Below are 71867 nucleotides of genomic sequence, written 5' to 3'. Positions count from 1 at the left end.
ATACGGGGGCACATGCCTGCGCCTCAGTGTATACGGGGGCACAAGCCTGCACCTCAGTGTATACGGGGGCACATGCCTGCGCCTCAGTGTATACGGGGGCACAAGCCAGCGCCTCAGTGTATACGGGGGCACATGCCTGCGCCTCAGTGTATACGGGGGCACAAGCCTGCGCCTCAGTGTATACGGGGGCACATGCCTGCGCCTCAGTGTATACGGGGGCACATGCCTGCGCCTCAGTGTATACGGGGGCACATGCCTGCGCCTCAGTGTATACGGGGGCACATGCCTGCGCCTCAGTGTATACGGGGGCACATGCCTGCGCCTCAGTGTATACGGGGGCACAAGCCTGCGCCTCAGTGTATACGGGGGCACATGCCTGCGCCTCAGTGTATACGGGGGCACATGCCAGCGCCTCAGTGTATACGGGGGCACATGCCTGCGCCTCAGTGTATACGGGGGCACATGCCTGCGCCTCAGTGTATACGGGGGCACATGCCTGCGCCTCAGTGTATACGGGGGCACATGCCTGCGCCTCAGTGTATACGGGGGCACATGCCTGCGCCTCAGTGTATACGGGGGCACATGCCTGCGCCTCAGTGTATACGGGGGCACATGCCTGCGCCTCAGTGTATACGGGGGCACATGCCTGCGCCTCAGTGTATACGGGGGCACATGCCTGCGCCTCAGTGTATACGGGGGCACATGCCTGCGCCTCAGTGTATACGGGGGCACATGCCTGCGCCTCAGTGTATACGGGGGCACATGCCTGCGCCTCAGTGTATACGGGGGCACATGCCTGCGCCTCAGTGTATACGGGGGCATATGCCTGCGCCTCAGTGTATACGGGGGCACATGCCTGCGCCTCAGTGTATACGGGGGCACATGCCTGCGCCTCAGTGTATACGGGGGCACATGCCTGCGCCTCAGTGTATACGGGGGCACATGCCTGCGCCTCAGTGTATACAGGGGCATATACCTGCAACTCAGTGTATACAGGGGCAGTTAGGGGCATATACCTGCACCTCAGTGTGTACAGGGGCATATACCTGCGCCTCAGTGTATACAGGGGCATATACCTGCGCCTCAGTGTATACAGGGGCACATACCTGCGCCTCAGTGTATACAGGGGCACATATCTGAGCCTCAGTGTATACAGGGGCATATACCTGCGCCTCAGTGTATACAGGGGCACATACCTGCGCCTCAGTGTATACAGGGGCATATACCTGCGCCTCAGTGTATACAGGGGCACATACCTGCACCTCAGTGTATACAGGGGCATATACCTGCAACTCAGTGTATACAGGGGCAGGTAGGGGCATATACCTGCACCTCAGTGTATACGGGGGCAGGTAGGGGCATATACCTGCGCCTCAGTGTATACGGAGGCAGGTAGGGGCATATACCTGCGCCTCAGTGTATACGGGGCAGGTAGGGGCATATACCTGCGCCTCAGTGTATACGGGGGCAGGTAGGGGCATATACCTTCACCTCAGTGTATACGGGGGCAGGTAGGGGCATATACCTGCGCCTCAGTGTATACGGGGGCAGGTAGGGGCATATACCTGCGCCTCAGTGTATATGGGGGCAGGTAGGGGCATATACCTTCACCTCAGTGTATACGGGGGCAGGTAGGGGCATATACCTGCACCTCAGTGTATACGGGGGCAGGTAGGGGCATATACCTGCACCTCAGTGTATACGGAGGCAGGTAGGGGCATATACCTGCGCCTCAGTGTATACGGGGCAGGTAGGGGCATATACCTGCGCCTCAGTGTATACGGGGGCAGGTAGGGGCATATACCTTCACCTCAGTGTATACGGGGGCAGGTAGGGGCATATACCTGCACCTCAGTGTATACGGGGGCAGGTAGGGGCATATACCTGCGCCTCAGTGTATACGGGGGCAGGTAGGGGCATATACCTGCGCCTCAGTGTATACGGGGGCAGGTAGGGGCATATACCTGCACCTCAGTGTATACGGGGGCAGGTAGGGGCATGCTCTGATCTACACTGTGCAAGTGTTCATGCTTCAGAAATATCAAACGTTTAATTGTTTTATTTCTTTACAGGGTCCACCGGGCATGCCGGGCCGAACGGTAAGGCTACAGTCACCTGCATAATGCCCAATTCTAACATGTGATGTATGAATATAAAATAAACTGCCCCCCCCCCCCCCATTACAACTTATACCTTCTCCCCCTCTGGGTGCCGGAGGGGATCTCGACAGTCATTTACCCGACGTCGGGATCCCGACTGTTAAAACACCGACAGATGGGTTCCCGACAGCCGCCGGCTATTTACCCCTATAGAGGGAGAAAAGAATAAGTGGCGAGCATAGCAAGCCACCGTGGCAAGAACAGCAAGCCCGAAAGGGGCTTTGTTGCGCTCGCCATGCTGTCTGAGTCCGGCCAGTCGGAATACCGACGTCGGGCTAGAGACTTTCGGGATCCCAACTGTCGGAACCCTATACCACACCCACCCCCTCTGAGGCACAGCCTTTTCCTGACACCCCCATTAAATGCTACACTTAAAGCAATGGTACCCCAAAATAGGCATGAACCCACAGCCGTGGGCCTCTCCGAATCACGGAGAGCTGGACCAGGACAATAATAATAATAACTTAGGATAAAGGACAGCTTGCCCTCAGAAAAGAAAGATAAGGAACCAGGCTCCACAGGAGCACTTACGTGACAGGACCGAACCCTCCGGCAGCACAGGATGATAACGTGCACGCCAGGGGTGGCTTGGCAGGGCTGGATGGAATTTCGCTGACCAAGACGAAACTGGAACAGGAGTGGATAGTGACTGCACCAAGACGGGACCAAGAACAGACCAAGACAGGACTGGATGCACAGCAGCCAGATGACAGCTGGACAATGACTGGACCACAACTGAACCAGGACAGGACCGGATCAGGATGGGACAAAACAGACAGGACAAGACAAATCCAGACCAGGACAGGAGTGCAGTCAAGACAAGCTGCAGGGAGCAATGACCTGACAGGTGACCAGCAGGAAGCCCAAAGACTGCAGCTCTCAGCAACAGGAAATTGCAAACAGGAAACTAGAAGCTAATCACTGGCTCTGCATTGCTGGGGAGAATGCCTCGAGAAGGGCTCAGGTGATTAGCACACCTGTGACATATCCAGTCAACTTGCCAGCAGGAATAACAAGCTCATTATCTATCAGCCTTGTGAATAAATCAAGTTTCCAGAAGATTTGAGCTGCAATGGCACAGACTGACCACCGGAGGTCAACAGAGAGTCAAATGCCAAATACAAACTGAACAGCAGCCTTTCCCCACCTCCCCTGTTACAGCTTAAACCATCACCCCCTCTGAGGCACAGCCTTTCCCTGCCACTGCCCAATCACAGCTTATACCCTCACCCACTCAGAGGCACAGCTTTTCACTGCCTCCCCCATTACAATACCCTCACCCACTCTGAGGCACTGTCACTGTCACACCTGCAACGTCGGCCCGGATATAGATGTATATGTGTATATATAGATATGCATATAGATATATATTTGTGTGTATATGTATGTATGTATGTAAGGTAAAATATCCTTTAATGCACTGATGCTAATTTATAGAAATGGTGTTTGTGTGCCTTCCTTCTGGACTGTTTTGTATTCATCTGAAGTGCACCTAACTGGGCTGTTACAAGAATTCGAGTGCCAGCATATTGCGGCCGGCTACACTCTGGGCGGTATTCAATTAGGCTGATTCGCCAGGTTTTTATGGCGATTTTGTGCTGTAAGGCGAATTTCTGACTAAAACGGTGAATCACCCTATTCAATGACCAGATGGCGAATACATTTCAAGGTTTTTTTCGCCATGATTCACCGAGTAGCAATCGCTATCTTTTTATGGTGAAGTGGAATGTGAACTTTTAAAATAAAGTGTTTTGTTTTTTACATTTGGTGTCAAAAAATCTGGAATTTTATTCTGAGGAGGGGCATGCTATTTTTATTCATGTGCTGTAAGCACATGAATATATATTTAATTTTAAAAAATATATATATATTTTTTTTTTTACACAGGCCAGCAGTAGGCCGGAGCCGAGCCGCTCATTAGATATTCATATATTCACTTCACCCGATCATTACATACTGTATTCATGATCGGGTGTAGTGAATATACGCGGTCCCCTGCTGGCACCCCCGGGGGGGGCAGCCTGTGCTGCCTGGCACCCGGGGAGCCCACCTCCCCCCCACAAACGTTCTGGGGCAGGCAGGGAGACTTCCATCTCCCTGCCTGCCACCGTCCTCAGGCTCCCTGCAGCGAGCCCCTGACTCGTTGAATAACGGAGCCGACGAGGCTCCGGAACGCAGCGAGCAGTGGCGAATGTGCAGGGAATCCTAAACAGGATTCGCTGCACGTCGCCGGTATTCACATTGAATACCGCCCTATGTGTGTGTGTATGTATGTATGTGTGTGTATATGTTTGTGTGTGTATATATATATATATATATATATATACATATACATACACATGCACACAATGAGTGGCCAAATTATTATGACCACTTGACACTTATACGCAGATTGGCCATAACAAGTTGTTGCCGCTATAGCTATAAAGCGCGAATGCAGGACAAGTGAAGCATCAATTGCACTGTGTTGCTTACGAAGAAATGGGCAAAAAAACATGATTTAACTGAGATTGAACGCAGGATGATTCTAGGCGCTCGAACCGCCAGAACCAGTATCAGCAAACCGGCGAAATGTTCGAGAGCAGCAATTATTAATTTTACAGAGAGTGTACTACCAAGCCAAAAACCTGGTCTCAATATCAGTGTGACCAGACGCCTGCCCTTACGCTCTGGCTATGCCCTTCGGGCTCACAGATGGCGGTTCTTGCTCTCAGGGGACCTGGCCAATAGGGGATTCCCTGTTACAGTCAGCAACCGCCTGTTACTGACTCCTCCCACTACGCAGTGGGCGGGGATATTGCCTGGGACCACAGATACCTCCTCAGGCTCAAACGCTGGCACCTGAGTACTACCTGGAGGAGCGTGTGCGTCGACACGCTGCTGACACCCCCCGACTGGTGTTGGTTGGTTCCCCACTGGTCACGGACCAGACCTCTGCTTCGGTAGCTGGCAGAGAGGAACTGGGAGGACGCTGGATGCTTGTACCCAGAACAGCCAGGGAACGTAATTAGTGCAGTTATTTTGTTGGTCGCAAGATGAAAGCAGTCGTCTTGGGAAATAGATGGTTTATTTGCTCAAATATAAGCTCTTAAAAAGAGCCCTCCTAGATCCCAAGGAGGCACTGCATACAGATGTTACAGCATTCAAGTCAGGCAGAAGTACAACTTTACACAGGGCAGCCGCCCTCTTTTTATGCTACTCCAATGCACATTACCACAGGGGTAAGCCCACCCTGTGGTCTTCAACCAATCAGCTTAAGTGCCTGAGACGTGCATGCGCTGGGCACATGCACTCTCTGCATTGTTCTAGATGGACAGAGGGGAGTGGTTACTCTGAGTCACAGCCCACCTGGGGGGCCAGGTACCACCCAGGTGCCGGTCTGTCTGGCTAGGGGGAAGGTTTCCCTCCAAAACCTACTTCCAGGAGCCTGCCAGGGGACCAGCTGAACACCTCTAGCCCAGGCGTGAGCTCCAGAGATGGGAAGCCCTGATCCCCTGCCCGGGTCTCCTGCCCACTGACGGAGAGCCCCATGGAGCTCCAGGGAACCACTCAGCTTGTTAGAAAGCTGATGTTCCCTGCTACTTTCCCTGAGGCTCCCAGCTTGGAGGTTGTCTGGGAAAGCATTCCGTTTTTGGGGTAAAAACTGGGGTGGGGGACCCAGCAGCCAACAGAGGACTCTGAATTCCCCTGGGACACAGAAGTTACAGTAAGTGCACTTTTCCTTTAAAATACATTTAGAGCACACGTGTTACTCTCCAAAAGCCAAACAACACGTTTTAAATACATTGTACACTTTATACATTGTCTTACACAGGCTTCATCCCCCTGCAGCACTGAAGCATGGGACATGTAGTCCCAGCTCAGTGCCTGCACATATAATTTACAATATGTGTTTTTTACTTTGTTATTGTCATCAGTGCTGGGCTCCTTACTAACACCTTTACACAGGAACTACAGACACAAATCCTGATACCTGCTGTGCAGTGTCATTCCCCAGACATTAGCAAAAGGACTGTTTAGCATCTCATTTCCTCTTCACAAAGACAAGCCCAAGCCTATCATCGAGGTAGGCTTGGGCAAAGTCTTGACACCCCTCCAGTAGGTCATTCACTGTTCACTGGAATGTGGCAGGGGCATTCTTCATCCCAAAAGGCATGGTAGTCCACTCAAAGATTCCTATTGGTGTGATGAAGGCAGCACGCTCCTGGGCTTCTTTGGTAAGTGGTATTTGCCAGTAACCCTTGCTTAAGTCCAGCGTTGAAACAAACCTGGCCCCTCCAATCCGTCTAGTAACTCATAAACACGGGGCATAGGGTAAGCATCAGTTGTGGTTACTTCATTCAATTTGTGATAGTCCACACAAAACCGTGTAGTCCCATCTTTCTTGGGAACCAACAAGACCCCAGCAGCCCATGGGCTTTTAGATGGTACGATGACCCCCAAAGCTAGCATCTCCTCGATCTCAGTCTTTACCTGCCTCATAACATCTGGCGTCATTCGGTAAGCGGCTTGTCGGATGGGCTTAATGTTCCCAGTGTCCACATGGTGAGCGGTTAGGTGAGTTCGACCGGGTTGACAAGAAAACTGGTCTTTTTCATCTTCTAAGATCCTCTGCATCTCTTGCTGCTGGGCCGCTTTCAATTGTTTTCCCACCTGGACTGATTCCACACCTTTCCTCTGTTTAGCAGCTCCCAAAAGGTCAGGTAACGGATCAGTTTCAGGAGTCTCCATCGGAGGGCAGCACACTACCATGGTCGCTACTTGACGATCTCTATAAGCTTTCAGTCGATTTATATGGAAGGTGCGTAGGTATTTTCCTCCCTTATCTAGGGAGACCACATAATTGACCGGTTCTGTGCGTCTTACCACGGTGTAGGGTCCATCCCAGGTGGCCTGCAGTTTGTTTCTTCGCACTGGGATAAGCACCATGACCTTTTGCCCAGGATATAACTCCCGGTCTTGAGCATGGGCATCGTACCATTCCCTTTGCTTTTCTTGTGATTCCCGGAGATGCTCTTCAGTTAACTGAAGCAGTCTTCTCATCCGTGTTCGCATGTTCTCTACATACTGCAAAATGGGCTGCTGGCATTCTTGAAAAGATCCCTCCCAACTCTCTTTGACCAGGTCTAGAGGCCCCCATACTTTCCGACCGTACAAGAGTTCAAATGGGGAATATCCGGTAGATGCCTGTGGTACTTCCCGATAAGCGAATAGAAGTTGTTCTCCGCTCTTGGGATTCTTGCAGCAGTGACTCTCCATTGAGGACAATTGGCTATATATTCATCAGCCCATTCCGCAGCTTGCTCAGGTGTATCGGGCTTCCTGTCCACGACCCACTCCCGTACCTCTGGTGCCATCTTAACCATTAGTTGTTCCACCACGATTAAGTTGATGATCTGCTCCGCAGTGGAGGCCTGCCTCCCTTCAAGCCATTTCCCACAGTTTTGCCGTAGCTGACTAGTAAACTCCTGGTGGGAAGCAGTCCCACTTTTATTCAGTGTTCTGAATTGGAGACGATAAGATTCTGCAGTGATCTGGAACTTAGCTAGCAATGCCTTCTTTATACTGGCGTAGACTTTACACTCTTGGGGAGTTAGGGCCCGATAGGCTTCCAAAGCCCTACCAGTGAGACTTGGCCCCAAGTACTTTGTCCATTCAGCTGGCTCTATTCCGTGCACATCCATGAGATTCTCATAGATCCGGAGGTGAGTGTCAATGTCTGTTTCATTCTCCCGGAACATCCTTAAATCCCAAGTGTCGCTTCTTTTGGCCAGAACTTTGGGGTGGCTCTGGAGTTCCACCGCCAGTAGGAATTTATACCCCAAGTATTGCTTGGATTACCCCAGCTCTCCTGTGGGGTCGCACCGTCACCAAGTGCCCCCAGCCAGCTCTGTAATGCAGCAGGAGTAACAGTGGATACCACTGCCTGTCGGCATCTCTTCATCATCACTCAGGTGGTTGGGATCCTCTGGGTGCACCTGATCCAACTCCAACAACCTCAGCACCAGTGTCTCCCGGGTCTCAGTACCATCATAAGTAATACCTTTCATCCTGCAAAATCTGTGCTGTACGGTAAAACTTATCCTACTCTCTCATTGTGTTCCCCCCTTGATTGCTGACCACAACTTCTGGCTGACGCTCCATCCTGATATTCTGCAGTGTTACTGTTGCTTCTATCCAGTACCTTGTAATCTCTGCAGAAACTGTGATATCCCTCCGCTGCCGCCAAATGTGAGGGTACCGGGTGACCTGGGTACCCTGGGGTTCAGGGATCACACAGCAGAGCGGGTAACAATGAAAACAAGTTGTACTTTATTCGGATCCGATACGATTTGCCGGCGGTCGGGATCCCGGCGGTCGGAATCCCGACACTAGAATCCCGACCGCCGAAATCCCGACAAGGGGGGGGACATGGATCGCCCCCCCTTGCGGGCTCGCTGCGCTCGCCACGCAGCGGGCCCGGTGCCTCGCTACGCTCGGCACGCTATTTTATTCTCCCTCTATGGGTGTCGTGGACACCCACAGAGGGAGAAAGTTTCGGGATTTCGGCGGTCGGGATTCCAGTGTCGGGATTCCGACCGCCGGCAAATTAACTGCATCCCCTTTATTCAGGGAGACCAAGAAATCCAGTAACCAGCATCAGCAGCATCAGGATTATACTAACAAAGTCCACTCACAGTTCAGCAAAGTCTCATCAAGCTGCTATACAATGGGCGGTATTCAATGAGAATACCTGCGAGGTGCAGCGAATCCTTTTTAGGATTCGCTGCACATTCGCCACGTTCCGGAGCCGGCGGGCTCCGGTATTCAACGTGTCAGGGGCTCGCTGCCCGACTGGCGAATATGAGCTCCTGCGGCGATTGCCGCAGGGAGCCTGAGGAAAGGTGCCAGGCAGAGAGATGGTAGTCTCTCTGCCTGCCCCAGAACTTTGTGGGGGGTAGGTGGGCTCCCCGGGTGCCAGGCAGCACAGGCTGCCCCCCGGGGGTGCCAGCAGGGGAGCGTATATTCACTACACACAATAATAATATTTTTTTTTTAATTAAATATATATTCATGTGCTTACAGCACATGAATAAAAATAGCATGCCCCTCCTCAGAATAAAATTCCTGATTTTTTGACACCAAATGTAAAAAACAAAACACTTTATTTTAAAAGTTCACATTCCACTTCACCATAAAAAGATAGCGATTGCTACTCGGTGAATCATGGTGAAAAAAACCTTGAAATGTATTCGCCATGTGGTCATTGAATAGGGTGATTCACCGTTTTAGTCAGAAATTCGCCAAACAGCACAAATTCGCCATAAAAACATGGCGAATCAGGCTCATTGAATACCGCCCAATGTATCAGTGTATCTCCTATAGTCCTGAGCAGCACTGGCAGCTGTAGCAGAGCACACAGAATGGCTATTCACTGATTACACAGAGAGGGGACAGCACCCCAACCTCCAGTGACTATAGCTGTGCATCTCACCTCACACAGTCACCTCTTCTTCCACTTCCTCTCTCCCACAATCCACCTTTGCTGGTTCTTTCCATTTTTTCCTTGCTGATTGGTGGACCATGCTGTCAATCTTTTCAAAGGGGAAGGAAGAAGGCTTTTCTAAAAGGATCACTTCCTTACTGTCTGCTTTTGAAAGGCTTCCTGTTTGTGAACTCTGCAGACTGAGGGCTTTAATTTAAGAATACAAAACTTGGGCCCAGGGTAACTCATTTCTAAAATGCCGGCGGGCCCTATCCTTTGCTTTCTCACAGTGGTACTGTACCCTAATACGTCATGTAAAAAGATGCTGATAATGTACCCCAATACTTCATGTAATAAGATGGTGGTACTGTACCCTAATACGTCATGTAATAAGATGGTGATACTGTACCCCAATACTTCATGTAATAAGATGGTGGTACTGTATCCTAGTACGTCATGTAATAAGATGGTAATACTGTACCCTAGTACGTCATGTAATAAGATGGTGGTACTGTACCCTAGTACGTCATGTAATAACATGGTGATACTGTACCCCAATACTTCATGTAATAACATGGTGGTACTGTACCCCAATACGTCATGTAATAAGATGGTAATACTGTACCCCAATACTTCATGTAATAACATGGTGGTACTGTACCCCAATACTTCATGTAATAAGATGGTGGTACTGTACCCCAATACTTCATGTAATAAGATGGTGGTACTGTACCCCAATACTTCATGTAATAACATGGTGATACTGTACCCCAATACTTCATGTAATAACATGGTGGTACTGTACCCCAATACGTCATGTAATAAGATGGTAATACTGTACCCCAATACTTTATTTATAACATGGTGGTACTGTACCCCAATACGTCATGTAATAAGATGGTGGTACTGTACCCCAATACTTCATGTAATAAGATGGTGGTACTGTACCCCAATACTTCATGGAATAAGATGGTGGTACTGTACCCCAATACTTCATGTAATAATATGGTGGCAACAATACTAAGATCTTTGATTCTTTGTCCAACATGACTGTAATAATGTTTCCCTCACCGTAATACGCCGGCATGCTGGGAGGGTCTAAGCGCAGAGACAGTGATATTGCACAGCTGAGTGCTTCCTTTATGAGCACATTTTCTACATATAGTTCTTATATTGTATTATTGCTTTCCTGTTTTATAACCTAGAAAATGCTGGACATGAACTCTGCCATCCAGGCACTGATGGAATCGCACGCAGCCTTGCGGATGGAGGTAAGACCTGAGGCAACGTGAGAAAAGGCGCCAGTAGGTTGTATAAGAAGGCAGCTGGTCCCCCTGGAGCACTATCCCTGTCGCTGTTATGTGCACACTGGAAGCCTCACAGAGCTTGTGCAGGATTGCACTTAGATAAGCCATCATGACGATGGGGGGAAATTACATTTTATATATTTTAAAATTTGCCACATCCAGCTTTGCACCTTCTAGCAGAGTGTTTGTTGGATTTACAGCAAGTCTTAAATGCTTCTGCTAATGCCTCCGAAGAGTGGGAAAAAATACCCAGGCCCAAGCCCACAGGGATCTTTCCTCAGCTCCGCATGGTCCCAAGCTCCAAAGGGTTCTCATCTCAGGTCTGGGTGGTCCTAAGCCCACACGGGTCTCTCCTCAGCTCTGGGTTCTCCTAAGCCCTACAGAGTCCTCTAATCAGCTCTGCGTGGTTCCAAGCACCAAAGGGTTTTCACCTCAGCTATGTTTGGTCCCAAGCAAAAAAGAGTTATCACATCAGCTCTGGGTGGTCCCAAGCTCCTCAGTAGTTGCTCTGTGTGGTCCCAAGCAAAAAAAGTTATCACATCAGATCTGGGTGGTCCCAGGCCCCACAGGGGTCTCTTCTCAGTTCCAGGAGGTCCCAATCCCAAAGGGTTTGTGCCTCAGCTCTGGGTGATCCCAAGCCCCACAGGGTTCTCTCCTCAGCTCTGCATGTTCCTAAGCCCCACAGGGTTCTCACCTCTGCTCTGGGTAGTCCCAAGCCCCACAGGAGTCTCACCTCAGGTCTGGCTGGTCTCAAGCACAAAATGCTCTTTCCTCAGCTTCGGGTGGTCCCAAACCTTAAAAGGGTTCTCAGGTCTGGTTTGTCCCAAGCCCACATTGGGCTTTCCTCAGCTCTGGGTGGTCCCAAGCCCACAGGGATCTCTCCGTTCTTAGCTCTGCATGGTCCCAAGCCCCACAGGAATCTCCCCTCAGCTCTGCATGGTCCCAAGCCCCAAAGAATTTAGGTGGTCCCTAGCCCCACAGTGGTCTTTTCTCAGCTCTGCATGGTCTCAAGCTCCACGGGATTTGCATGCGTGGTCTCAAGTCCCAAAGGGTTCTCCACTCTGGGTGATCCCAAGCCCCAAAGGGGTCTCACCTCTGGTCTGGGTGGTTGCAAGACCCACAGAAGTCTCTTAGCTCCGCATGGTCTCAAGCCCCACAGGGGTCTCTGCTTAGCTCTTGGTGGTCCCAAGCACATACATGGAATCAGCAGTGATAGCATTGTGTTGGTTGCTATAGTCAATAGCACATTTGCCATAGAATGTCAAAAAGCATGATTTTATTTTATTTTTTATATACATTCCAAAAATGTTTTATAAATTTACATTTTTCTTTTCTTTTCTCCCCCATCTCTCCACATCTGGGACTGGATTGTGCATGTACATTTCTTTCTCATGTTTTGTATCCCTGTTTCCGATTCGCTCTTACAACGCTTCCCTCGTTGTTGCTGCATGACCACTATTGATCACGTGTTCCTAACACGCAGAGCTATCAGAACACTGAAGTAACAATACTAGACTTTAGCGCAGAGATCTTTAAAACTCTTCACTACCTGGCGGATGTAATGCACAGTATAAAGAACCCACCCGGAACCCAGGACAACCCAGCCCGCATTTGTCGTGACCTGATCAACTGTGAACGGAAAGTGACAGACGGTACGTATACAAGCAGCACTGCTATCACACATCTACACCAGTAATGTATATATATATATATATATATATATATATATATTCATGACTGATCCTCCTGAAGCTGGGGTGCTCACAGCACCCACACATAGCATCCTGCCACCCTCACCCCACATTACACAGATGGCATCAGATCCCTTTTCTATGCTGCTGAGCTGTGGTTGGTGTCAGCAGGGGACACACCGTCACATTGTGTATTCTGTCTTCCAGGAAAATACTGGATTGATCCAAATCTTGGATGCCCGTCAGATGCCATAGAAGTGTTTTGCAATTTTACAGCTGGGGGGCAGACGTGCCTATCACCCACCTCTGTGACAAAGGTACCAGATAGACACATTGTGTAACCCATTCCCGCATGTAAATTGCAGTGAGAGACAACCTGATGGTTACACACCTATAACTGAGGCTGGATGTATGAGGTATATCACGCTGCACGGTGTACTGAGGCAGTATGTATGAGGTGTATCACGCTGCATGGTGTACTGAGGCTGGATGTATGAGGTATATCACGCTGCACGGTGTACTGAGGCTGGATGTATGAGGTATATCACGCTGCATGGTGTACTGAGGCTGGATGTATGAGGTATATCACGCTGCACGTGTACTGAGGCTGGGTGTATGAGGTATCTCACGCTGCACGGTGTACTGAGGCTGGATGTATGAGGTGTATCACGCTGCACGGTGTACTGAGGCTGGATGTATGAGGTGTATCACGCTGCATGGTGTACTGAGGCTGGGTGTATGAGGTATCTCACGCTGCACGGTGTACTGAGGCTGGATGTATGAGGTATATCACGCTGCACGGTGTACTGAGGCTGGATGTATGAGGTATATCACGCTGCACGTTGTACTGATGCTGGATGTATGAGGTATATCACGCTGCACGTTGTACTGATGCTGGATGTATGAGGTATATCACGCTGCATGGTGTACTGAGGCTGGATGTATGAGGTATATCACGCTGCACGGTGTACTGAGGCTGGATGTATGAGGTATATCACGCTGCACGGTGTACTGAGGCTGGATGTATGAGGTATATCACGCTGCATGGTGTACTGAGGCTGGGTGTATGAGGTATCTCACGCTGCACGGTGTACTGAGGCTGGATGTATGAGGTATATCACGCTGCACGGTGTACTGAGGCTGGATGTATGAGGTATATCACGCTGCATGGTGTACTGAGGCTGGATGTATGAGGTATATCATGCTGCATGGTGTACTGTGGCTGGATGTATGAGGTATATCACACTGCATGGTGTACTGAGGCTGGATGTATGAGGTATATCACGCTGCACGGTGTACTGAGGCTGGATGTATGAGGTATCTCACGCTGCACGGTGTACTGAGGCTGGATGTATGAGGTATCTCACGCTGCACGGTGTACTGAGGCTGGATGTATGAGGTATATCACGTTGCACGGTGTACTGAGGCTGGATGTATGAGGTATATCACGCTGCACGGTGTACTGAGGCTGGATGTATGAGGTATATCACGCTGCACGGTGTACTGAGGCTGGATGTATGAGGTATATCATGCTGCATGGTGTACTGAGGCTGGATGTATGAGCTATATCACGTTGCACGGTGTACTGAGGCTGGATGTATGAGGTATATCACGCTGCACGGTGTACTGAGGCTGGATGTATGAGGTATATCACGCTGCACGGTGTACTGAGGCTGGATGTATGAGGTATATCACGCTGCATGGTGTACTGAGGCTGGATGTATGAGGTATATCATGCTGCACGGTGTACTGAGGCTGGATGTATGAGGTATATCACGCTGCACGGTGTACTGAGGCCGGATGTATGAGGTATATCACGCTGCATGGTGTACTGAGGCTGGATGTATGAGGTATATCACGCTGCATGGTGTACTGAGGCTGGATGTATGAGGTATATCACGCTGCATGGTGTACTGAGGCTGGATGTATGAGGTATATCACGCTGCATGGTGTACTGAGGCTGGATGTATGAGGTATATCACGCTGCATGGTGTACTGAGGCTGGATGTATGAGGTATATCACGCTGCACGGTGTACTGAGGCTGGATGTATGAGGTATATCACGCTGCACGGTGTACTGAGGCTGAGTGTATGAGGTATATCACGCTGCACGGTGTACTGAGGCTGGATGTATGAGGTATATCATGCTGCATGGTGTACTGTGGCTTGATGTATGAGGTATATCACGCTGCATGGTGTACTGAGGCTGGATGTATGAGGTATATCATGCTGCATGGTGTACTGTGGCTTGATGTATGAGGTATATCACGCTGCATGGTGTACTGAGATTTTATATCAATGTTAAAACAATACAATTAGTAATAATAAATGTATTAGTATTGAAATTATTATATCATTTCCAAATACTGAATCTTTATGCAGTTTAGTATATGTGGACTAATGTGAGAGAACGGCCCTATGCGCTGCCTCTCTGTCTCCCTCTGTGATAATACTCACTGAACACTGCAATGAAGAGAACATTATTATCTTTCTTATTAGTAATAAAATGGGTACTTGTGTATTATCCGGGCGCCCATCGCATCGCATACCACTAACTAAGTTTTGCGATGGGACCCGATTTGAGGGTTTCCAGGGCAGACTATACAATTTTAATATCGCATCGCATGCCTGATTCCTATGTTAAATGCACCCACAGACCCGATTTTTGTACACCCACCCTGATGGGTGATGACTATGTGAAATGCCCCCCCATTGTTAACGCCACCCCAGTATCAATGCCAAACCGTAGCGTGGTGAGCGGCGGCGGTACGCATCCTCCGACCTTTTCATACCCCACTATCCACGTCGGCGCGGAGTTGATTTTATACAATGTGGCGAGCGTAGCAAGCCACCAAGCCCGAAGCATGGTGAGCGGTGGCGGTACGCGTCCTCCGACCTTTTCATACCCCCACTATCCACGTCAGCGTGGAGTTGATTTTATACAATGTGGCGAGTGCAGCGTGCCACCGAGCCCGAAGCATGGTGAGCGGTGGCGGTACGCGTCCTCCGACCTTTTCATACCCCCACTATCCTCGTTGGCGTGGAGTTGATTTTATACAATGTGGCATGCGCAGCGAGCCACCAAGCCCGAAGCGTGGCGAGCGCAGCATTCCCTGCGAGGGGCCGTGGAATAAATGTGAAATAATCCGCGTCTGCTCACCACACTATCTAAAGTCAACTCCACGCCAACGTGGATAGTGGGGGTATGAAAAGGTCGGAGGACGCATACCGCCGTCGCTCGCCACGCTTCGGGTTGGCATTGAAACTGGGGTGGCATTTCATATAGTAATTACCCATCAGGGTGGCTGTACAATAAAAAATCGGGTCTGGGGGTGCATTTAACATAGGAATCTGGCATCAGGGTGCCTGTACAATTAATAATCGGGTCGTATCGCATCGCATGCGACGCGACCGATTTTTGGTTGTACAATGCCCTACGATGGAAATCTTGGGCGCCCAGATAATACACAAGTACCATAAAATGCTTTCTGGCCTCGTCCTGCACCTGTCACTCAGTGGTAGTTAGTGTTATATATGACCCTGACACAGCCTGATGTATATTCCCTGGCTGGGGTCGCTGACTGATGTGTTACTGAGAGTACTAACGTTCCATCCCTTCTCCGGGTACAAGCTGGACTTCGGCGTGGGCAAGGTGCAGATGAACTTTCTCCACCTGCTGAGTTCAGAGGCCGTTCATACCATCACCATCCACTGCCGTAACACGCCAGTCCTGGGGGCGCAGATGGGCAGAGTGGCGCCACTCACCTTCACTGGATGGAACGGACACAAGTTTGAAGGAAAAAAATTACTTGAAAGAAATGTGCTCCTAGACGGTTGCAAGGTGAGTGCGGGATTTTATACGGCACAGCGTCTGGTACCGCGGTAACTAGTAGGTAACACCATAATGCACTGTAGGTGGGCAACTTAGAGAGAGTTAGGTGTGGGAGGAGCGTGTCCTAGCTTAGTGCTACATTGCAGTGTGAGATTAACAATACCCAGCATATGTGGGCGACATAGAGCTAGTAACTGAGCCCTGGGTAACACCATGCTGTACTGCACGGGGCAGATGCAACATGCAGATAGGTGTGGGAGGGGCGTGTCCTAGCTTAGTGCTACATTACAGTGTGAGAATAACACTACCCAGCATATGTGGGCGACATACAGCCAGTAACTGAGCCCTGGGTAACACCATGCTGCACTGAATGGGGCAGATGCAAAGTGCAGATAGGTGTGGGAGGGACATGTCCTAGCTCAGAGCTACATTGCAGTGTGAGAATAACACAGCCAGTAAAGTGCAGATAGGTGTGGGAGGGACATGTCCTAGCTCAGAGCTACAGTGCAGTGTAAGAATAACACAGCCAGTAACTGAGCCCTGGGTTACACCATGCTGTACTGCATGGGGCAGATGCAAAGTGCAGATAGGTGTGGGAGGGGGCATGTCCTAGCTTAGAGCTACATTGCAGTGTGAGAATAACACAACCAGTAATACCCCATTCACACCAACCAAATTTCCTGGGTTGGGCCCAGGAACAACCCACGACAAGCGCTGGTAAGGTTCCCGGGCCAAAATTCTGGCAAAAATTGCCGGTATTTCAACCCTGCTATGGAGCAGGGTTGTTCCTGGATTCAACCCGGGGATCTGGCCAGTGTGAAAGGGCTGGGGGATACTTACCCGCGTTGCCGGTCCTCGGTGTGCTGTCAGGTCAAGGATCCACACAGGCGGCGGGCGCAAATGACAGGACAGCGGCGCATGAAGATGACGCAGCTCTCCGGCGCCCTCACCGGCCATCTGACCGGTCATCTGCGCCCGCCGCCTGTGTGGCTCTCCGGCCTGCACCGAAGACCAGCAACCGGGGTGAGTACTCTGCTGCCATACCGCCGCCTGCCCGTCTCCTTCACTCACCAGAAAATGCAGGGACTTTGCTGGTGTGAAAGGGGCCAACCTGGGAATGGCCCGGCATGATCCTTGGGCCATATCCCTGCATTTTCTGGTGTGAAAGGGGTATAACTGAGCCCTGGGTAACACCATGCTGTACTGGCATATGTTTCCTCCTACTCTCTCCCTCCATTTTTTTGTTTCTCCTCCTCTAACTTCCTCCTTCTCTTTTTCTCCTTTTTTTCCGACTTCTCTTGTCCTTCTTCCTCCACCCCTCCTCTCTTTTCCTCCTCTGTCTCTTCCTTCTCTCATGGTCTCTCCTCCTTCTCTTTCATCTTTTGTCTTCCTCCTCCTTCTCTCTTCCTCCTTCTCTTTTTCTCCTCCTCTGTCTTCTTCTCTCTCTTCCGCCTTCTCTCTCTTCCGCCTTCTCTCTCTTCCGCCTTCTCTCTCTTCCTCCTTCTCTCTCTTCCTCCTTCTCTCTCTTCCGCCTTCTCTCTCTTCCGCCTTCTCTCTCTTCCGCCTTCTCTCTCTTCCGCCTTCTCTCTCTTCCGCCTTCTCTCTCTTCCGCCTTCTCTCTCTTCCTCCTTCTCTCTCTCCCTCCTCCTCTCTCTTCCTCCTTCTCTCTCTCTCCTCACCGCCTTCTCTCTCTACCTCTTTTTCTCTCTTCCTCCTCGGTCTTCCTCTTCTCTCTTCCTGCTCTACTGTCATCATCTTCTCTCTTCCTTTTCTCTCTCTCCCCGAGGCTCATGCTATAGTGATATAAACGCTCTTGTTGTTGCAGATACAGGACGGCAGCTGGCACAAGACACAGTTCCGGTTTTCCACACAAGAAACAAACCGACTTCCAGTCATTGACATTTCCAAGTTCTCACCTCCGGAGAAAGGGCAGCACTATATGGAGAATGGCCCGGTGTGCTTCCTCTGAGACCGTCTGGACGACTGGGGGCTGCTGCAAAGTTCAAGTCTCTTGAATGAAATAGCGTTATAATAGGAAGGTAGCAGTGTGGGAACTGCGTCACTAACGCAAAACAATGTACCGGCGACATTGTACAGAAGCCGGAAGACACTTCCTCCTAAGAAGGACATTTTGCATTTATGAGGAATACAAGGACTTCCATATTGATAGAGTATTTAATTTTTTATCAGCTTATTTTGGTTATGAATAAATCTATATCTGTTCATGGACAAATGAGAAGCGCTGTACGAATCGCCTTCCCAGAGGCCGCCAGCCTGTGACGGAGAAGTACTGGTTACTACTCTGAGCGTGCAATAATGTGCCAGATCCGCACGTCCTGCCAGAGCACAGGGAGGATGCCCGAAGGTGCACATATACCTCTTGTTGCTGGTGCCATACCTCTTCTACGTTGCCTGGTGCTCTTCCTAAACCAAGGTGCTAGCAGCCATAGCCAAACTGTCCTGTGTGTACTGGCTGCATCACCCCTACCCCCCCCCCCCCCCCCCCATCATCTCCTACTTGTAATTGTTCAGTTTCATTATCCATTTATTTATGTGATGGGATTGATCCGGTGTCGGGACAGTCATATGTAGCGCAGTGTATATTGTGCGTAGGCCTGTTTGGGATGTACTTTATTTGCTCCCCTGACATCCGGTGGCGTCCGTCATGCTGTTATAGTGTGTATATATTTCGTAACATTTACTGAAATTTTAATACAGCGGATATTTTAAAATGCTGATGTTAAGTTATAATAATTGTAATCGTTTCAGAAGTTTAGCGGATGTGTTGTGTGACAATAATAGGTGCTGTGCTATTTTTATTTAATTCAAAATTATCAAATTGTTTCAGTTTTTAAAGAAATATTTTGTACAATGAGTGTTGCGGACCGACGCCAATGCCGGATTCTATTGTATTTCTTTCTTTTTCTGTATTTTTAATCTTTCATCATAAAAATAAAATGTGTTTCCCCCAATAAATGATGCTGTACGTGATCAGGACTGGATCTCCACACTATGGGCCTTATTTTGGTTCATTCTTTCTGACAAAATCCTTCTTAGATGGACAAAACCATGTGCACTGCAGGGGGGGCAGATGTAACATGTGCAGAGTGTGAGGATACGGGGTTCCTCAATCACTCAGACACCGAGCAGATGAAACCAAAATATGGTTTCTTTTTATCACAGCACACACAGGTAGACAAACACAGGAACAAGAGGCAAATGTAGCCTAGAAACATCCGGGTAGCAAAGTCCTTGTAGCATCACAGTCCAAATAACGAAACTATCACTTATTCCACACAGCAGTGACAGCAGAAACCTGTGCGAATCCACACAGCACCAGACGCTCCACACCAGAGCTTACGTAGGATGCCCCCCCCCCCCAGGCAAACGATGCGCTCACAAGGTCCAGTGGCAGAGTATGACCTCTTAGCCAGGATTGCGACTAACATTCTGAGCTGGCAGGTGTACAAGTCATTTTAAAAACTTCCAATTTCCCACGGGGCTTAAACTGCCAGGGGGCCGGTACCTAGTTCGGATTGGTGGACCCAAGAGTCAGACACATCCCCCCAGGTAATATCCAGCTGGCCATCTGCTGCTGCCCCCCTGCTGGGTCTGGTTCCAGAAAGTCTGGAAGTGGCCAGAGATATGCAGAGAAGTGTCAACACAAGATACAATACCCAGCTGATTACGTTGTGTGGTGGTCACCCCCTGTGGACAACCTTCCTGTTGATAGCAGGGGAATTGGATCACCCCCTGTGGACATAACATATGGGTGAATCCATGCAATGTTCTTTCCTGGCTATTTCCTGTCAGACCATATTTGGGCAAGAGCGATCTGATCTGGAAATACACGCAGCTATGGGGAATATAGACATATATGGAGAACAAGAGGGTACCGACGGACTAAAAAGTACATTAATCACTACACCTAATAAAATATAATAATTACAGTCTTACAGTGAGTCTGATAACTTCACACAGAGAATTAGATTTGGGTGAGTAATTTTGTTTCTGTGCAGGGAAAATACTGACTGCTTTATTTTTGCACTGCAATATAGATCTCACTTTGAAGTAAAACCCCACCTAAATCTAATTCTCTCTGCACATGTTACATCTGCCCCACCTGCAGTGCACATGGTTTTGCCCATCTAAGAAGGATTTTGTCAGAAAGAATGAACCAAAATAAGGCCCTATATTTCCTATTTGTCATATTTAGCAATGATTACGTGTCCCAACTGTCGCCTCTCCCTGGTGTTGTCTATAGCAACCAAAGTCTAGCTCTCTTTTATTCAGTGCATTCTTCATACCTGGAAGCCGACTGTTAACTAGGGACAACTTCTCCACTTATTCTCTTAAGGTATTATGGGGGAAATTTACTAATATGAATTCGTAAAAAATAGGTGTATTTGTAGGCAGAAATACACCTATTTTTTACACATTTGTATATTCGGGATTTACTATCCCAAAAATACAGCAATTCGTATTCTTAAAGATGGGACATTCGTATTTGTATTTACAAATACGAATGTCTACACCATCGATAGAATACGACAGGAATCACCATTCAAAAGAATGGTGGTTCCTGATTTACTAAGCAGCCGTATTGATAATACGGCTGCTAATTGGTGTAAAACAGGCACGAAAATACGACAGGAAAATACACCTTGATTGTCCTGTCGTATTTGGCTTTAGCCTGCACAGATCAGTCAGATCCATGCAGGCTTTAGTGTAAAAAAAAATAGATAATTATTGAAATTTAAAAAAAAAACAGCGTTGAGTCCCCCCCACAGCTGTAACCAGCACCAGGCTGAAAGAGCCGGGGCCGGTAATTAAAAATCAGGGAACCCGACAAATAGGGGGTTCCCCGATTTTTAGCAACCAGCCCCAGGCCCGGGGCTGGTTCCCAAAATACGGGGGACAAAATGACTAGGGGTCCCCCGTATTTTAAGAACCAGCCCCAGGCCAAACCAGCCAGCAGGGTAATGCCACAGCCGGGGGGAGACTTTTTATACAAGTCCCCCCGGCCAAAGCATTAACCCTCTGACCAGTCAGCCTGGCCAGGGGCCCTGGGGGAGTGGGGACCCCCCCAATAAAGGGGCCCCCCCTCCAGGACTTACCTGACCAGGCTTAAGCCTGGTGCTGTCCCCGGTGGCCCTGTGCGGTGGCCACCAGGCTGATACTGGTGTAAAAAAAAAGATGAATAAACTATTGTTTTAAACTGTGGAACTATGAGTCCCAGCAAGCCTCCCCCGCAACCTGGGACATGGAGAACCACAAGTCCCAGCCTGCGGGGCTTTAAAGGGCCCGCTGGGTCTTGTAGTTCCACAGTAAAAAAAATAGATCAATAAATACACACTGACACATGAAAAATAAAAGTTTAATACATACATTACACACATACTGATACTTACCTATCTTGATCCCGTAGGTAGGTCCCAGAGTCTTGATCCGGTGCCTTGTTCTGGTTCCGGATCCATGTCGCCATTCTTCAGCATGTCGATTTCCATGTCGGCGTCCGGTCCAGGGTCCGAAGAAATCCATGGTGGACCTGTGGAAGGAAATCCTACTCACCCAGGTCCTCCATGGAAGCTCTTCAGTCTTCATCTGATGTAGTCCAGGTTTTCTTTCAGGTTCTTCAAGTTGCCGGTGACTCTGGCAAGCTCCCCGCTGCGGAATGTCAGAGGCGCAGAGATCCTTCCTCCTCTGCGCCTCTACTCAGAATGAATTCTGGCCAATCAGGAGCCGACTTTCTTGGCTCCTGATTGGCCGCTAGGCGGCCTTCTATTGACCCCGGACGCCGACATGGAAATCGACATGCTGAAGAATGGCGACATGGATCCGGAACCAGGACAAGGCACCGGATCAAGACTCTGGGACCTACCTACGGGATCAAGATAGGTAAGTATCAGTATGTGTGTAATGTATGTATTAAACTTTTATTTTTCATGTGTCAGTGTGTATTTATTGATCTATTTTTTTTACTGTGAAACTACAAGACCCAGCGGGCCCTTTAATGCCCAGCAGGCTGGGACTTGTGGTTCTCCAAGTCCCAGCTTGCGGGGGAGGCTTGCTGGGACTCATAGTTCCACAGTTTAAAACAATAGTTTATTCGTCTATTTTTTTACACCAGTATCAGCCCGGTGGCCACCGCACAGGGCCACCGGGGACAGCACCAGGCTTCAGCCTGGTCAGGTAAGTCCTGGAGGGGGGGGGGCCCTTTATTGGGGGGGGGGGGTCCCCACTCCCCCAGGGCCCCTGGCCAGGCTGACTGGTCAGAGGGTTAATGCTTTGGCTGGGGGGACTTGTATAAAAAGTCTCCCCCCGGCTGAGCATTACCCTGCTGGCTGGTTTGGCCTGGGGCTGGTTCTTAAAATACGGGGGACCCCTAGTCATTTTGTCCCCCGTATTTTGGGAACCAGCCCCGGACCTGGAGCTGGTTGTTAAAAATCGGGGAACCCCTATCTGTCGGGTTCCCTGATTTTTCATTAACGGCCCCGGCTCTTTCAGCCTGGTACTGGTTACAGCTGTGGGGGGGACTCAACGCTGTTTTTTTTTTTTTAAATTTCTTTAACTTTCTATTTTTTTTACACCTTGCAGCCTGCACGGATCTGACTGATCCGTGCAGACTGCTAGAAACATTCGTATTAGTGGCCATATATATGGCCAGCTAATACGAATGGTTACACCATCGGAGGGTTACAAAGCAGTCGTATATGACTGCTTTGTACATTCCCCTCCGGAACACGACTTTGCATACGACTAAAACAGTCGTATGCAGTCGTAGGGAAAATACTAATATGAAAAACTAGGTTTTTCATATTAGTAAATTTCCCCCTATGTGTCTGGCGGTGTTATAAACACAGTGGGTAATCGGTGGTATTTTATGGGCATGGCCCGAGGGTTTGGCCATATCTCCATCCTGACAGGGCCACGCCCCCCAGTGACTGTGTGCTATGTGGTCCTACTGGGGTCTGTGAGGACACAAGGCTGCAGAATTAGTGTAGTTCTGTTATATACCTAAGGACTTTCTGAATCCCCTTCAGGGAGGGGTCCGCCAGGGGGAATGAGCAAAGTGGGCAGGGGTGGGGCTATGCAAATATGTAATCACGACTCCACCTACGCGGTACATGCAATTCACAGTTCTCATCACCAACAGTTCATACTCCTTCACCTGGGAAGTGAGTGGGGGGAGCCAGAGGGGCACAGATTATGGGAAACCTGAATACAGATGTATTGGCGATTCAGGAGTCTCCCGGAAGAGATATGGTATGATTTTAAATATGGATAATATAAAGCCCCCCCCATACAGCTCGGAGAGATAATGCAACTCGTAGCTCCATTGCGAGGAGCATGCTGTGTTCTAGACATGTTCCCGGGAAAGAGAGAGTGTGATCGGACAGTTAATTCTATAAATAACTGTAACATATGTATGAACTGCCTCACCCCAAGCTCACCTCATTTACTGCAAAGGTTACAATTGTGCATGTTAGTATAAATAGGGAATGCCAGTGCCTCATTGCTGGCGGTCACCACTGACGTCTCTAATCTGTCACTCCTTGCTATGTCATTGTGTAGGGACACAAGTGAGTGCTGTCTGATGGTGTGTAATCACAGTCACACATGGGAGTCACCCCATCCTGCCCACGAGCAGAATGGCTGTAGTGCTGCGCACAAGGAAGCCCGCACATCGGATAATACAACCAGTCTGTGATCTGGCATTTGTTACTGGGGGTAGTGTGCCCAGCAGGGGAAGGTTACGTTACACAGGCAGGGTGGTGTCTGCTGATTGGCTGGGGGTCTATAGAAGGGGGTGGGATCACTGCTCATTGGGCCTGCTTCTGAGTTGGACACAGTTGCAGCCATCTTTGTTTCTTTTTTTCTGCGGTTGTGTCTGTATGCTAATTCAACCACAATGCCCTCCCCTGGTATCCTGGGTGGATGGTAAATTAAAGTGGCCCTGTAGAATTATCAAAATGTGGCTCCTTTTATAGGCCCATTTTACCAGCCTGCCATCCTCTTCCCCCTAACACACCAACATGCCACCTCTATCCCCTAACACACAGACATATGAAGGTGTGTGGGTCGTCTAAAGGTGTATGGGGTGTATTATAGTGTGGGGTGTATCATAACGGTGTGTGGGGGATATATAATAGTGTGGGGTGTATCATAAGGGTGTGTGGGGGATATATCATTTTGTGGGGTGTATAATTGTGTGGGTCCCGGGCCAGCATGCAGCGTGTCAGGATGCTTCCAGAAGTACCGACTCATGCGCACTCTGAATTTCTGAGCTTCTGAGACTGTCAGCTCCGGCAAGTCCGGTTGACGCTGTGTCCACTGCAGCACCCCCTGTCTCCTAAGGGGTGAGTGTGTGGGCTGTGCCTGTGTTCAGCCAACGGGGATCACCGCGGCTTACCTCCTCTGTGTGCCCTGCTCCCTACTCCGCCTCCTGAGGTGTGTGGGCTGTGCCTGTGTTCCGGCCATCGGGATCACAGCGGCTCCCTCCTCCGACTCCTGAGGGGTGAGTGTGTGGGCTGTGCCTGTGTTCCGGCCATTGGGGATCACTGCGGCTCCCTCCTCCGCCTCCTGAGGGGTGAGTGTGTGGGCTGTGCCTGTGTACCGGCCATCGGGGATCACCGTGGCTCCCTCTGCCTCCTGAGGGGTGAGTGTGTGGGCTGTGCCTGCGTTCCGGCCATCCGGGATCACAGCGGTTCCCTCCTCCGCCTCCTGAGGGGTGAGTGTGTGGGCTGTGCCTGCGTTCCGGCCATCGGGGATAACAGCGGTTCCCTCCTCCGCCTCCTGAGGGGTGAGTGTGTGGGCTGTGCCTGTGTTCTGGCCATTGGGGATCACCGCAGCTCCCTCCTCCGCCTCCTGAGGGGTGAGTGTGTAGGCTGTGCCTGCGTTCCAGCCGTCGGGGATCACAGCGGCTCCCTCCTCCGCCTCCTGAGGGGTTTAGTGTGTGGGCTGTGCCTGTGTTCCGGCCATCGGGGATCACAGCGGTTCCCTCCTCCGCTTCCTGAGGGGGGAGTGTGTGGGCTGTGCCTGTGTTCCAGCCATCGGGGATCACCGCGGCTCCCTCCTCCGCCTCTTGAGGGGTGAGTGTGTGGGCTGTGCCTGCGTTCCGGCCATCGGGGTTAACAGCAGTTCCCTCCTCCGCCTCCTGAGGTGTGAGTGTGTGGGCTGTGCCTGTGTTCCGGCCATCTGGGATCACAGCGGTTCCCTCCTCATCATCTAATCACCTGGATCCTGGATTATCTTACAAACCGTCCACAGTATGTGAGGACCAAGGAGTGCCAGTCCGATACTATTATCTGTAGTACAGGGGCGCCGCAGGGAACAGTTTTTGGCACCATTTCTCTTTACTCTCTATACTGCAGATTTCACATACAATTCATCAACCTGTCATCTACAGAAGTTCTCTGATGACTCTGCTATTGTGGGCCTTATCGTAGATGGGGATGATAGGGAGTACAGAGAACTTGTGCAGAACTTTGCTACCTGGTGTGTGGGGAACCATCTTCAACTCAATACGAGGAAGACTAGGGAGCTGGTAGTTGATTTCAGGAAACGTCAGCATACCCCCCCCCCCCCCCAACTCCTGTGAGCATTCAGGGAATGGATATTGAGATCGTAAGAACTTACAAGTATCTGGATTTTCACCTTAACAATAAACTGGACTGGTCTGATGATTCCGCTGCTCTGCATAGGAAGGGGCAGAGTAGACTTTATCTGCTGAGGAGACTGAGGTCCTTTGGAGTGCAGGGAGCGCTCCTGAAGACCTTCTTCAACTGTGTAGTGGCATCGGCCGGTACTTGTGTAGTTCACGGCGCCAGCATACCTGTGTTCCGGCCATGGGGATCACAGCGGTTCCCTCCTCCGCCTCCTGAGGGGTGAGTGTGTGGGCTGTGCCTGTGTTCCGGCCATCGGGGATCACAGCGGTTCCCTCCTCCGCCTCCTGAGGGGTGAGTGTGTGGGCTGTGCCTGTGTTCCGGCCATCGGGGATCACAGCGGTTCCCTCCTCCGCCTCCTGAGGGGTGAGTGTGTGGGCTGTGCCTGTGTTCCGGCCATGGGGATCACAGCGGTTCCCTCCTCCGCCTCCTGAGGGGTGAGTGTGTGGGCTGTGCCTGTGTTCCGGCCATGGGGATCACCGCGGTTCCCTCCTCCGCCTCCTGTACCATCTGGTGGACTATTACACTGCTTTGAGCACTGGGATGACTTTGGGTCTGGGGCTATTGCGATCTGGGGCTCAGCCTTTGCAAATATCTGACTCCGTCCCACCCTTATCATGTTCTCTGTTGGACGGCAGTATAGGTCTGGGTGCCGGTGGATTGTATACACCTGCCAGATACTGTAAATAAAACTAATATATATTATTAACACTCACATATTTTATTCTAAATGTCCAGTACACATTCGGAAATTGTAATGTGATAATGGTAACAATTATAATACATGTTATTTCATACATTACCAGGGAAGCCCAGACTAGCATTGTGTCCCTCATGGAGAGGGTCAGGTAAGTAATCCTGTGTTATTATGTAACACAATATAATATAATGCTCCTGCGCCGCCTCACAAACAGTATATACAGCCTCCGCCGGCCACAGCATGGCTCCCGCCGCCCGCGCCTGAGCAGTTCTAACAAAAACACTCGCGTCAGAGAGATTCGCCATCCACAACATGGCGCCCTAGTCTTGCGTCAGAGGCTCTGAGCTGCCATCCACAACATGGCGCCTGCCCAGTGCTCTAGCCTCAAGTCAGAGCTGGTACAGTGCCGCCATCCACAACATGGCTCCCGCGTTGCTACGTGTTTCAATCCCATGCTAGAGTTAAAGTTCCGCCATTCACATCATGGCCACACGCACTGTATATGGAATACAGTATCAGCTGCGCGCCAACCACAACATGGCAGCCTAGCTATACGACGTTCTCGTGGTATACTATACAGCAGCTGGCTGCCTACTAACCCACGTGTGCCGCAGGGAGCTGCCATGGAGGCTGTGATGGGCCCTGATCCGGGGGACTGTCCGCTCACTGTGCAGCCCAAGAGGAAGATGTCCCTACATAGGTGAGTTGGCTTTATCTTACTCTTGTGGGACTACAAGTCACAGCATGTCATGTCCGTCAGTTCTGCTTTATATCAGTCTTCAGCAAACTCCCTAGCTCTTGTGGAACTACAAGTCAAAGCATGTCCTGCACTACACCAGAGTCCAGCAACCTCTGGCTGTTGTGGAACTATTTATTATCAGTTATTATGTAGCGCACACATATTCCGCAGAGCTGTACAGAGACTATTATTACCAGTTATTATATAGCGCACACATATTCCACAGCGCTGTACAGAGACTATTATTACCAGTTATTATATAGCGCACACATATTCCGCAGCGCTGTACCGAGAATATTATTACCAGTTATTATATAGCGCACACATATTCCGCAGCGCTGTACAGAGAATATTATTACCAGATATTATATAGCACTCACATATCAGCAGCGCTGTACAGAGAATATTATTACCAGTTATTATATAGCGCACACATATTCCACAGCGCTGTACAGAGAATATTATTACCAGTTATTCATATAGCGCACACATATACCGCAGCGCTGTACAGAAATATATATATATTCCCTATCACATGTACACACACATTACAGAGAGCGTATCAGTCACATCAGCACCCGCCCCAGTGGTGCTGACAGTTTATATTCCCTACCACATGTACACACGCACACTGACATTCTAGGGTAATTTTGTTGAGAGCCAATTAACCTACCAGTATATTTTTGGAATGCGTGAGGAAACCCATGCAGGCACGGGGAGAATATACAAACTCCACACAGTTAGGGCCATGGTTAGAATCGAACCCATGACCTCCGTGCTGTGAGGCAAACTAGAAGTCACAGCATGTATGGAGCAAAAGTCAATTTTTTCCTTAGCGCAACAATCAAAGTTCTGTAGGCAGCTGTGAGAAAACACCTGGAGCCTCCACCAAACACTCCAAACAAATTCAAATGTACATGCAAAAAAGGGGTTGTGCTCTCAATTAGCGCCACCAGATGTTAACATCCACCAGAAATGTAAATAAACTTTCCTTTCTCCTTCCAGTAAAAGGCTTTCAGAGTGTGATTATCGAAATTCATATACTGGATATATTCAGATTTTTTAAGATCGCATATAGGTCCACCATATGTGGATATTGCAGAATGTGACTTCCATCCGTATAGACCAGGGGTGGCCAACCGGTCAGAGGTAAAGAGCCGAAAAATATCAGTCGTCAAGCCAAATAGCCAACATCATGCGCGCGCCAAAAAGGGGCGTGATCGGGGGAGTGGTCAGGGGCGTGGTCATTTGACACAAGGAGAGTGGCCACATGACAAAACTTTATGCCCCCAGTGCCAGATATGCCCACCACAGTGCCAAACATCACATGCCCCCCACAGTGCCAAACATCACATGCCCCCCACAGTGCCAAACATCACATGCCCCCCACAGTGCCAAACATCACATGCCCCCCACAGTGCCAAACATCACATGCCCCTCAAAGTGCCAAACATCACATGCCCCTCAAAGTGCCAAACATCACATGCCCCTCAAAGTGCCAAACATCACATGCCCCTCAAAGTGCCAAACATCACATGCCCCCCACAGTGCCAAACATCACATGCCCCCCACAGTGCCAAACATCATATGCCCCTCAAAGTGCCAAACATCATATGCCCCCCACAGTGCCAAACGTCATATGACCCCACAGTTAGGAAGCTGGGCCCTCCAGCACAGGTGTTGTCCACAGTGCAACACCTATGCTGGAGGGCCCAGCTTCCTAACTAAAGGGCCCACCTAGAGGGCCAGGAGGGCCCAACAAACAAATGAGCCACGGGCCAAGAGGGCCCGACTAATGCGCACACAGGCCAGAAGGGCCTGAATTTGCCCACGGGCCTAGTGCCCAACACCCGGTGGTCTAGGGTGGATGGAGGGTAGGAGGCCAAAGGCCCCTACCTGGTGTTGGGAGAGGCCGCTGGGGGGAGCTTCGTCAGCTCTTTTGCTTCCCACCCCCGCTGGCCTCTCCGGGAGCCATCTTCTTTTTTCTTGCAGAAGGCGCCGGAGATCTTCTGTCTTGATCCTGGCGTCTTCTGCGGCGCCGGAACTCTTCTCCCCGCCGCCGTCTTCTGCCCCATCCTCCGGCGGCTTCTCGCGTCTTCAGGAGCGCTCCTGCGCTCCGCTGGCGTGGAGAAGACTTTTCGCCCTCCCGCTGGCGTCTGATGTCAGACGCCGGGGGCAGGGCGGAAATGGCACGGCGAGCGCTGATTGGCTCGCCGCGGTCGTTTCCTAATGGCCGCCGATGCGGCGTTTTGAATTTGGCAGCCGAATTGGCGCCAAATTCAAAACCCCGCTTTGCAGACGGGAGGCTGGAGCCGCAATTTACAGCGTGGCGAGCCGCATGCGGCTCGCGAGCCGCGGGTTGGCCACCGCTGGTATAGACACTGTAGGATTTCAAAAACAAACATCCATAGTGCAATACTGCTGTGTAATTTAAAAGAACACTTTATTAAACAATTACACTCACATTTAAGACATAAAAAAATCGCATATCACCATATATATGGTTAGTGCCCATCTGCAGAGTCCACTGTCAGGTTATCCAAGTGTTGGTATAAGGAGACAGCCTGGTTACAGTCCCGGGTAACTGATGGTCCAAGATGCAACTCCTTACTTGTAGTCCCAGACAGTACCTCCGTTCTCCGATGTGGATTAAGGCCCTTATTCTGATCGGTGCGGCCGGATCCGAATATGCGGCCAGGACCGTGCGTGCGAAACCCCGCCTTCCATACGGATCGCCAACTCCGTCCGTACGCGGTAAGAAGCTGGCCGAACGGACCACACGTGTATTTTACATGGAATACGCCTCCTCCATCTCAGGGAACCTCCCCCATCATTCGATGGTCGCAGACCATCGAATGCAGGACCGAGTGCTCCACCAGCTCCCGCAACCTCAGACCACACGGGCATTTTTCCGTGCAAAAGCAGGGATCTGGGCGGGCAGCTGACATCCGGCGATGTCATATGTCCGCCCCCTACACGTGCGTCACGGCCGCATTACCATACGTACGCCCAGCGTTTGCATGGGAACGCCCATGAAACGCGGGGCGTATGCATATGGTAATGAGCCCAAACAGCCCTTCACGCCCCTCTCCACCCCCTGTTCGGAGTGTTCACATTTCATGCGGGATTTGGCCGTACGCCCCGCTCGCACATGCGCAGAGACTCCTCTGCACATGCGCAGATACAAAACATCTGTGGCGCGAACGCACGCGGATATTACCGCACCAACCAGAATAAGGGCCTAAGTGACTTGTAGCCTTAGCGCTTTCGGACGTGTTGTCATTCATCAGTCACTAATGCCGGACATGGTATTTATCCCCTCCTTAATCTCACCAATTACCCATCATTCTTTTTCTAAATTCCCGCCCTCATGGTTGCCTGGGAGATCGCATCTAGATACGTGGATCCCGGAAGTTATACTCCATCACCTAGGAGATCACGTCAACACTCCAGTCCTGGTGACGTATCTCCCAGAAGTGACGTTCCGTTATTTTAGTCTCAGATATTACACCGGATGTGACGTGCCGTCTTTCTGTAGTTGCGTTCTGGTTCTCATAGCAAATCTTCCGGATGTGACGTCTCTCTATAGTTCACTCCGGTTCTCATAGCAAATCTTCCGGATGTGACGTCTCTCTATAGTTCACTCCGGTTCTCATGGCAACTCTCCCGGATCATATGTATGTTTCTCGGAGGTTTGACTGTGCTTTTGCAATATGCGTTCCATTTGTCACTTCCTGCGTTCCATATATCAGGAAGTGCTTGTCTTTATACCGATCTGGTATATGTATATACGGGAATCCATCATAAAGTGCATGTGAGAATAAATACAAATAAAAACAGGGTTACCATACATTTAAAAAACATACAAACAAATTTTAAAAGGCATTATTAAAAAGATATCACTTAATATCATACATTAAAAAATTGTTCTTATTGAAGCATCATAAGAACCACTTGAGCTCAAAGTCAGAATTCAGACCAAGTGGGATAAGTGTTTTTAGTTTAAAAATCCATTTCATTTCTGTTTTTGCCAGTCTTATGTCTACATCTTTAGTTTTCCACATTGGCATAATTTGTTCCAATGCCCAAAATCTTTTAATACTGTACTGCGGTTGGTCTGTGCCATTGTTGCTCTACGGCTGATCTTTGGCTGATCTGTGCCACCGTTGTACTGCGGTTGGTCTGTGCCGGTGTTGGGACCGCGGCTGATCTGTGCCACCGTTGTACTGCGGTTGGTCTGTGCCGGTGTTGCTCTACGGCTGATCTTTGGCTGATCTGTGCCACCGTTGTACTGCGGTTGGTCTGTGCCGGTGTTGGGACAGCAGCTAATCTTTAATCTGCCTTTACTCTGTGGTCTGTTTCTGCAGCTGCGAGACCTGTGGAGATGAAGAAGCCAAATATAAGTGTCCCGGGTGTATGAAGTATTCCTGCAGGTACGTGTAAGGGTATATCTGGGTTAAGGCTCCGCCTGTTGGCTTCCTGCACTTCCTTATGTCCTTTTCTTCGCTAAGCTTACCGTGCGTGAAGAAACACAAAGCGGACGTCGCCTGCAGCGGGATCAGAGACAAAACAGCGTTTGTTCCCCTGAGAAAATTCAGTGAAATCGACCTACTGAGCGGTAAGTAAGTTACTTGTGTGACACATATGTAGGGAAATGTAATGGGGTCCGCCATTGCCGTAGGTATGGGATGCCGGCTGATCTCAGAATCATTTACAAATGATAGGGCACAGAGCAGTGCTGGATTAAGTCTTTGTGGCAGATCGGCGCTCCAATGTAAACACCTGGGTGCCCTCCGGGTCAGATAGGTAGCGGAAGGAAGGCAGGCAGACGGCGGCACTCCTTAGGATTTTTTATTGGTGCAAAAAAATCTCCAACGTTTCGGGGACTAGCCCCTTTGTCAAGGTAAATACGAACGTTTTCACCTTGACAAAGGGGCTAGTCCCCGAAACGTTGGAGATTTTTTTTGCACCAATAAAAAATCCTAAGGAGTGCTGCCGTCTGCCTGCCATCGTAACAACAGACAGACTTGGGGGTTAGAGGGCCCTGCTGCAAGCTTACAAATCTATAGGATATATATATATATATATATCTATATATATATAGATATATATATATATATATATATATCTCTATATATCACATGAAAATCCTGATTGTCCCTCTGCACCTTACTCTGTAGGAGATTCAGCGCTGCCTCTGATTAAAAACCCTCCCATGATGAGGCCACTGCTGCTGCTGTACTCCATGGGCCTGAGAAGCATGTGGTAAGCTCCACCAGAGCTCAGCACAAGTCTCTCAGCCTCTGACCTCCTAGTCTCATGCGACTTAGTCAACTCCCAGTAATGCACTGCACACTTGTGCAGTCACTGTGCCTTGGCACCCGATGCTCAGCACCTTAAATAATTGTCGCATTGGCAGATAGGTGAAGCTGCAGCACTACCCCACTCCCATGCACAAAACTCTTTAGATAAAAAAAAAATATGTATATATTTTTTAAAATACATGCCGACCTCAGGGGGGCCCTAGATACAAGGGGGCCCAGGAGTACTGACTCCCCTGTGCTCCCCCCCTAATCCGGCCCTGGCACAGAGTAATGCACAGTAATGTCCCAGGTGTCGGAGGCCTCCGATTGGCTGCTGCCATTACAGCCTTGCTCTCTGATAGGTGACCGTCTCCAGCTCATCATCCCTGCAGGCTTCTGTTATGGTTCTGCTGTGTTGGGGGAACATTATATTTAAAGAGAATTCTTAAAACAAAAAGACCGATATAATAAGCAGCAGCGTCTATAATGTTCTGTTGCTTCCCATTGGTCACCACCAGCGAGTGGACGTGGCTTTTCATTGGTCGGTTGTAAACCTCTTTAGTGTTACTCTTTGCTTTAACCTTTAGACTATCGGTTTTTGGAAGATGCTGGGAGAGTGGTGGATCGTACATCCAGGGACAGAATGTTACCGCGGCAACCGAGGAGAAAGTTTGTACGTTCTTAAAATCTTTCTTCACTTCCTTGTGCAAACGTCACAGCTAGGGTGACCAACTCACCCCTATAATCCGGGACACATATTAATTACACAGCTTCTGGGGCTGGCTTTCACCTGGTTTTAAACTGCCACAGAACCTGTGTAATTAATATGTGTCCCGGATTATAGGGATGAGTTGGTCACCCTAGTCACAGGGGACATTCCGTCCGCAACGAGAGGTATTGCCAAATGTTCTGGGTGCACATTAGACACAATTGTAACTGATTTGGATGATTACAATCAGATGGAAACGACACCGATGTGCAGGGTAGCCCAGAGGTATGCCGGGCCCCAGTAAAATTGTGGGGATGTGGCCTAATCGCGGGAGGCGTGGTCACCTCCCGTGATTAGACCATGCCCCAAAAATGTTTAAGGTAGGGGGAAAGTTGTCCCTCCCCTTAGCAGCAGTGCACACCTACAGCATGTGCTGTGCTGACTACAAGATCACGCTGACCCTGTAGGTGTACTGTGTGCTGCTGCCCGGGGGGGAGGGGGGACCAATGCCCCTCCAGCAAGTCTGGGCCCGGGTAATTAGTACATGCCTCTTGTCACTTACATATACTGTATGGATGGAGGTGGCCCCATAATTCTACTCCCCATAACTGATAGGAGAACGTTCTCCTCCCTCAGCTCAACTTCCTGAAGAACCGAGCCAGGAAATACGACATTGACCTGAAATTGCTGCCGATCGGCTTCTCAAAGAAGCGAGAGAATTCCACGTATTTCCACAACAAGTAAGTCTTCTTCTGGGCGGCTTATCACCTGGCGGTGGGGACCCCGCGGTGCGCGGCATGGATCGGTCGTTACGCAGGACGGCATGTGGATCCGTAGGCCGCTTGGCGTTGAGGACCCCCGCGGTGCGCGGCTTGTATCGGTCGTTACGCAGGATGGCATGTGGATCCATAGGCCGCTTGGCGGTGAGGACCCCGCGGTGCGCGGCATGGATCGGTCGTTACGCAGGACGGCATGTGGATCGATAGGCCGCTTGGCGGTGTGGACCCCGCGCTGCGCGACATGTAGCGGTCGTTATGCAGGACGGCATGTGGATCGATAGGCCTCTTGGCGGTGAGGACCCCGGGGTGCGCGGCATGGATCGGTCGTTACGCAGGATGGCATGTGGATCCATAGGCCGCTTGGCGGTGAGGACCCCGCGGTGCGCGGCATGTAGTGGTCGTTACGCAGGACGGCATGTGGATCCATAGGCCGCTTGGCAGTGAGGACCCCGCGGTACGCGGCATGTAGCGGTTGTTACGCAGGACGGCATGTGGATCCATAGGCCGCTTGGCGGTGAGCACCCCGCGGTGCGCGGCATGGATCAGTCGTTACGCAGGACGGCATGTGGATCCATAGGCCGATTGGCGGTGAGGACCCCGCGCTGCGCGTCATGTAGCGGTCGTTACGCAGGACGGCATGTGGATCCATAGGCCGCTTGGCGGTGAGGACCCCGCGGTGCGCGGCATGTAGCGGTCGTTACGCAGGACGGCATGTGGATCCATAGGCCGCTTGGCGGTGAGGACCCCGCGGTGCGCGGCATGTAGCGGTCGTTACGCAGGACGGCATGTGGATCCATAGGCCGCTTGGCGGTGAGGACCCCGCGGTGCGCGGCATGGATCGGTCGTTACGCAGGACGGCATGTGGATCCATAGGCCGCTTGGCGGTGAGGACCCCGCGCTGCGCGTCATGTAGCGGTCGTTACGCAGGATGGCATGTGGATCCATAGGCCGCTTGGCGGTGAGGACCCCGCGGTGCGCGGCATGGATCAGTCGTTACGCAGGATGGCATGTGGATCGATAGGCCGCTTGGTGGTGGCACACTGTAGTGATGGGAAATCTAGTTCGTTTTGGTGACTAGTTCATTATGATCTAGTTCACCCAAAAGATTAGATCAGAAGATTAGTTCATCTAGTTCATTTAGTTCATTATTCCCTCACTGACTCAGAGACTGAGAGGAGTGCATGGATCTAGATGAACTAGACTAGATTATGACACACAGAGCAGGCAGTGTAATACTAGCTCATTGTAGGAGTTAGAGTCTTGTTAGAATGATCATATACTGTATGTTTAATAAATCAGATTATTTTCTATTTTAGAAAAGCAATAAGTTATACAGCACCCTTCTAGTGACATGTTTATTGTTGAGCTCTGCAATATTAATCCCATTGTGGTTATTATTTTACCTTCCATAATATTCCATATTATGCAAGTAAAATACCCAAATTCAGAGTAATTTAATAAGTCAATTTTTTTCTGCTTTTAAAATACAGTAATTAGAAAAAAAATGTGTCTCCTTGCCCCAATGTAACTGACCTTGGAGAGAGATAAAGTAGAGACTTTGCAAAGTAACCAGTTGCTGATTGGTTGCTAGGGGCAACTGCTCCACTGTATGCATCATGAAGGTTCATACATATCCATCTCTGACTGTAATGTGGAGTAAACAGAGCTACTACAGTACACTGTATAACATGCAGCAGCCAGCACTGTGTGTGTGGCTGCATACACACAACACATGTGCCTGAGCACAGCAGTGCCACACATGGTAGCTCACAGGTACTGTACAGTCTCATTATGGCTGTATAGTCAGAGATTAGTTCAGGGATCTGTATGATCAGTGAACTAATTGAACTACTGAACTATTTGCAGGACTCATGAGTCATCAGGACAATGTAGTTCATTTGGATCCGCAGAGTCCAGACCATGTGTGAGCTCAGCACTGCCATCTTTGGCAGCTACCATGTACTGCCTCCTATGTATTGCATGAGAGCTAGGGATGGACATCGGAAGCCAACCATCAAATGATGGCAGTACTTCCACCATTGAAACTTTCGATGCGATGGTAATTAACCATCGCATCAAAAGTATTCGATGGTGAAAACTAGTTATATGACTAGCGCATGCGCAAAAGCCTGTATTGCCATTTGTAAGGTGGTAATTGGGTTTGGTGACAGGGCCCAGGCTCTGAGCAACATATTACTTTATCACTGGACATTGTGTGTATAATATACATATATAATATTCACACAATGCCCAATGATAAAGTAGTATATTCATTTTGTACACATTATTAACACTTTAACAGCAAGTAATCAAAATGTAATAAAAATAGATAAATTGTAAACTAACTCGCTTTAGGTTTCACTATTTTTCCAGATAGGAAAATGTCTATTTATTAAGGCAAGTGTAACTACACACACACACAAATAAGGGAGATGATGGTACAGTGGTCATCACATCATTAATATGGTGAGATAAATATTGCAAAGAGCAGGGCCAGCTCTACCATTAGGCAGCTGCCTAGGGTGCCAGGATCTGAGGGGGCACCACTAATAATGCTACACACTAGGCGATTCTAGCTTCCATCGTCAGCTATATGGTCGCTCAGTGACCATATTGCCGGTGATACCTAGCGACCTTCGCCATGTGTGCGCTCCCACCGCAGCCCAGCGACGGTCGCAGGAACTTGCTAGAATCGCTGGTCACCAGTAAAATACTGATAACCAGCAATTCAGTCGCTGAGCGACCAGGTCACGTAATATAAAAAAATAGTTCACTATATATAAAAACAGTAAAGGTGCCCCTACACTGAGGCGATTTGGTCTGATTTTGGCCAATTGCGACCAATCGCCACGTTAAATCGGACCAAATCGCCTCTCACTGACATGCCGTTGGGTCCCGTGCGCATCGGACCCGACCAGGTGGTCGGACCGGCAGGCCGTCCACCCGTTCCTCCTGGCGGTGAGGCGGGCCGGAAGCAGGGACGCATGCATCCATCACAACGGATCGCATGCGTCCGTGCTTCCGAGAAGGTCCTGGCAGCTTGCAGGCTGTCGGGTGTCCGTACACTGCTGCGAGGCCTCGCAGCAGTGTATGGGCACCTTTAGCTTGGTCCATTCCACTGGTACCCCAGGACTGTGTATATTGTTCCTCACTATATTCACAGAAACAGACAATCTCTGACCAACACTTCACTGATGATCATATAGTGGTTGCTGCCTGGTAATACTAATGCAGTATATTAATGAGTGTTGTATGTGACTGACATTCACAGATATCTGTAGCTAGTTGTATTGTGTACTTATTATTATTGTAGCTTGCCTGAGCTGGTATAACATTCAGTGACGTCTCCTCCTCTCTGATCCTCCAGGGCTCAGTGTGTCTGTAGCTAGTTGTATTGTGTACTTATTATTATTGTAGCTTGCCTGAGCTGGTATAACATTCAGTGACGTCTCCTCCTCTGAATCCTCCATAGCTCAGTGTGTCTGTGAAATTTGCTGCTGTTTGAGTGACTGGTGCTGCAGGGTGAGGTTTGTGCTCTGATTGGCTCTCTGAGTCAGTGAGAGCCAATCAGAACTAGCAGTGGGCCCTGTTGCCTAGCAGCTACAGCAACCATAGAGAGGGAGAGGGAGGGAAGCAGAGAGAAAGTCAGACAGCCTCCAACGAACCTAGGAAGTTTCCCTGACACAGCAGCCAGGGGAGGCATATCTTTTGGGAATTACAAAAAATAAGCCACCATCGGTACACCATCGAATGATTAGCATTCGATGGTGACAAACATCGGAAGGTCACCATTAAATGGCAAAAACACTAACATCGAAAGAAAACCATCGATGTTTCCGAAACATCGACCATCGATGTCCATCCCTAATGAGAGCTGATAACATGGCTGCTGCAGAAGCATCTACACAGGTCCCAGCAGAAGATTTAGCCCAGCAGTATGCTCAGGACCCAGTACCAGAAGCAGCAGCAAGTGTTTGGACATCTGAACTAATCATATAATGATAGTATCACATAAAGGTGAGCAGCATGATCACACATTCTCACTCACAGACACACCACACAACTTTGTCTAGGCAGTGCATATTTTTCCTTTATTAGATCTGTATTTGCTGGGCTTTGTTGTACTTTTAACTTTAGATTCAGGAAGGAAAGATCCAGTAAATGAGCCTTATGGATCTGCTGGGCTCTGTCTGTCTGTGTTACACCTCCCACTTGCTTTACTTCCTGGTGAACTAAATGAACTAATCTTTGCCAGAGCAGTGATCTGAACGATTTAGTTCACTTTGAAGATTAGTTCATTTTGATCTAATCATTCACGAACTACCCATCACTAGCACACTGGTCACATCTCGCTTGTAAATCATCTAATGTTTGACTAATTTGGCCCTAGGTCAACGCTTCTCAATAAGGGCTTGGGCTCCGGATTTGCCTGATGACCGCATAAACATCTCATATGTTCTAAGGCTGTTTAGTTTGGGAATGCAGGGCGGGCCGGGTGGCGTCAATGAGCGATACTGTAGTTGTGCCGATCAGTCTGTGCGCTACATCGTTAGCTATGCCGATCAGTCTGTGTGTGATATATCGTTAGCTGTATCGATCAGTCTGTGCGCTATATATCGTTAGCTGTGGGGATCAGTCTGTGCGCTATATATCGTTAGCTGTGGGGATCAGTCTGTGCGCTATATATCGTTAGCTGTGGGGATCAGTCTGTGCGATACATCGTTAGCTGTGCCGATCAGTCTGTGCGCTCTATATCGTTAGCTATGCCGATCAGTCTGTGTGTGATATATCGTTAGCTGTACCGATCAGTCTGTGCGATATATCGTTAGCTGTGCCCATCAGTCTGTGCGCTATATATCGTTAGCTGTACTGATCAGTCTGTGCGCGCGCCATATCCTTAGCTGTGCCCATCAGTCTGTGCGCGCCATATCCTTAGCTGTGCCCATCAGTCTGTCAGCGCCATATCCTTAGCTGTGCCCATCAGTCTGTGCGCGCCATATCCTTAGCTGTGCCCATCAGCCTGTCAGCGCCATATCCTTAGCTGTGCCCATCAGTCTGTGCGCGCGCCATATCCTTAGCTGTGCCCATCAGTCTGTGCGCGCGCCATATCCTTAGCTGTGCCCATCAGTCTGCGCGCCAAATCCTTAGCTGTGCCCATCAGTCTGTGCGCGCCATATCCTTAGCTGTGCCCATCAGTCTGTGCGCGCCATATCCTTAGCTGTGCCCATCAGTCTGTGCGCGCCATATCCTTAGCTGTGCCCATCAGTCTGTGCGCGCCATATCCTTAGCTGTGCCCATCAGTCTGTGCGCGCGCCATATCGTTAGCTGCGCCCATCAGTCTGTCAGCGCCATATCCTTAGCTGTGCCCATCAGTCGGTGCGCGCCATATCCTTAGCTGTGCCGATCAGTCTGTGCGCGCCATATCCTTAGCTGTGCCCATCAGTCTGTGCGCGCCATATCCTTAGCTGTGCCCATCAGTCTGTGCGCGCGCCATATCGTTAGCTGCGCCCATCAGTCTGTCAGCGCCATATCCTTAGCTGTGCCCATCAGTCGGTGCGCGCCATATCCTTAGCTGTGCCGATCAGTCTGTGCGCGCCATATCCTTAGCTGTGCCCATCAGTCTGTGCGCGCCATATCCTTAGCTGTGCCCATCAGTCTGTGCGCGCCATATCCTTAGCTGCGCCCATCAGTCTGTGCGCGCGCCATATCCTTAGCTGTGCCCATCAGTCTGTGCGCGCCATATCCTTAGCTGTGCCCATCAGTCTGTGCGCGCCATATCCTTAGCTGTGCCCATCAGTCTGTGCGCGCCATATCCTTAGCTGTGCCCATCAGTCTGTCAGCGCCATATCCTTAGCTGTGCCCATCAGTCTGTGCGCGCCATATCCTTAGCTGTGCCCATCAGTCTGTGCGCGCGCCATATCCTTAGCTGTGCCCATCAGTCTGTCAGCGCCATATCCTTAGCTGTGCCCATCAGTCTGTCAGCGCCATATCCTTAGCTGTGCCCATCAGTCTGTCAGCGCCATATCCTTAGCTGTGCCCATCAGTCGGTGCGTGCCATATCCTTAGCTGTGCCCATCAGTCTGTCAGCGCCATATCCTTAGCTGTGCCCATCAGTCTGTCAGCGCCATATCCTTAGCTGTGCCCATCAGTCTGTCAGCGCCATATCCTTAGCTGTGCCCATCAGTCTGTGCGCGCCATATCCTTAGCTGTGCCCATCAGTCTGTGCGCGCCATATCCTTAGCTGTGCCCATCAGTCTGTCAGCGCCATATCCTTAGCTGTACCCATCAGTCTGTCAGCGCCATATCCTTAGCTGTGCCCATCAGTCTGTGCGCGCCATATCCTTAGCTGTGCCCATCAGTCTGTGCGCGCCATATCCTTAGCTGTGCCCATCAGTCTGTGCGCGCCATATCCTTAGCTGTGCCCATCAGTCTGTGCGCGCCATATGCTTAGCTGTGCCCATCAGTCTGTGCGCGCCATATCCTTAGCTGTGCCCATCAGTCTGTGCGCGCCATATCCTTAGCTGTGCCCATCAGTCTGTCAGCGCCATATCCTTAGCTGTGCCCATCAGTCTGTCAGCGCCATATCCTTAGCTGTGCCCATCAGTCTGTCAGCGCCATATCCTTAGCTGTGCCCATCAGTCTGTGCGCGCCATATCCTTAGCTGTGCCCATCAGTCTGTCAGCGCCATATCCTTAGCTGTGCCCATCAGTCTGTCAGCGCCATATCCTTAGCTGTGCCCATCAGTCTGTCAGCGCCATATCCTTAGCTGTGCCCATCAGTCTGTCAGCGCCATATCCTCAGCTGTGCCCATCAGTCTGTGTGCGCCATATCCTTAGCTGTGCCCATCAGTCTGTGCGCGCCATATCCTTAGCTGTGCCCATCAGTCTGTGCGCGCCATATCCTTAGCTGTGCCCATCAGTCTGTGCGCGCCATATCCTTAGCTGTGCCCATCAGTCTGTCAGCGCCATATCCTTAGCTGTGCCCATCAGTCTGTGCGCGCCATATCGTTAGCTGTGCCCATCAGTCTGTGCGCGCCATATCCTTAGCTGTGCCCATCAGTCTGTCAGCACCATATCCTTAGCTGTGCCCATCAGTCTGTGCGCGCCATATCGTTAGCTGTGGGGAACCTGTGGTATGCGGCAGATTCCGATGCCAATAAAACACTTGAGATTCTCCCCTTTACGGGTTCCCTCTTGTTTCAATCGGAATTGGACAAAATCGTGGCCACGGTGGCTGCTTCCAAGACAGCTTTTCTGCCATCCACTCCTCCTCCACGTCCCCACCTGGCAAATATGCCTGGGCCACCAGACGCCCTGACTCCAAGACGAAGGATAAGCCCTCAGCATGATGTGGCGGTGTTCCACCTGGGGGATCCCAGGGTGGGGCGTCGTCCGCTATGGTTTTCTGGCATTTGGCTGGTAACATAGACGAACACATGGGTTCGGGATGTGGTCTCCCAAGGCTACTCTGTAACCTTTCGCCACCGTCCACTAAGCTCGTTCTTTCCCACAAGTTCTCCCAGGTATTTGGAAAAGTGCAGAGCTCTGGAGCAGGCCATCCAGAAGCGTCGTCAGGGGTATATCAACTGCCAGGGTGGCACTCAGATTCGGGTGGCCATGGTGTAGGCCGCATCTTCCAATGGGCAGAGGGCCACATCCCCGCCCTATCAGCATTCTTTATTCCAGGGGTCCTCAATTGGGAAGGAGACTTTCTGAGCCGTCAGACTCTGGATGCCGGCGAATGGACCCTCCATCTGGAGGCATACCAGATGTTGGTAGACCTTTGGGGCAGACCAGAGGTGGATTTGTTTGCTTCACGCCACAATCACCAGGTCACCCTATACGGATCCAGGTCTCGAGACCCAGAGGCCTGCATGGTAGACACCCTGTCAGCAGGCCCGGCGACAGGGGGGGGTCAAGGGGGACAACTGTGACGGGCCTCGACGATCTGAGGGGCCCCAGCGACAGAGCATGGCTGCCACTGCCGCCTTTGATCCCCCCTGTCACCGCGGCTGCCTATACTACTGTCCTGCCAAGGTCATCAGCTGTTCAGAGTCTGGGTGCACTTTCTTCACTGCGGGCAGCGGGTGCAGAGCGCACTGATTGCGTCCGGGAGACCAAGTATACATACTGTCTGAGGCTGAGCTGAGTTACTGTATGGAACGGGCAGTACTGATGATGACACAGCACACCGCAGCGTGTCTGGGGGCGGGGCTTCTGGAGGGGCCACACGAGTCAGTTACATTCCTTATGTCACTGCTGCTGACTGGTTTTCCGGCTATGAGGAGGCAGCTGTGGCTGGTACTGAGCTGCAGAATCCTGTAGCCTCTCCCTCCCCAGCGCTGCTGACAATGCACACAGTGCTGTAGAACCACACTGCACTTCTCCAGCACAGCCTCATTCTTCATCGTTACTGTACAGTAGCTGGACGCTCCTCAGGGGACCAGCTACCAACCAGTTGAGATCCACTCGAGGCTGGCCCCTCCTTTCCTGTCCCCATGCTCCTCCCTCCTCTATCCCAGGCTTCTGCTGTTCGCCCCAACCTGCCTCTGGCTTCTTCCCTTGCCATCCTCCTGTCTGCTCTCCTTCACCAGGTAACCAGCTTCTGGGGGGCAGATAAGGGTTACATGAAAGAAAAATACCAAAATATGTGAAAACTTCAAAGCATTGTGTATGTATATTAGATTGCAAGTAAATGTACAGTGAATATATATATATATATATATATATATATATATGTGTGTGTTTTCAGTACTGCATGGCGGCAGTTTTCAATAAATAACTCAAATGGACACAAAGATGTGTGTCCGTTTGAGTTATTTATTGAAAACTGCTGCCATGCAGTATTGAAAATCTTGTGAGTGCCCTCAGCTTTGCTGTGTATATACCTCCCTTGTGAGTGCCCTCAGCTTTGACTGCCCTCAGCTTTGCTGTGTATATACCTCCCTTGTGAGTGCCCTCAGCTTTGCTGCGTATATACCTCCCTTGTGAGTGCCCTCAGCTTTGCTGCATATATACCTCCCTTGTGAGTGCCCTCAGCTCTGCTGTGTATATACCTCCCTTGTGAGTGCCCTCAGCTTTGCTGTGTATATACCTCCCTTGTTGGATTGAGGGGCACCCAAGTCTTTGCAGACACAGTCAGAGTGCCAGGACTACCATATAAACACACACACACACACACACACACACACACACACACACACCATATAAACACACACTTGTAAAAACGTACATTTGCCAAATTGCCAATAGTTTAACCAAAATTTCATAAAAAAAAAAAAAATCTTATTCTGGAGTGGAACTATGCTCTGTCAGTCCGCCCATGTATTTGCTGCTTTGAATTAGGGGAAGGAAGAGAATTGTGTGTGGCAAAGTTGGCCTCACAAAAGGTTTATGGGAGGATTTGCTGCTGTGTGAGCGCATGCCCAGCAGTCCGTCTGTCCCACGAGTAATAAAGAAATTAAGGTTTGGTATTGAGGGGATGGGGGGCCCTAGAAATATCAGCATACAGGGCCCCCAAGATTTCTGTTGCCGGCCCTGCCTGTCAGCCACGTGGCCATTTGCTCTGATGTACGCCTTTCCCCCCTTCTCGCTCCTCCTCAGAGTACTTTGGAAGTTGAAGGCGGAGGGGGGCACGTTGATCCTGGTGGCCCTGCATTGGCCCAGGAGGATCTAGTTCTTGGATCGGCAGACCCTGTCAGTGGACCCTCCGATCTGTCTACCTCTGTGGCCAGACCTGCTCACACAAGGTCCGTGCCTCCATCCTAAACTTTGACGGGGTGGCTGTTGAGACCTCCTTGTTAAGAGCCTAGGGCTTTAATTCAAGGGTAATTTCAACTATGAACAGGGCCCGTAGGTCTTCTTCGGCTGGTGCTTACCATCGCATCCGGGGGCTTACTTTGCCCCTCTGTCCTTTCTGCAGAAGGGTATGGAGGCTGGCCTCTGGCTGTCTTCCTTGACGTTGCAGGTCTCGGCTTTATCTATTCTCTTCCGCAGGTGGTTGGCGTTGTTGCAGGATGTCCGCATTTTCTAGCAGAGGGTCTTGCGCATCCAACCTCCATTTTGCCCCACAAGTGTCTGATCTGTCGGCTCTGTCCTGTCCGTCCTGTCAGGTTTTCCATCCTGATAGGGCGATTCTTCAAACCGTTCCTTCTCACCTACCCAAGGTGGTGTCTAAGTTTCATGTGAACCAGGAGATCGTGGTCCCGGCCTTTCGTATGCCGGATGCCTCTCCTGAGCAGCATTCTCTGGATGTGGTACAGGCTTTGCGCATCTATGTGGAAGTCTGATTCTCTTTGTCCTACCAAGCAGACTATTGCCTGATAGCTGAGATCTGTCATCAAGCAGGTTTACTTGGGCGCCTCCCTCCCGGTTCCAGCAGGGTCCGGGCTCATTCCATGAGGCATGTGGGTGTGTCTTGGGCTGTTAGGGGCGGTGTAACAGCAGAGCAACTTTGCAAGGCGGCGACTTGGTCGTCTGCTAATACTTTCTTACACTTGGGAAGCGTATTGGGGTCTGGCGTGTATATGAATGTTTGCACTGTATATAGAGGTACCCCCCCCCTGCACACACTCGCTGTTGCTGTGGGAAGCGTATTGGGGTCTGGCGTGTATATGAATGTTTGCACTGTATATAGCGGTACCCCCCCCCCACCCCCCCCGCACACACTTGCTGTTGCTGTGGGAAGCGTATTGGGGTCTGGCGTGTATATGAATGTTTGCACTGTATATAGAGGTTCCCTACCCCCCCGCACACACTCGCTGTTGCTGTGGGAAGCGTATTGGGGTCTAGCGTGTATATGAATTGTTTGCACTGTATATAGAGGTACCCCCCCCCCACACACACTCGCTGTTGCTGTGGGAAGCGTATTGGGGTCTGGCGTGTATATGAATGTTTGCACTGTATATAGAGGTACCCCCTCGCACACACTCGCTGTTGCTGTGGGAAGCGTATTGGGGTCTGGCGTGTATATGAATGTTTGCACTGTATATAGAGGTCCCCCCCCGCACACACTCGCTGTTGCTGTGGGAAGCATATAGCATATTGGGGTCTGGCGTCTATATGAATGTTTGCACTGTATATAGAGGTACCCCCCCCGCACACACTCGCTGTTGCTGTGGGAAGCGTATTGGGGTCTGGCGTGTATATGAATGTTTGCATTGTATATAGAGGTATCCCCCCCCCCCCCGCACACACTCGCTGTTGCTGTGGGAAGCGTATTGGGGTCTGGCGTGTATATGAATGTTTGCACTGTATATAGAGGTAACTTCCCCCCCCCCCCCGCACACACTCGCTGTTGCTGTGGGAAGCGTATTGGGGTCCGGCGTGTATATGAATGTTTGCACTGTATATAGAGGTATCCCCCCCTGCACACACTCGCTGTTGCTGTGGGAAGCGTATTGGGGTCTAGCGTGTATATGAATGTTTGCACTGTATATAGAGGTCCCCCCCCCCCCGCACACACTCGCTGTTGCTGTGGGAAGCATATTGGGGTCTGGCGTGTATATGAATGTTTGCATTGTATATAGAGGTATCCCCCCCCCCCCCCGCACACACTCGCTGTTGCTGTGGGAAGTGTATTGGGGTCTGGCGTGTATATGAATGTTTGACTGTATATAGAGGTACCCCCCCCCCGCACACACTCGCTGTTGCTGTGGGAAGCGTATTGGGGTCCGGCGTGTATATGAATGTTTGCACTGTATATAGAGGTACCCCCCCCCCCCGCACACACTCGCTGTTGCTGTGGGAAGCGTATTGGGGTCTGGCGTGTATATGAATGTTTGCATTGTATATAGAGGTATCCCCCCCCCCGCACACACTCGCTGTTGCTGTGGGAAGCGTATTGGGGTCTGGCGTGTATATGAATGTTTGACTGTATATAGAGGTACCCCCCCCCCCGCACACACTCGCTGTTGCTGTGGGAAGCGTATTGGGGTCCGGCGTGTATATGAATGTTTGCACTGTATATAGAGGTACCCCCCGCACACACTCGCTGCTGCTGTGGGAAGCGTACTGGGGTCTGGCGTGTATATGAATGTTTGCACTGTATATAGAGGTCTCCCCCCCCCACCCCCCCGCACACACTCGCTGTTGCTGTGGGAAGCGTATTGGGGTCTGGCGTGTATATGAATGTTTGCACTGTATATAGAGGTACCCCCCCCGCACACACTCGCTGTTGCTGTGGGAAGCGTATTGGGGTCTGGCGTATATATGAATATTTGCACTGTATATAGAGGTCTCCCCCCCCCACCCCCCCGCACACACTCGCTGTTGCTGTGGGAAGCGTATTGGGGTCTGGCGTGTATATGAATGTTTGACTGTATATAGAGGTACCCCCCCCCCCGCACACACTCGCTGTTGCTGTGGGAAGCGTACTGGGGTCTGGCGTGTATATGAATGTTTGCACTGTATATAGAGGTCTCCCCCCCGCACACACTCGCTGTTGCTGTGGGAAGCGTATTGGGGTCTGGTGTGTATATGAATGTTTGCACTGTATGTAGAGGTATACCCCCCCCCGCACACACTCGCTGTTGCTGTGGGAAGCGTATTGGGGTCTGGCGTGTATATGAATGTTTGCACTGTATATAGAGGTACCCCCCCGCACACACTCGCTGTTGCTGTGGGAAGCGTATTGGGGTCTGGCGTGTATATGAATGTTTGCACTGTATATAGAGGTACCCCCCCCCCCGCACACACTCGCTGTTGCTGTGGGAAGCGTATTGGGGTCTGGCGTGTATATGAATGTTTGCACTGTATATAGAGGTCTCCCCCCCGCACACACTCGCTGTTGCTGTGGGAAGCGTATTGGGGTCTGGCGTGTATATGAATGTTTGCACTGTATATAGCGGTACCCCCCCCCCGCACACACTCACTGTTGCTGTAGGAAGCGTATTGGGGTCTGGCGTGTATATGAATGTTTGCACTGTATGTAGAGGTACCCCCCCGCACACACTCACTGTTGCTGTAGGAAGCGTATTGGGGTCTGGCGTGTATATGAATGTTTGCACTGTATATAGAGGTATACCCCCCCCCCCGCACACACTCGCTGTTGCTGTGGGAATCGTATTGGGGTCTGGCGTGTATATGAATGTTTGCACTGTATGTAGAGGTACCCCCCCCCCCCCCCCCGCACACACTCACTGTTGCTGTAGGAAGCGTATTGGGGTCTGGCGTGTATATGAATGTTTGCACTGTATATAGAGGTACCCCCCCCCCCCCCCCGCACACACTCACTGTTGCTGTAGGAAGCGTATTGGGGTCTGGCGTGTATATGAATGTTTGCACTGTATGTAGAGGTACCCCCCCCCCCCTGCACACACTCGCTGTTGCTGTGGGAAGCGTATTGGGGTCTGGCGTGTATATGAATGTTTGCACTGTATGTAGAGGTACCCCCCCCCCCCCCCCCCCGCACACACTCGCTGTTGCTGTGGGAAGCGTATTGGGGTCTGGCGTGTATATGAATGTTTGCACTGTATGTAGAGGTACCCCCCCCCCCCCCCCCGCACACACTCGCTGTTGCTGTGGGAAGCGTATTGGGGTCTGGCGTGTATATGAATGTTTGACTGTATATAGAGGTACCCCCCCGCACACACTCGCTGTTGCTGTGGGAAGCGTATTGGGGTCCGGCGTGTATATGAATGTTTGCACTGTATATAGAGGTACCCCCCGCACACACTCTCTGTTGCTGTGGGAAGCGTACTGGGGTCTGGCGTGTATATGAATGTTTGCACTGTATATAGAGGTCTCCCACCCCCCCGCACACACTCGCTGTTGCTGTGGGAAGCGTATTGGGGTCTGGCGTGTATATGAATGTTTGCACTGTATATAGAGGTACCCCCCCCCGCACACACTCGCTGTTGCTGTGGGAAGCGTATTGGGGTCTGGCGTATATATGAATATTTGCACTGTATATAGAGGTATCCCCCCCCCCCCCGCACACACTCGCTGTTGCTGTGGGAAGCGTATTGGGGTCTGGCGTGTATATGAATGTTTGCACTGTATATAGAGGTATCCCCCCCGCACACACTCGCTGGTGCTGTGGGAAGCGTACTGGGGTCTGGCGTGTATATGAATGTTTGCACTGTATATAGAGGTCTCTCCCCCGCACACACTCGCTGTTGCTGTGGGAAGCGTATTGGGGTCTGGCGTGTATATGAATGTTTGCACTGTATATAGAGGTACCCCCCCCGCACACACTCGCTGTTGCTGTGGGAAGCGTATTGGGGTCTGGCGTGTATATGAATGTTTGCACTGTATATAGAGGTACCCCCCCCCGCACACACTCGCTGTTGCTGTGGGAAGCGTATTGGGGTCTGGCGTGTATATGAATGTTTGCACTGTATATAGAGGTACCCCCTCCCCCCCCCCCCCCCCGCACACACTCGCTGTTGCTGTGGGAAGCGTATTGGGGTCTGGCGTGTATATGAATGTTTGCACTGTATATAGAGGTCCCCCCCCCCCCGCACACACTCGCTGTTGCTGTGGGAAGCGTATTGGGGTCTGGCGTGTATATGAATGTTTGCACTGTATGTAGAGGTACCCCCCCCCCCGCACACACTCGCTGTTTCTGTGGGAAGCGTATTGGGGTCTGGCGTGTATATGAATGTTTGCACTGTATATAGCGGTACCCCCCCCCGCACACACTCGCTGTTGCTGTGGGAAGCGTATTGGGGTCTGGCGTGTATATGAATGTTTGCACTGTATATAGAGGTACCCCCCCGCACACACTCGCTGTTGCTGTAGGAAGCGTATTGGGGTCTGGCGTGTATATGAATGTTTGCACTGTATGTAGAGGTACCCCCCCCCCCCCCCCCCCCGCACACACTCGCTGTTTCTGTGGGAAGCGTATTGGGGTCTGGCGTGTATATGAATGTTTGCACTGTATGTAGAGGTACCCCCCCCCCGCACACACTCGCTGTTGCTGTGGGAAGCGTATTGGGTCTGGCGTGTATATGAATGTTTGCACTGTATATAGAGGTCTCCCCCCCGCACACACTCGCTGTTGCTGTGGGAAGCGTATTGGGGTCTGGCGTGTATATGAATGTTTGCACTGTATATAGAGGTACCCCCCCGCACACACTCGCTGTTGCTGTGGGAAGCGTATTGGGGTCTGGCGTGTATATGAATGTTTGCACTGTGTCTGTTTGAGGCTTGCTGCGGGTATTGTGCACAGTGTGTAAGTTGTATAGCAGTTGGCCTACACTAGTCACACATGTGTGTGAGACCTACACTGCGATGCGCTCTGTCTGTCTGGCTGAGAATAACCTGAGGATGTGAAATGTGAGGGAAGCGGCTGCCCGCACTCCGTGTCCTATGACTGCCGCTCTCTTCATATATCAGCCTAATGAGAGAGCAAATTCTTGGCCTGGTAAACAGCCGCCCATTCACAGTGCGGGCGCTGCCACTTGGAGCGGGCCCAAGAACTGGCCATACAGAGGGCGCTTTGTGCTGCCGACTAAGGGGGTGTTTGTGGCTGGGTCTAGGCTGGCTCAGCTGTATGTGTGTGAGGGTGATTACCCCAGGGACCCCGACCCGAATATGTGAGGGGGGCAAATATGTACGTGCACCGTACATGTATATATCGCACACAGACACGTGATATGCTGTAATTCACCCTCGTAGTTATACCGCAATCAGAGTGCCCACCAGTGTAACGCTATCCATGTACTGTACCGGGGGATCTCGGGTGTATAGGCCGCGCTGGGGTGGTTGTTTCTGCCGCCATGACTGTACGTCATTTATATTTCTGATCACCGTTCCGGAAAAGGGAGCGATTCACTACATGCTGTTCACGTCCCTTATTAATTATGCCGCCTGTATATGTTTGGCCGCCTCCCTCAGTGTCGCCATAATGGAAGATCTGGAGTCCTGCGTCAGTTCTATGTGTACGACCGTGCGCTTTATTTCCAACCAAAAGAATGATTCGCCCTCACCACAGCAATGCAGCCCACGACCGCAGGCTCGTGCCGATGCCGGACAGATGTGGCGATGGCCTTACAGGTGGCAGGTGAGACGGTGTCTGTGGTTTGTGGAAAGAGCAGAGGAGACTGGATGCTTCCAAACCTGCCCTGTCCATGTAATCATTTTTGTGGCCCAATGACAGCGGCGGTCAGAGCAGGAGCCTTAAATTGTTGTGGTAAATGTCCGTCTTCCGTCATTGCGAGGCGCCTGTCCTAAACGTGGGGGTTATATTCCACAAGTACCGAAATGCCTGCTCAGGGTCCAAAACTGCCGTCATATTCTTGCATTGAGTGACGGCTTCGGGTGGTCAGCGACGTGGCATTGGACTGGTGCGGAACAGGGCGTGGCTCAACTATTTTCAGGGTGGTTCGCAGCTACTGCGTGATATCACACACATCCAATGCGGGAGGGAAAATGGCTGCCCGGTGCCAGGGTGCTGCCATGTTTATGTGAGTACTCGCTCCATGCCCAAAACTTCCTGTCTTAGGATTTGTAAAGCGCAGTGATAAAATTAAGGGACACCCCATTTGGGGTAACTGACCTCAGCTAACCAGATAATCCGGTATTTCCAGTATATACCAAATTACCCAAATTCTATCCCCTCCCCCACGTGCCAGAATACACATATATATATATATATATATATATATATATATATATATATATATATATATATATATATATATATATATATATATATACACACTTAACATCGGCACTCACCTTTCCTAGTTGTGGGGTGCCCTATGGCTTGTGACCACATTGTTTAAACAGACATTGGATGGGCTCTGCACACACTAAATTAACTGATAATAAATAGTGGAGATTTGGTTCATGAATTGATCAATGCATTTAAGCCTGCAGCCCCCGTCAAGGGACCCCACTGTTCTGCAGGTCCTACCACTATCGCTGAAAATGGCTGCAATACACATAGCTATCACATCAATGTTTGATACCAGGCATGCTATCAGGTCTGAAGCTCACAGCAGACTGTGCTTTTATAGGTGAGCAGCTACCAACACACCTGTCACTAATCATCTAGGGAAATGGCTAACATAAGCTATGGAATCTTAGTTAAAAACAGGGTGCATGAGAGAATGTGACCACAATAAGACTAATTTAAAAATAAATTAATCTAATAAACAATATATACACTTAACATCGGCACTCACCTTTCCTAGTTGTGGGGTGCCCTATGGCTTGTGACCACATTGTTTAAACAGACATTGGATGGGCTCTGCACACACTAAATTAACTGATAATAAATAGTGGAGATTTGGTTCATGAATTGATCAATGCATTTAAGCCTGCAGCCCCCGTCAAGGGACCCCACTGTTCTGCAGGTCCTACCACTATCGCTGAAAATGGCTGCAATACACATAGCTATCACATCAATGTTTGATACCAGGCATGCTATCAGGTCTGAAGCTCACAGCAGACTTTGCTTTTATAGGTGAGCAGCTACCAACACACCTGTCACTAATCATCTAGGGAAATGGCTAACACAAGCTATGGAATCTTAGTTAAAAACAGGGTGCATGAGAGAATGTGACCACAATAAGACTAATTTAAAAATAAATTAATCTAATAAACAATATATACACTTAACATCGGCACTCACCTTTCCTAGTTGTGGGGTGCCCTATGGCTTGTGACCACATTGTTTAAACAGACATTGGATGGGCTCTGCACACACTAAATTAACTGATAATAAATAGTGGAGATTTGGTTCATGAATTGATCAATGCATTTAAGCCTGCAGCCCCCGTCAAGGGACCCCACTGTTCTGCAGGTCCTACCACTATCGCTGAAAATGGCTGCAATACACATAGCTATCACATCAATGTTTGATACCAGGCATGCTATCAGGTCTGAAGCTCACAGCAGACTTTGCTTTTATAGGTGAGCAGCTACCAACACACCTGTCACTAATCATCTAGGGAAATGGCTAACACAAGCTATGGAATCTTAGTTAAAAACAGGGTGCATGAGAGAATGTGACCACAATAAGACTAATTTAAAAATAAATTAATCTAATAAACAATATATACACTTAACATCGGCACTCACCTTTCCTAGTTGTGGGGTGCCCTATGGCTTGTGACCACATTGTTTAAACAGACATTGGATGGGCTCTGCACACACTAAATTAACTGATAATAAATAGTGGAGATTTGGTTCATGAATTGATCAATGCATTTAAGCCTGCAGCCCCCGTCAAGGGACCCCACTGTTCTGCAGGTCCTACCACTATCGCTGAAAATGGCTGCAATACACATAGCTATCACATCAATGTTTGATACCAGGCATGCTATCAGGTCTGAAGCTCACAGCAGACTTTGCTTTTATAGGTGAGCAGCTACCAACACACCTGTCACTAATCATCTAGGGAAATGGCTAACACAAGCTATGGAATCTTAGTTAAAAACAGGGTGCATGAGAGAATGTGACCACAATAAGACTAATTTAAAAATATTCCATAGCTTGTGTTAGATTCCATAGCTTATGTTAGCCATTTCCCTAGATGATTAGTGACAGGTGTGTTGGTAGCTGCTCACCTATAAAAGCACAGTCTGCTGTGAGCTTCAGACCTGATAGCATGCCTGGTATCAAACATTGATGTGATAGCTATGTGTATTGCAGCCATTTTCAGCGATAGTTTTAGGACCTGCAGAACAGTGGGGTCCCTTGACGGGGGCTGCAGGCTTAAATGCATTGATCAATTCATGAACCAAATCTCCACTATTTATTATCAGTTAATTTAGTGTGTGCAGAGCCCATACAATGTCTATATATATATATATATATATATACACATACATTTTTTTTTTTTTTTACACAAACACATTTTTTCTTGTTCCTCTTCCAGCTTCAGGAGATCGTTGAGGTTTCCAGTGTTTTCCTACATTCCAGGGGCGGGAAGAGAATGGGAACCAGTGAGACGTTCTCTGCATTGGGCTCATTGCTTCACAAACATTACAGCTTTCCAGAGGAATCTGAGCGGCCCCTGCCAGCCGCATTCTTGCCGTGTCCTGCGTCCAGTGCGCCGGCAGCGCACAACAAGCCCCTTGTACGAGTCATGTTTTTTCAGGGAAACTGACCTGGAATCAAAACATCAGATCAAGTGTTAAAAGATGGATTTTGATGAGAACGACCCCTTCACATTAATATCCACTGACAAAGCCGGCTTGTCCCGGCCTCCCCTGCTCCCCCATTAGCAGATGGAGTGGACTTGTTTGTCCTCCTCTGTGGCCTGTGTACGCTCAGGCGAGGTTGTTATTCTGGGACGGAAGACTGCGGCTCTCTGTACAGAGCGCGGCGGCGCTGGACAGAGGCACACTCAGAACGCTGGAGGTTTCCTGCAGGAGAAATAACATTTAATGCTCATTAGAAGGGGCACATTCCCAGAAGCGTTGCCAGTCCCTTTATCTGCCGCTTTTCACATTTGTTTTTCTATACATCATCTTTAGTTGTACCCCCCAAATTCCCCATTGTCTCAGGCAGCCCACAAATTGGAACACGGCCATTGCAGATCTGTGCTTGGCTGGAGATATCGGCGTGTGGTCTGCGCAGATATTTTTCAGGGACACTTTTCCACCAAACAACAAGCCATGTGGTCTCTACCAGTACTGCAAAGAGGTAATGGGGTCTACATGTGCCCGAGAGGTTCATTCCACCCCCAACATGGCTTACATGTAGGAGGGGATCAGCGGCCGGGGAAATGGGTGCAGTTGTACCCCACCTGCGGATAGTGTGTTTATGCCATTGTAGTTCCGGAGCCACCTGCGTAGCCGAAATATCACCCAGATACCCGTCTCCGGTCTTGTTGTGGTCTTCAGATTTAGTTCAGCATTGTCTTGTAGGGGGATGTGTATGGGAGGATGTAACCAGAAGATAATCCTTTATGTATATGGGGCCACAAGGATTCCGTAGCATGTAAAGTACATAAGGGATGAGGGCCCTGCTTGTGAGAGCTTACATACTATAGGTGGGGTAGAAGAGAGCATGTTACAGAAGGCTAGGGTGAGTGGGCTGGGTTTGGTGCAGAACTGGGGTCTTGAAAGCCAGTTTGGGGATTTGGGAGGTGGAGAGGGAGAGAGTTCCTGTGGTAGGGTAACCTCACTTTCTGTATGAATGTCTATAATGGTCAGGAAGCCTCTGGGAATACATATTTGGATGGCTGTGTACCAGGCTCACGTGTGGCCGAATTCTCACTTTCCTGCACAACAGTTGGTGTTTATGTCAGGGCTGACCCCCCTTCCCGCACAGGGGTGGGGGGCATTATGCTGAACGTGCGCCCTGGGTTTCATGGGGAGTGTGGGGGGGTGTTTGTGTCTCCCCCCCCCCCCCCCTTTACTGTACAGTTTGGGTATATTACAGTATGTTGTACGGGTCTTGCCACGAGGCACCCGGTGGCGGACGTCTGTCAGACAGGCTTGGTCTTGGCTGACATCACACCTTCGTTCCGTATAAACTCTGATTTTTCCAGACATGTAGAACATAAAATAATGGGTGTTCACAGAGCCATGTACCTACACGAAGAGACACGCGGTGACGCAGGCTACGTGGGTCTGCAGCCAGCAGCTGAGGCGTGTCTCGCCCTGCCATTACCTCAGGAGAGCTCACTTGGCTGACAAAAGCGTCTCACCCCAATAAAGTAACTTTATATGTCTCCAGTGTGGGGATCTAGCCACGCTCTGCAGAAATAATCCCTAATATGGGAGCCAGGGCTTTCTGTGGGTTGTGGTAGTTATTGTAGAGGAAATGGAGGTTGTAGGAAGCGTTGTCAATGTGTTTTCTTTCCTCGTCCTAGAGAGCAGAAATTCTATTGGCACCTGAAGCTCCAGTTCCCGCAGTGCCAGGCGGAGTACGCGGAGAGAAGGTATTGCTGTGCCCGCTTTGTATCTGTACACTACATGTACACACACAGTCATGCTGCCATCACATTTTCATGGCGTATTATGATAAGGTAATCAACCATGCAAGGAGAGACGAGCTAAACTAGTAAAGCAAAGCATGTCAGTTAGGCCTTCATTCTGGTCTATTCCGTCCCTGGTGAATTCGCAACCGGGACCAATGTTAATGCACTGAGCATGTGCAGGGCTGTTGTGTGGGCGACTTGCATTGTCTCCGTGGCGCTCGCACTTGGAGGAGGTTTAGGGGGCATTTGCATGAGTTTCCTGGGGGTACCCACAAAAATGGTGGGTTCGCCCAGGAAAATGCTGGGCGTCCACATGTGAACGTAGGCAGGCCCCTGTCTTCTGGTGACGGACATCAACCGCCCATCACCGGACTCCGCAACTCTAGGTCAGTCCAGACAGATTTGTGAACGGGGTAATAATCCTCCAGCGATGTTGTCTCTGAATCAATGTATATGCAAATCATCCAATCACAAAGCGGCGCGGATGTGCGGACCGCAGTGACTTTCCGCTGCTTGGAGAGTCCATCAGAATCACCCCCACAGTCTGGCCAGTCACCAATGTGCCGGTCCTGCATATACGGCGCATCCTCATAGCTAATGGGGCAAATCTTAGAGAGGTAAAGTAGCAGCTGATCCGCTTGTTACAGGCTGCGAGGAGCTGATTGGCTGCTACTTTACCTCTCCTGACAGTGTGAACGTTGTCAGGTCATCGGTGTACAATGATCACATCATGTATGAGCGTCCATAGAATAGTGGGTGTTACAGATGTAGCGCAGTACAGCACTGTTGTATGTTAGTAATACATCAGTGGAACGTATTTGATGACTCTGGGTGTTTGCTCGGAAGGGTCCCCGATGATAAGAAACTGAGCGACATCCTGAAAAAGTACATCAACCCGGCGGAGTCTGATCCAACCATCCGGCAAAGGTATCCGCTGCGCGTATAGTCCATGGCCGACAGGTCTAGTATGGCAGGAGAGCGCGGCAGGTGTGTAAGGCAGAATCCTCATGGGTGTGTGCTTTGCCGGGGTTGTGTGTGTGTGTATGTGTGAATGAATAGTCATAGGTGTGTGCTTTGCCGGGGTTGTGTGTGTGTGTGTGAATCCTCATGGGTGTGTGCTTTGCCGGGGTTGTGTGTGTGTATCCTCATAGGTGTGTGCTTTGCTGGGGTTCTGTGAGTGTGGCCCTTATTCAGATCTGATTGCAGTACAAATTTGTTTTCATAACTCACCCAAATCTAACTCTCTCTGCACATGTTACATCTGCCCCACCTGCAGCGCATATGGTTTTGCCCATTTTGAGAACACATTTGTACTGCGATCAGATCTGAATAAGGGCCTGTGAGTGGGCATCTTGTGTCTGATCACATGTCGTTATGGTGACATCACCTGTAGGTGACATCCTCCTCCTGACCAATGTTCTGTTTCTGCAGTTCGGTGACTGTAATGACAGATGATAGTGATGACAGATTGCGTCCTGCGCTGTTATACAAGTCACGGCCTGACTGATCGCTGACTCCCCTTTCTTTTAGGCTGAAGCAGTATGTGGGTGCTCCGTCGGAGGTGAAGGTGTATTTGGTTGGAGGACAGACCACACCTGGACTGGACAGGTAAGCGGAGACTCCAGTCTGTCAGCAATACATAGAGATGTATAACATCCCTCTGCCTACATGGCTGCCACCCTTGCCGTGCCCTCTGGCTTTTTCTCAAATTTGGGTGCCAAACTTGTCCTTGCCACCTCATTCTCCCTCCAAAACTGGATGCTACCCCCGACTCTCCACCACCCTCAATACCAGGGTGCCAACCATTACCCTGCCCTTGTTCTCTGCCATACCTGTGGCCAAACTTCCCTCACCCGCCCGCCTGCAGTTATATTACAGCCTGATCTCTTCCCTAGATGAGGGTAATACCTCCACCTGTTCCCCCCCTCAGTCTATCCAGAACCCTGATGTCTGCCTCATTTTCCTCTCCTGCGCCCTCTGCTAGTTCTCTGCCCCACTCCGAATCAGATATATTCCCCTCTTCCTCCCCTGCAAAGCCACCGAATCTCCCCAAAGTCTCTCCAGCACCATTCCCACACGCTCCCTCCCGGACTTCTCCCGAGCTACACCCTACCCCTGTACAGCCATTGCTTACACAAACAGTGTCTCACCCATTCTGTAAAAGAACCCCCAAAATGTGTCTTGATTGATGCCTGCTACCCCTGGTCCTACATCTCGCCAACCCTTTCACCTCTTGTTCTACATCATACCACCCCTGGTCCTACATCTCGCCAACCCTGCCACCTCTTGTTCTACATCATACCACCCCTGGTCCTACATCTCGCCAACCCTGCCACCTCTTGTTCTACCTCATACCACCCCTGGTCCTACATCTCGCCAACCCTGCCATCTATTCATATGTAATGTTGCCCATAACCGGCCTATGTGTGATAATATTGGGGGGATGCGTGACAATACCCCTGAATGTGGAGCCGTGGGTCACTGTGCTGCGTATGGCGTAAGATCCACCTCTTCCGCTGTCTCTCACCCTCCTCCTGGTTACGTGATGGCACAGGGATATCACACGTCTGTCCTGGAATACAATGTGCTGACCTCTTCCGCTGTCTCTCACCCTCACGCTGTGTATTCTTGCTGCTTGTCTCTAGGGGCTGTGAGCTGGACTCCAGCATGACCCTGAGAGAAACGCTCCGGAACAAGACCATAATAGAGTACCCGACCCTGTATGTGACCGTACATGGGGGTACTAAGGACAGTGTGCCAGCTAAGCAAGGTGGGTAGAGGTGCCAGTCCACTGCCAGCTTGTGTACAATCTTATATGTACAGACATTACTCTGATGGCTTCAAATACAGCACTGCCGTGCTTCCTCTCTCTCCTCCCCAGCAGCGCTGCCGTCCTTCCTCTCTCTCCTCCCCTGCAGCGCTGCCGTTCTTCCTCTCTCCTCCCCAGCAGCGCTGCCGTGCTTCCTCTCTCTCCTCCCCTGCAGCGCTGCCGTCCTTCCTCTCTCTCCTCCCCTGCAGCGCTGCCGTCCTTCCTCTCTCTCCTCCCCTGCAGCGCTGCCGTCCTTCCTCTCTCTCCTCCCCTGCAGCGCTGCCGTCCTTCCTCTCTCTCCTCCCCTGCAGCGCTGCCGTCCTTCCTCTCTCTCCTCCCCTGCAGCGCTGCCGTCCTTCCTCTCTCTCCTCCCCTGCAGCGCTGCCGTCCTTCCTCTCTCTCCTCCCCTGCAGCGCTGCCGTCCTTCCTCTCTCTCCTCCCCTGCAGCGCTGCCGTCCTTCCTCTCTCTCCTCCCCTGCAGCGCTGCCGTGCTTCCTCTCTCTCCTCCCCTGCAGCGCTGCCGTGCTTCCTCTCTCTCCTTCCCTGCAGCGCTGCCAGCCTTGCTCTTTCCACCCCAGCAGCGTTGCCGTTCTTACTCTCTCTCCTGCGCTGCCGTTCTTACTCTCTCTCCTGCGCTGCCGTCCTTGCTCTCTCTCCTGCGTTGCCGTTCTTGCGCTCTCTCCTCCCCAGCAGCGCTGCCGTCCTTCCTCTCTCTCCTCCCCTGCAGCGCTGCCGTTCTTACTCTCTCCTCCCCTGCAGCGCTGCCGTTCTTGCTCTCTCTCCTGCGCTGCCGTTCTTGCACTCTCTCCTCCCCAGCAGCGCTGCCGTTCTTCCTCTCTCTCCTCCCCTGCAGCGCTGCCGTCCTTCCTCTCTCCTCCCCTGCAGCGCTGCAGTGCTTCCTCTCTCCTCCCCTGCAGCGCTGCCGTGCTTCCTCTCTCCTCCCCTGCAGCGCTGCCGTTCTTGCTTTTTCCTCCCCAGCAGCGCTGCCGTTCTTACTCTCTCTCCTGCGCTGCCGTTCTTGCTCTCTCTCCTGCGTTGCCGTTCTTGCGCTCTCTCCTCCCCAGCAGCGCTGCCGTTCTTACTCTCTCTCCTCCCCTGCAGCGCTGCCGTCTTTCCTCTCTCTCCTCCCCTGCAGCGCTGCCGTTCTTACTCTCTCCCCTCCCCTGCAGCGCTGCCGTGCTTCCTCTCCTCCCCTGCAGCGCTGCCGTTCTTGCTATTTCCTCCCCAGCAGCGCTGCCGTTCTTACTCTCTCTCCTGCGCTGCCGTTCTTGCTCTCTCTCCTCCCCTGCAGCGCTGCCGTCCTTCCCCTCTCTCCTCCCCTGCAGCGCTGCCGTCCTTCCCCTCTCTCCTCCCCTGCAGCGCTGCCGTCCTCATCCATCCCTCCCCCTCTCCCCTGCAGCGCTGCCGTCCTCATCCATCCCTCCCCCTCTCCCCTGCAGCGCTGCCGTCCTCATCCATCCCTCCCCCTCTCCCCTGCAGCGCTGCCGTCCTCATCCATCCCTCCCCCTCTACCCTGCAGCGCTGCCGTCCTCATCCATCCCTCCCCCTCTTCCCTGCAGCGCTGACGTCCTCATCCATCCCTCTCCCCTGCAGCGCTGACGTCCTCATCCATCCCTCCTCCTCTCCCCTGCACTGCTGCCAGCGCTTACAGCATGTTGGTGCCTTTGTTCCCTGTTATTATACAGGCCCATGTGAGTAACTATATATATTTTTCTCTCTCTAGGATGTGAGCAGTCACCACCGGCCTTATAGGAATCTATGGAAACTGGTGTAATGGGGTGAGAGCGGGGTCTGCGGTCACCTGTACAGTAATACGGAGAACGTGATATCCTCTATCCCTGTATTAGTAACCTGACGTATAATGGTAATACGGAGAACGTCCTCTATCCCTGTATTAGTAACCTGACGTATATTGATCACCAACGCTTCTGCTTCTTTCACTGATTCTTGTTTTGTTTTTTCTAAATTATATTTTATTGATTAAAACTTTTTATTTCATAAAAAATGGCTGTTAGGTGAATTGCATTGTGGGATTTATCTGCTTTATGTAAAACTGCGTGCCAGGTAATTACCATAGCAACTACAAAATGGTGGCATCTGTCATTTCACTGGTAATAGTGGTATCTTTGGGTAATGGTACCTCACTAATCATCGGTTAGCCGCGCTCCGTGCCGGGGTGATTATAGTGAAAAAGCCCTTTATATTATCCTAATTGGAAGCAAATTCGAGGCGGCCTTAGATGTTTGGGGTTTGCCGCATTAGCCGGTGAGTGACATTAAGGTCCTGGATTTACTGCTGCCGGCTCCGGGTCCAGCTGATACCGCAGTCGGAAAGAAGGATTAAAAGTCTGTTTGAAGTTGATTTAACTCCTTCCAATAATTCCTGTTATCCGGGAAAGGACTGCACCCAATGGAGGAATATAGTGACACCCTTATTATGGTGCCAGGGTTCTGGGCTGTTTTGCAGAGAAATATTTTATTTTCCATATAAATGTTTCTCTATTATGTGCGCGCTCTTTGGGTGGTCTGTGTGCTGCGCGTTCTTTGGGGGGTCCGTGTGCTGCGCGCTCTTTGGGCGGTCCATGTGCTGCGCGTTCTTTGGGCGGTCCGTGTGCTGCGCGTTCTTTGGGCGGTCCGTGTGCTGCGCGTTCTTTGGGCGGTCCGTGTGCTGCGCCCTCTTTGGGCGGTCCGTGTGCTGCGCGGTCCGTGTGCTGCGTGCTCTTTGGGCGGTCCGTGTGCTGCGTGCTCTTTGGGCGGTCCGTGTGCTGCGTGCTCTTTGGGCGGTCCGTGTGCTGCGCGCTCTTTGGGCGGTCCGTGTGCTGCGCGCTCATTGGGGGTGGGGGGGGGGGGGTCAGTGTGCCTTTCTTTGGGGGGGATTTGTGTGCTGCGCACTCCTGGGGGGGGGTCTGTGTGCTGCACGTTCTTTGGGGGGGATTTGTGTGCTGTGCACTCCTGGGGGGTAGGGGTCTGTGTGCTGCACGTTCTTTGGGGGGGATTTGTGTGCTGCGTGTTCTTTGGGCGGTCCGTGTGCTGCATGTTCTTTGGGGGGATTGGTGTGCTGCATGTTTTTTGATGATGATGTCAATGTGCGCGCACTCATCACCCTGAGATTTTGGAACCCAGACGCTGCTATTACAGCCGCACTGAATATGCCGCTTGGCGTCCGCTCCAGTTTGGCTGTGATGTCACAGCGGTATTAATACTATTATACTTTGTGCACCCTCGGTGTACGGATGGGAGGGGTGTCATATAAAACCAAACACAAGCAATGTAATGGCACAGACAAATGATGTCCGCGTTGTGGATGGGAAAGATCTCTGGGTAAATAAAGCCCTGTTATTGCAGTGATTATTTTGGTCACAAGATGGCGCAATAGTTAGAATTACAGGATGGTTTCCTGGGCGTTCTTGGAAATGTTCCCCAGCTGTGGTCACCCCGCGTGTAGCGAGCTCTGGCCCATACGGTTCCAGTACATACATAAGAGGGGACAGATTGAGAAGGCTTTGTAGTAGGTTACCGTAGAGCATTGGTTTGAGTGCTTACAATGTTCTCTATGTTTGCAGCTCCTCTATATCTACAGTAATGTACTTATGGGGGTGATACCCCGCAGTTACAGGGGGGCACTAACCCCAGGGAATAGCTCTCATTGTTAAACATAGGAAACGTGTGGCGTGGAATCAGGTTATTACGGCCAATCTCTGTTCGTCACGTGATCCTGTCCCTGCCGGAGATCTCGGCTCGGTAAAATGCAGAACGTCCCTAAGCCGCAGCGACACAGTGGTTCCCTTACGTTACGGGTCTCGGGGAACAAGAACACATGGGCAACCTACCTCTGCCTCTGTCTGCCCCAGACCATGTGTGCTGTGCACTCCTGGGGGGGGGGGTCTGTGTGCTGCACGTTCTTTGGGGGGGGATTGTGTCCCTCCTCCCCTCCTACATCTCCACTCCCCTCCTTCCAACCCCTGTCCTCATTTTACCCCACCACTGCTGCTGAAGTCCACTCTATCCTTCAATCCGCTTCTCCCTCCACCTGCCCGCTCGATCCTATCCCCTCCAATGTTATCCGTCATCTCAGTCCGTCAGTCTGCTCTCACCTGGCTCACCTCTTTAATCTTTCCCTATCCTCTGGGATCTTCCCTTCCTCCTTGAAACACGCTCTTGTCTCCCCAATTCTCAAAAAAACAAATCTGGACCCCAACTCTCCATCCAACTATAGGCCCATCTCCCTCCTCCCTTTTGCCTCCAAGCTCCTAGAACGTCTGACCTATAATCGTCTCCTAAGCCACCTTACTGCTAACTCCATTCTAGACCCCCTCCAATCCGGGTTCCGCCCTTTACATTCCACTGAAACTGCCCTGACCAAAGTCACTAACGATCTACTATCGGCTAAATCCAAAGGCCTCTTCTCTATCCTCATCCAGCTTGATCTGTCGGAAGCCTCTGACCCTGTTAACCACCCTCTCTTGCTCAACACCCTCCGCTCCTTTGGCATCACTGGCACGGTCTTCTCCTGGTTCACCTCATACCTCTCCGATCTCTCCTTCTCCGTCTCCACTCCTAGCTCCTCCTCTCCTACTACCCCGCAGCCATTCGGTGTTCCCCAAGGGTCAGTCCTTGGCCCTCTCCTCTTCTCCCTCTACACCACCTCTCTGGGCACCCTCATAAGCTCCTATGGTTTTCGTTACCACCTTGTGAAGCACTCAAAGTGCTTCACACATTGTCTTTACAGCTCGAAATACAAAACAAGCTTAACAGTAGATGTCAGTGAAATGCTTGAGTAAATAAGTATGTCTTTAGTCTATAGAATCCTTTAAAAATAGACTAAAGACATACTTATTTACTCAAGCATTTCACTGACATCTACTGTTAAGCTTGTTTTGTATTTCGAGCTGTAAAGACAATGTGTGAAGCACTTTGAGTCCTATTGGGAGAAAAGTGCTATATAAATATCATTATTATTATTATTTATGCTGATGATACCCTAATCTATCTCTCCTCCCCCGACCTATCCCCATCACTCCTGTCCAAGGTCTCCGAATGCCTCACGGCCATCTCAGCCTGGATGAACCAACGCTTCCTGAAACTAAACATGGCTCAAACTGAACTTCTAATCTTCCATCCCCCGAACATCCCCTCTTCTCCCACTATCTCCATCAGCATTGGTGAAACCGAGATCACCTCCACCGACCAAACGCGCTGCCTCGGTGCCATCATTGACTCCTCCCTCTCTTTCACCCCCCACATTCGTGCTCTCTCACAGTCTTGCCGCTTTCACCTACGCAACATCTCACGCATCAGACCATTCCTCTCCACTGACGCGACCAAAATGCTCATTCACTCTCTTGTCATCTCCCGCCTTGACTACTGCAACATCCTTCTCTCTGGGCTACCTCTCACCCGCCTCACACCTCTCCAAACCATTCTTAACGCTGCTTCTAGGCTCATCTTCCTCTCCCGCCGCTCTACCTCCGCCTCCCCCCTCTGTCTATCCCTTCACTGGCTCCCCATTCCTTTCCGAGTTCTCTTTAAACTCCTCACCACCACCTACAAGGCTCTCTCCTCCTCCACAGCTCCCTACCTCTCTTCACTGATCTCTATCCACACTCCCTCCCGTCCTCTTCGCTCCATCGCTGACCGCCGACTGACCTCTCACCTAATCACCTCCTCCCACTCCCGTGTCCAAGACTTCTCTCGCGCTGCCCCCCTGGACTGGAACAACCTCCCGCCACCCATCAGGCTTTCTGATTCCCTTACCTCCTTCAAGCGCTCCCTCAAAACCCACTTTTTTCGACTAGCCTATCCCTCCTCCTAACCTCTTTTGATCCTCCTATCCTGCCTCCATTCCCCCTTATCCTGTTGTCTTTCGTTCGTCCACCCACCTCCTTTTAGTATGTTAACTCTTATGAGTAGGGCCCTCCTGCCTCACGTACTCACCCTACCTCTTTACCTCACCTGTCCTCCTGTCCTGTTCTTCCCTTCCTCTACTTCATCTTCAGTCTCCTCGACAATTTTGACACCTACTTCTGAACTGATGCTGATTTTATTTCTACCAGCTATACCCCTATTCATACTGTAATTTTCAACACACCCTGTACGTTACCCTGTCATTTGTTTTTTGTTTGCTATGTACGGCGCTGCGGACACTTTGCGGCGCCTTATGAATAAACGTACTACTACTACTACCATGGTCATCCATATAATCAGCCACCCATAATCCAGTCACACGAGCTATATGTCCTGTTATTTACTATACACAAACCAATGTGAGGAGTGCTGAGGCCACCAACGCCAGCTGCTGTCTGGGCACCACTGGCACAATCCTCTCATGCCATCCATACGTCTGCTACCTGGATCAGTGATGGCTGTATAATAAGACTGATGACCGCAGCATGTGAGACATCTGCTTGCCAGCAGTGCCCTCGTCTAATGACGGACAGTCCTGACCATGGTCCTCCTCTATTAGTCCTGAGCCGTCTCTGTGTGCAGCGCTGCCAGATACGATGTTACAGACGCTCCAGGCCTCTCTAGGAATAAGAGGTTAATGACCACGTTCTGTATCACAGATCTGCTGCTGGTCTGGTTCTAATGACGGACAGTCCTGACCATGGTCCTCCTATTAGTACTGTGCAGTCTCTGTGTGCAGTGCTGCCAGATACGATGTTACAGACGCTCCAGGCCTCTCTAGGAATAAGAGGTTAATGACCACGTTCTGTATCGCTGATCTGCTGCTGGTCTGGTACTAATGACGGACAGTCCTGACCACGGTCCTCCTCTATTAGTCCTGAGCCGTCTCTGTGTGCAGCGCTGCCAGATACGATGTTACAGACGCTCCAGGCCTCTCTAGGAATAAGAGGTTAATGACCACGTTCTGTATCGCTGATCTGCTGCTGGTCTGGTACTAATGACGGACAGTCCTGACCATGGTCCTCCTATTAGTACTGTGCAGTCTCTGTGTGCTGCGCTGCCAGATACGATGTTACAGACGCTCCAGGCCTCTCTAGGAATAAGAGGTTAATGACCACGTTCTGTATCACAGATCTGCTGCTGGTCTGGTTCTAATGACGGACAGTCCTGACCATGGTCCTCCTATTAGTCCTGTGCCGTCTGTGTGCCGCGCTGCCAGATACGATGTTACAGACGCTCCAGGTCTCTCTAGGAATAAGAGGTTAATGACCACGTTCTGTATTGCAGATCTGCTGCTGGTATGGTTCTAATGACGGACAGTTCTGACCACGGTCCTCCTCTATTAGTCCTGAGCCATCTCTGTGTGCCGCGCTGCCAGATACGATGTTACAGACGCTCCAGGCCTCTCTAGGAATAAGAGGTTAATGACCACGTTCTGTATTGCAGATCTGCTGCTGGTCTGGTTCTAATGACAGACAGTCCTGACCACGGTCCTCCTCTATTAGTCCTGAGCCATCTCTGTGTGCATCGTTGCCAGATACGATGTTATGGACGCTCCAGGTCTCTCTAGGAATAAGAGGTTAATGACCACGTTCTGTATCACAGATCTGCTGCTGGTCTGGTTCTAATGACAGACAGTCCTGACCACGGTCCTCCTCTATTAGTCCTGTGCCGTCTCTGTGTGCAGCGCTGCCAGATACGATGTTACAGATGCTCCAGGTCTCTCTAGGAATAAGAGGTTAATGACCACGTTCTGTATCACAGATCGGCTGCTGGTCTGGTTCTAATGACGGACAGTCCTGACCATGGTCCTCCTCTGTTAGTCCTGTGCCGTCTCTGTGTGCAGTGCTGCCAGATACGATGTTACAGATACTCCAGGAATAAGAGGTTAATGACCACGTTCAGTATCGCTGGTCTGGTTCTAATGACTGATAGTTCTGACCATGGTCCTCCCTCTATTAGTCCTGAGCCGTCTCTGTGTGCCGCGCTGCCAGATACGATGTTACAGACGCTCCAGGTCTCTCTAGGAATAAGAGGTTAATGACCACGTTCTGTATCACAGATCTGCTGCTGGTCTGGTTCTAATGATGGACAGTCCTGACCACGGTCCTCCCTCTATTAGTCCTGAGCCGTCTCAGTGTGCAGCGCTGCCAGATACGATGTTACAGACGCTCCAGGTCTCTCTAAGAATAAGAGGTTAATGACCATGTTCTGTATCACAGATCGGCTGCTGGTCTGGTTCTAATGACGGACAGTCCTGACCATGGTCCTCCTATTAGTCCTGTGCCGTCTGTGTGCCGCGCTGCCAGATACGATGTTACAGATGCTCCAGGTCTCTCTAGGAATAAGAGGTTAATGACCACGTTCTGTATTGCAGATCTGCTGCTGGTATGGTTCTAATGACGGACAGTCCTGACCACGGTCCTCCTCTATTAGTCCTGAGCCATCTCTGTGTGCAGTGCTGCCAGATACGATGTTACAGACGCTCCAGGCCTCTCTAGGAATAAGAGGTTAATGACCACGTTCTGTATCACAGATCTGCTGCTGGTCTGGTTCTAATGACAGACAGTCCTGACCACGGTCCTCCTCTATTAGTCCTGTGCCGTCTCTGTGTGCAGCGCTGCCAGATACGATGTTACAGACGCTCCATGCCTCTCTAGGAATAAGAGGTTAATGACCACGTTCTGTATCGCAGATCTGCTGCTGGTCTGGTTCTAATGACTAACAGTCCTGACCATGGTCCTCCTCTATTAGTCCTGAGCTGTCTCTGTGTGCAGCGCTGCCAGATACGATGTTACAGACGCTCCAGGTCTCTCTAAGAATAAGAGGTTAATGACCACGTTCTGTATCACAGATCGGCTGCTGGTCTGGTTCTAATGACGGACAGTCCTGACCATGGTCCTCCTATTAGTCCTGTGCCGTCTGTGTGCCGCGCTGCCAGATACGATGTTACAGACGCTCCAGGTCTCTCTAGGAATAAGAGGTTAATGACCACGTTCTGTATCGCAGATCAGCTGCTGGTCTGGTTCTAATGACAGACAGTCCTGACCACGGTCCTCCTCTATTAGTCCTGTGCCGTCTCTGTGTGCATCGTTGCCAGATACGATGTTACGGACGCTTCAGGCCTTTCTAGGAATAAGAGGTTAATGACCACGTTCTGTATCGCTGATCAGCTGCTGGTCTGGTTCTAATGACAGACAGTCCTGACCATGGTCCTCCCTCTATTAGTCCTGAGCCGTCTCTGTGCCACACTGCCAGATACGATGTTACAGACGCTCCAGGCCTCTCTAGGAATAAGAGGTTAACGACCACATTCTGTATCACAGATCTGCTGCTGGTCTGGTTCTAATAGAACCTTCAGGACTTCAGTATTTGGCATAAACGTTTGCATTTGTCCTGTAACTATTTCCAGACATCAGGAACCCTTGTCTGAAAACATCAGATGTGAAGAGAACGTGGAAGGGTCGGGGGACGGAGGCTGCGTTCGTGGTTTTTCACCCTGGACCTAGAAATTGTCAATTGCTGTCAGGTAGACGTTAGGGCGCAGCAAAGGTCACAACCACAAATGGCGGTTCCTGCGGAGGCTTGCTGGAGGATTCAGCCAGGACGTTGCTGAGAGCGATAGGAGGTACTGTGGTGGTATGCACACTCACGTACGCCATTAATCAGATACTCCTTCTAGTCACATCCATTAGAATGAAGGAGCCCTCCACGCTTCTAAGACCAGTACTGGTGTCTCCCATAGCAACTAATCAGGTTTTATCATTTAGACTGCAAAAGAGGAATGATAGAACCTGGTTGCTATGTGCGACACTACCGCTTGTCTGTATCTATAAGTTCTGTACCTAAAGGGAGCCTTCAAGTTTGTGACATCTCCGCCTACCTGCCACCATTACCTGCCTCACCCCCCAATGACCATTAATTTCAGGCTGTGACTTGTAGTTCCACACAGACGGAGTTGTCAGTGCGCACTCCACAGTACCAAGCGTTGCTTATCACAACCATTTTAATAAACTTTGCTGACTAAAATAGAGGCATGTCGACGTGCTGGGGCAAAATGTATGTGCCCAGCGCCCTGGTGACCTCCTGACCGCCTATGGTAGGTCCTAATACTAGGATTGTTTCCCCTTTCTCTGCCGTGGACCCAGGGGACAGTGGATGTAATTACGTCTAGCATGGAGAAAGTGTGGGGTGTTGTGGAGGGGTCCGGGGAGGAGAATGTAAGAGACCTGAGATAAGAGAGAAGGGACTGTTTGGGACACTCCTAAATGGAGAATAGGCTCTTGGTACGGGGGCTAGTGGCGGGGGGAGGGGGTATTAAGGTACATACACATGAGCTATTGGGATCCTCAGTATTGACATCCTACATCCCCGGATCCTGTAGCCAACTCGCCCGTGCCGGCTCATGGGGATCTGCTTCTGGGCTGTGAGTTCACCAGCACAATGGATGATGGAAGCTCTTCAGACGGGCATCTAGGACAGACGAAATCCCACAGTGGTGTGTGATGGCGACATGAGGCCGAAACCAATGCTGCATCTGAAGACACTGGGAGAGTCCCCACTAGGGGCAGATATACCGTGTGCCCCAATGCTGCATCTGAGGACACTGAGAGAGTCTCCACTAGGGGGCAGATATACTGTGTGCCCCAATGCTGCATCTGAGGACACTGAGAGAGTCCCCCACTAGGGGCAGATATACGGTGTGCCCCAATGCTGCATCTGAAGACACTGGGAGAGTTCCCCCACTAGGGGGCAGATATACTGTGTGCCCCAATGCTGCATCTGAAGACACTGGGAGAGTTCCCCCACTAGGGGGCAGATATACCATGTGCCCCAATGCTGCATCTGAAGACACTGGGAGAGTCCCCCACTAGGGGGCAGGTATACTGTATGCCCCAATGCTGCATCTGAAGACACTGGGAGATTCCCCCACTAGGGGACAGATATAAGGTGTGCCCCAATGCTGCATCTGAGGACACTGGGAGAGTCCCCACTAGGGGGCAGATATACCGTGTGCCCCAATGCTGCATCTGAAGACACTGGGAGAGTTCCCCCACTAGGGAGCAGATATACTGTGTGCCCCAATGCTGCATCTGAAGACACTGGGAGAGTCCCCACTAGGGGCCAGATATACAGTGTGCCCCAATGCTGCATCTGAAGACACTGGGAGAGTCCCCACTAGGGGGCAGATATACCGTGTTCCCCAATGCTGCATCTGAAGACACTGGGAGGGTCCCCCACTAGGGGGCAGATATACCGTGTGCCCCAATGCTGCATCTGAGGACACTGGGAGAGTCCCCACTAGGGGGCAGATATACCGTGTGCCCCAATGATGCATCTGAAGACACTGGGAGAGTTCCCCCACTAGGGGCAGATATACTGTGTGCCCCAATGCTGCATCTGAAGACACTGGGAGAGTCCCCCACTAGGGGCAGATATACTGTGTGCCCCAATGCTGCATCTGAAGACACTGGGAGAGTTCCCCCACTAGGGGGCAGATATACTGTGTGCCCCAATGCTGCATCTGAAGACACTGGGAGAGTTCCCCCACTAGGGGGCAGATATACCATGTGCCCCAATGCTGCATCTGAAGACACTGGGAGAGTCCCCCACTAGGGGGCAGGTATACTGTATGCCCCAATGCTGCATCTGAAGACACTGGGAGATTCCCCCACTAGGGGACAGATATAAGGTGTGCCCCAATGCTGCATCTGAGGACACTGGGAGAGTCCCCACTAGGGGGCAGATATACCGTGTGCCCCAATGCTGCATCTGAAGACACTGGGAGAGTTCCCCCACTAGGGGGCAGATATACTGTGTGCCCCAATGCTGCATCTGAAGACACTGGGAGAGTCCCCACTAGGGGCCAGATATACAGTGTGCCCCAATGCTGCATCTGAAGACACTGGGAGAGTCCCCACTAGGGGGCAGATATACCGTGTTCCCCAATGCTGCATCTGAAGACACTGGGAGGGTCCCCCACTAGGGGGCAGATATACCGTGTGCCCCAATGCTGCATCTGAGGACACTGGGAGAGTCCCCACTAGGGGGCAGATATACCGTGTGCCCCAATGCTGCATCTGAAGACACTGGGAGAGTTCCCCCACTAGGGGCAGATATACCGTGTGCCCCAATGCTGCATCTGAAGACACTGGGAGAGTCCCCCACTAGGGGCAGATATACTGTGTGCCCCAATGCTGCATCTGAAGACACTGGGAGGGTCCCCCACTAGGGGGCAGATATACCGTGTGCCCCAATGCTGCATCTGAAGACACTGGGAGAGTCCCCCACTAGGGGGCAGATATACCGTGTGCCCCAATGCTGCATCTGAAGACACTGGGAAAGTCCCCACTAGGGGGCAGATATACCGTGTGCCCCAATGCTGCATCTGAAGACACTGGGAGAGTCCCCCACTAGGGGGCAGATATACAGTGTGCCCCAATGCTGCATCTGAAGACACTGGGAGAGTCCCCCACTAGGGGGCAGATATACAGTGTGCCCCAATGCTGCATCTGAAGACACTGGGAGAGTCCCCCACTAGGGGGCAGATATACTGTGTGCCCCAATGCTGCATCTGAGGACACTGGGAGAGTCTCCACTAGGGGGCAGATATACCGTGTGCCCCAATGCTGCATCTGAAGAGACTGGGAGAGTCCCCACTAGGGGGCAGATATACCGTGTGCCCCATTGCTGCATCTGAAGACACTGGGAGAGTCCCCCACTAGGGGGCAGATATACAGTGTGCCCCTAAGCTGCATCTGAAGACACTGGGAGGGTCCTCACTAGGGGGCAGATATACCGTGTGCCCCAATGCTGCATCTGAAGACACTGGGAGAGTCCCCACTAGGGGGCAGATATACTGTGTGCCCCAATGCTGCATCTGAAGACACTGGGAGGGTCCCCACTAGGGGGCAGATATAAGGTGTGCCCCAATGCTGCATCTGAAGACACTGGGAGAGTCCCCCACTAGGGGGCAGATATACCGTGTGCCCCAATGCTGCATCTGAAGACACTGGGAGGGTCCCCCACTAGGGGGCAGATATACCGTGTGCCCCAATGCTGCATCTGAAGACACTGGGAGAGTCCCCCACTAGGGGGCAGATATACCGTGTGCTCCAATGCTGCATCTGAAGACACTGGGAGGGTCCCCACTAGGGGGCAGATATACTGTGTGCCCCAATGCTGCATCTGAAGACACTGGGAAAGTCCCCACTAGGGGGCAGATATACTGTGTGCCCCAATGCTGCATCTGAAGACACTGGGAGAGTCCCCCACTAGGGGGCAGATATACAGTGTGCCCCAATGCTGCATCTGAAGACACTGGGAGAGTCCCCCACTAGGGGGCAGATATACAGTGTGCCCCTAAGCTGCATCCGAAGACACTGGGAGAGTCCCCACTAGGGGGCAGATATACTGTGTGCCCCAGTGCTGCATCTGAAGACACTGGGAGAGTCTCCACTAGGGGGCAGATATACCGTGTGCCCCAATGCTGCATCTGAAGATACTGGGAGGGTCCCCACTAGGGGGCAGATATACGGTGTGCCCCAATGCTGCATCTGAAGACACTGGGAGAGTCCCCACTAGGGGGCAGATATACCGTGTGCCCCAATGCTGCATCTGAAGACACTGGGAGAGTTCCCCCACTAGGGGGCAGATATACGGTGTGCTCCAATGCTGCATCTGAAGACACTGGGAGAGTTCCCCCACTAGGGGGCAGATATACTGTGTGCCCCAATGCTGCATCTGAAGACACTGGGAGAGTTCCCCCACTAGGGGGCAGATATACTGTGTGCCCCAATGCTGCATCTGAAGACACTGGGAAAGTCCCCACTAGGGGGCAGATATACGGTGTGCCCCTAAGCTGCATCTGAAGACACTGGGAGCGTTCCCCCACTAGGGGGCAGATATACAGTGTGCCCCTAAGCT

At 50.9% G+C, this 71867-nt stretch overlaps 2 protein-coding genes across 4 annotated transcripts in view; both read left to right on the top strand.

Annotated features, from left to right (window-relative positions):
- Positions 1 to 19430, top strand: part of COL24A1 (collagen type XXIV alpha 1 chain) — a 395453-nt gene extending 376023 nt beyond the window's left edge. For both annotated transcript variants that reach the window (XM_083157902.1, XM_083157901.1), the window contains 6 exons: positions 2073 to 2099; positions 10830 to 10895; positions 12415 to 12583; positions 12830 to 12939; positions 16254 to 16463; positions 18280 to 19430. In XM_083157902.1, the coding sequence (XP_083014028.1) occupies positions 2073 to 2099; positions 10830 to 10895; positions 12415 to 12583; positions 12830 to 12939; positions 16254 to 16463; positions 18280 to 18423 (726 nt within the window). In that variant the 3' untranslated portion in view covers positions 18424 to 19430. The remainder of the gene's footprint in view (positions 1 to 2072; positions 2100 to 10829; positions 10896 to 12414; positions 12584 to 12829; positions 12940 to 16253; positions 16464 to 18279) is intronic.
- A 7806-nt stretch (positions 19431 to 27236) lies between these two features.
- ZNHIT6 (zinc finger HIT-type containing 6) lies at positions 27237 to 60022 on the top strand. Of its 2 annotated transcripts, XM_083157899.1 has the most exons (10): positions 27253 to 27519; positions 31926 to 31991; positions 32070 to 32176; positions 33449 to 33534; positions 34207 to 34310; positions 55122 to 55190; positions 56076 to 56156; positions 56760 to 56837; positions 57875 to 57999; positions 59762 to 60022. In XM_083157899.1, exons 1-10 carry the CDS (start codon positions 27272 to 27274, stop codon positions 59788 to 59790), a joined length of 993 nt encoding a protein of 330 aa, XP_083014025.1. In that variant the 5' UTR covers positions 27253 to 27271; the 3' UTR covers positions 59791 to 60022. The 2 variants fall into 2 exon arrangements, with proteins under 2 accessions (XP_083014026.1, XP_083014025.1); XM_083157900.1 differs by lacking the exons at positions 55122 to 55190; positions 56076 to 56156; positions 56760 to 56837; positions 57875 to 57999; positions 59762 to 60022 and adding an exon at positions 53178 to 55095 and having other exon boundaries at positions 27237 to 27519.
- Positions 60023 to 71867: the final 11845 nt, after the last annotated feature.

The sequence above is a fragment of the Crinia signifera genome, chromosome 8, assembly GCF_055691185.1.
Source record: "Crinia signifera chromosome 8, ASM5569118v1, whole genome shotgun sequence".
In the NCBI taxonomy this organism is placed as follows: domain Eukaryota; kingdom Metazoa; phylum Chordata; class Amphibia; order Anura; family Myobatrachidae; genus Crinia; species Crinia signifera.
Note: the sequence above shows the minus strand (reverse complement) of the source record. Positions and strands in the feature narration are given on the sequence as shown.

What these genes read in the sequence shown, in the direction of transcription:
- ZNHIT6 (XM_083157899.1), top strand. Translation starts at nt 27,272, where the DNA reads ATGCTAGAGTTAAAGTTCCGCCATTCACATCATGGCCACACGCACTGT. An exon ending in TGTATGAAGTATTCCTGCAG is followed by an intron (nt 31,992 to 32,069) that starts GTACGTGTAAGG and finishes TTCTTCGCTAAG; the next exon opens with CTTACCGTGCGTGAAGAAAC. An exon ending in TCCACGTATTTCCACAACAA is followed by an intron (nt 34,311 to 55,121) that starts GTAAGTCTTCTT and finishes TCCTCGTCCTAG; the next exon opens with AGAGCAGAAATTCTATTGGC.